General features: G+C 33.5%; 2 protein-coding genes, 1 long non-coding RNA gene and 1 other non-coding gene across 8 annotated transcripts; 1 reads left to right on the top strand and 3 right to left on the bottom strand.

The window, feature by feature from the left end:
* Positions 1 to 13292: 13292 nt before the first annotated feature.
* Positions 13293 to 15904, bottom strand: LOC111993959 (uncharacterized). 5 transcript variants are annotated; one of them, XR_010632586.1, is made up of 3 exons: positions 15432 to 15904; positions 14129 to 14435; positions 13293 to 13672 (listed from the first exon to the last, which is right to left on the bottom strand). It is a non-coding gene; the product is annotated as an uncharacterized LOC111993959 (long non-coding RNA). The 5 variants fall into 5 exon arrangements; XR_002881023.2 differs by having other exon boundaries at positions 14129 to 14415; XR_002881022.2 differs by having other exon boundaries at positions 14129 to 14411.
* A 19348-nt stretch (positions 15905 to 35252) lies between these two features.
* On the top strand, positions 35253 to 47026 carry LOC112022933 (UDP-glycosyltransferase 74B1). Its single transcript, XM_065782407.1, has 2 exons — positions 35253 to 35894; positions 46910 to 47026. Exons 1-2 carry the CDS (start codon positions 35253 to 35255, stop codon positions 47024 to 47026), a joined length of 759 nt encoding a protein of 252 aa, XP_065638479.1.
* Positions 47027 to 53441: 6415 nt separating this feature from the next.
* Positions 53442 to 53514, bottom strand: TRNAR-ACG (transfer RNA arginine (anticodon ACG)). The gene has a single exon. It is a non-coding gene; the product is annotated as a tRNA-Arg (tRNA).
* A 2663-nt stretch (positions 53515 to 56177) lies between these two features.
* LOC111993960 (snakin-2) lies at positions 56178 to 57704 on the bottom strand. The gene is made up of 4 exons (XM_024025802.2): positions 57552 to 57704; positions 57410 to 57448; positions 57234 to 57273; positions 56178 to 56513 (listed from the first exon to the last, which is right to left on the bottom strand). The coding sequence occupies exons 1-4, from the start codon at positions 57603 to 57605 to the stop codon at positions 56329 to 56331; spliced, it is 318 nt and encodes a 105-aa protein (XP_023881570.1). The 5' UTR covers positions 57606 to 57704; the 3' UTR covers positions 56178 to 56328.
* Positions 57705 to 61533: the final 3829 nt, after the last annotated feature.

The raw sequence follows: 61533 nt of genomic DNA, 5'->3' as shown, positions 1-61533 counted from the left end.
TTTTGTTAAAATCAGTTTCATAAATATGGGTATTTTACTTCATAGTTTGTAAATTAGGGCAAATGTCATTTTCCCCTATCACCTGCTTGTTTTCAAATATATTAAAACCCTGGCTATATTAAATAAGGAAAATGATATCTTTATGCCATCACCAAATTTTTCCTATAGTATTTTTTATAAGGGCAAAACTTGATACAATATTTCTCATCCTTCCGCAAAGCCTCACTCCTCACTGCTCCGCACAACCATCACATCATCGAGTTGACTTCTTTCAAAAACCAATTCTGCATTTACTGGTTTGTGGAAAGGGAAATAATTTTTTTCTCCGATGCTGGAGCGTTCTGGCAGGGTTTGATGTGGAAGTAAATTTTTCTTGGATTTGTTTATGTTAGGTTATGGAAGTTAGTAGCTTTATTGAGTTACTTCTATAGTAAAATTCTTTGAATTACCTTTTATTTTCCTGCAATCTGGTTTTGCTGTGAATCAAAAGTTATTGATTTGGACAACTTAATAGGCAAAATAATGGAATTGCCTAATCTGGTTTTTACTTTGCAATACTTGTGGGCAATTTTTTTTGAACTGTGGGTATTAGAATTAGAATTGAAGGAATTTTTAATATTTAACGCCGTTATATGAATTCTTTTAAGTAGTTAATGTCAAAATTTTAAAAGGAGAACCTAAGGTACAGGACACAAGGTAATGTATCTAAGTTTTGCCATTTTTATAAAATGATTACAAATGAAGGAAAAGCTTTGTCCATACAAGAATTACATCCGCAAGTGTGATATTGGATTTTCATAGTTCAGTTTAATTTTTTTTTTTTTTTTAAATTTAAATGTAACTCATTAATAATGTTGAGTTACACTTAAAAATATATACAAAACTCGATTTTGAGGACATAAAATTTTACACAGAACTTGATTTTGTTAAAATTGAGTTTAAAAAACAAAAGCATTTTACTAAGTAGTTTCAAAACAAAAACATTTTACTGCATAGTTTTAAAATTAGAAGCAAATGCCCATTTTCCCTGCAGTCGATATACCAGCAAAAACAAAACAAAACACCTGTAAGTCTAAACAGGGGGCCTACAAAACCTAAGAGAGTATGTAGATAGTCCTCGTTTACATCATTTTTTTTGTGTTCTCTTCATTACAAGGGAATGACCCTGTGAAATTCACTCCTTTTCTTTCTGATATTGCTGTTCTCTTTGCAATATAGGACAAGTGAAACTGGGTTTGGGACCTCTAGAAGTTACCTCCAGCTTCAACATAGGATCCCTAGGATTCACAATGCAGAAGTACACTATTAAGGATGTTTTGAGTACATCAAGAATAACAAACTAGAAGAAATGAGTCCAATTAATATGATTATGCAATTCTTGCATGTTGTAAAATCGATCCCAGTCCACTGGTTGGCATTCACTCTGCTGAGTTACAGATCATCTACATATATGTAGTACAGATGAAGTTAATAAGAAATTAACGCCATTAATGCTGAGTCAGAAGAAAAGAAAAGAAATTTTTTTTTTCCATATCTTCACGAATTTCCTTTATATTTCCACTCAACCACCAAGTGTGATAAGTTGATCGAAGGCCTTGTCCCTTATGAATGGATAAGGCTTGAAGACTCTGACTCATCATCTTTTTTTTGATAAGGACTGTGACTCATCTAAGAACGTAAAAATTGTCTTTTCAATGGCAGCTTGCTATGTGATAATATTGTACCATAAATTAAGCAGAGAAAAAACAGGAACCATAAATATATAAGGTCCCCCATATGAGCTGTATTGGTGTTGGTGACCGATCAAGCTTTTAACTCCAGTGTTCTTTTTTAAAAATAATAAATAAATAAATTTAATTATTATAATTAATTTAATATTAAAAAATATATATTAAAAAAAATTAATTCAATTGAATTATCTATAATCTATCAAAATAGAATTTGACGTATTTAAAATTCTGAAAATAATTTTGATTAATTTTGCAATAATCTTCTATTTTTGGCGTATAAAATCAGAGAGTTAAAAAAAATTCATTTAAAAATTATAATCTTCAATTTAATTGTAAAGTTTAGTTTTGATAAAAATTTTATTACTAAAAATTTTCATTTAGAATTAGGTTCTCTAAAATTTTTAGCGTAACTCTATTATGGAATCTCTAAAATTATCACATCAATTTATTTTAAATTAGTGGATTGTATTTTGTAACGTTGTCAGTTTTGAACAACTGTTAAATATCAATATTTTAATATCTAATTAACTTATATATGTACACTATTAGAACAAAATTATAAAACTTTCAGGGGCCATGATCCCTTTGTCCTCGATGAGTAGTGTCATTATCAAAAGACATACTAATGTTGGTACATTTTTGGAAACTAACGAGATTAGATATAGAGGTTAGAGATGATCATCATATATAACTTTCCAACATTAATTTTGACCTAGCTAACTTTCAACTAATTAGAAGAAGAGGTTTTCAATTTTAGAGGATGAGGCATAATTTCTTTGAGACAAAACTTTCTCATCTAATAAATTTACATATATGCAATATTAGAAGAATTATAAAATTTCAGGGTCCTAATTCCTAAGCCTTATAGTCCGTTTGTGTTCAGTTTAGGTCGTTTCGTCCTTGCTGACAAATATTGTAATTAAGTTTTCTTACAGTCAGGTGAGAAATTTAAATAAATTTCTCACCAAATATTTAAATTTCTCACCAAATTTCTGTCCAGATCCAGTCCTAATGTCCTGTGTGTCGTACACTGCTTGCAAAATTTAATTTGCTCTTCTGTACGGACAGGATTATCGTCGTTGAGCTAGCGGTTAAGTCATTATCAATAGAAGAATAAATTATATATTACTCGGCTACTGAGCTGTAACTTTGATTATCTGATGATGCATGTAATGATAAGCCATGCACAGCGTTATAGCTAGGGATGGCAGTCACAACTAACAGTTCCAAACATTAGTTCCTCACCAAATAGTCAAAGCCAAAACAATGTGAAATTACAAGTTTGCTAGTTCATCATTGTTACTATAATATTCGACACCATCAGCCATCACCCAATTGTGGTACTCTCTTTTGTTTTTTCCTTTGTTCAAGTTTATGTACAAACCAAAGAAATTATAGGATTCTTGTACGTTTCATTAAAGAAATAAATGAGATTCGAATGGTTTTTCTATTCCGTATTGTGATTATTAAAAAGAAAATTTGGCCTTTAGAGACATCCAAGATTTGCAGAACTATCAAATATCAAATACAATGACCCCACTAAAATATTATTCTCATAATTTATGCTCTCTTTTACACGAAAACGTATTTTGAATCCCCCCTCCTCCCTCATATTGTCATGTTTAGTAAAACCTAAAGAAAATGTTTTCTAGAACATCATATATGTACATGTGATCTACCAAATTTTGCAAATTTGATTACATTGAAAATTGTTTGAGAGTATGTTGTGCTAGCTGGCATGTGTTAAGTTTTACGTCACATCTTGATTAGGTGAATTTTGAGTTATGAGTGACTATAATGAACTACAATTATAACTGGATGAGTTCTTTTAAAGTACAAACACAAACATGTCTAACATTTTTGTCGAGTTGTTACTTCATATGCTTAACAAACCACCCAAAAAAAAAAAAAAAACTTCCACTTCCTACAATAACTTCTCTCTTTATGCACTCATCTTTCGATAGTTATAGAATAACCATTTTCTTTTTTTAGAAACCAACAGAACGACCATTGGCTGCCCTTGATACTAATTGTTGACTTCCTTTTTTTTTTTTTTTTTTTTTTTTTTTTTTTTTTTTTTTCTAATAAAGTTTTTTGTTAAAACCAATTGCTTTCTTAGTTATTTATTTAATTTTGCACCACCAAAAGTAATGGTCACTCCATGAGAAAAAGTGTTTGTGAGGTATGAGAGGGCAAGAATCGGAGTTCAAGTCTCCATAAAAGAATTTTATACACATATATACTTAGATTAAGGTAGAGTAAAATTTATATCTTATATAAAAAAAATTATTTATTTTTACCTAAATTCTAAATGTGAATTTATTATCCCATTTAATTCTGCCAAATGGCCCAAAAGAGAAATTTTTTTTCTTATTTGGGACATATTTCATGAGTGAAAGTCTTTGTTCTATGCTATAACCTATAGGTAGCTTTTCTTCCAATCCAAAATGTAAAATATGTTTGTTTTATTGTGTTTGGTTGGGAGGAAAGTAGAAAGAGAGAAAGTTAGACAAAGGAAATAATTAAATAAAAATATATATCAACTCAACTTTTGCATGGACAGATTCATGAGTTGTAACTATCAGTATCTTTTTATTAAATTAAAATCTCTGATCATCATGAGTTGCAACTCTTTGCGATGTAACACAATTCCATTAAATTTTTTATAATTAATTTTGTAGGAGAGTGAAAGTTCGGCCCATATTGAGCCTAAGTCAAGATCTGTTAGCTCTAGCCTAGACATAATGGGCACCGAGCTAAAATACATAGGGGCCAATGCATCCTCCGCAATGACATCCAAACAAATCCTACTTTACCCGATGAAGGAAAGTAGTGCCTTGGGAGAGACTGCCAGTCAAGCTCAAGATTTGGCGTCAGGAATAAGTTACTAGAAAATCATTTCAATAGCAGAGTTGTGAGTCCCATTCCCTGATACAAGATCAAACACGTTGGAATAGTAGGCTAGACCCAAAAAGCCACCCAAACCCCACTGGGTGGAGGGACCCACATACATGAAGAATATGTTCCCATCATGACAAGTCCACCAATAGAAGAGTATAAAAATGAAGGAGTGGGTCAAGGTTAGGGGTTGAAACATTTTCTGGGGAGAGAAACACACACAAGAGAAAGGAGAGAAACAAGAAACCAGTATTTAGGGAAAGGTGATCTAGCTCGGAATGCCAAAGGGGCACCTCGGTTGTTTGGGATCCTCCTTGGACAGTCAAATTTCTAGCAAATAACTACTGCACAACTGTTGTAAACCACCATTCACTAGCCAAACTTTTTTTGAGACCTCTCATTGTTGGCTAAACGTGGAACAAAATACAAGTTAATTAGGGGTCTAGGCTCAAAGATCCCAAAATTGTTGAGATTTATTACCACAAAAAATATTTTAAGGATTTCACTATTAGATTACATATTTTCTATGTTTTAATAAATACAAGAGAATTTTAGTGTTAATTGGGTGTTATTTATTTTTGATCTGTAAATTTATATTTTGCGTATAAACACAAATGTGACTAGCACTTTCATAAGAACATTATATCATATATCATATGTTTAACAAACTAGCATAGAAAACTTTTTCAATAATTACTTTTCTGATAANTTTTCATGAGCCTCTTCTGATCTTAATTTTAATTATACAGCACGTAGTAGTGGGTGCAGGTCATGATTGTGGCTTCGTGAAGGTACGTCCGGCACATGCAAAGCATCAAAAACTGGAATGGTTGAATATGGGACACACTTCGATTAACAATTTTAACAGGAATTGGTGTTTGCAAATTAAGAATTTTTTGTAGGGGAAAGAAATTAAACCCAAGAAGGGTGCCATAGTGCAATTGAATTATATTAGATGGAATGCGGAAATTGAGAGGTTCGTAGTCTAAACTCTAGATTCATTGAAAAGATAATGTAAAGTTATGGAGATAGATTTCAAATTGAAATAGTTAAATTAAAAGCCTACTTGCACTAGAGGGTATAACTCGGTATTTACAAAGCATTTGAGGAAGAACAACTTGGATTTGCATCCGGTGCAATAGCTACCATGTAATTCCATCTCTATTTGAGATGTAAACACTAATAACGTAAAAAGTAAAACCTTAAAAACTTTAAAAAATTGCCTTATCAAATTTTCTCTCATATAAAATGGTAATTGCATAGTGCAATAGTTGGTGCTGGCTATTGCACATTCAATGATGATGATGATAATAATAATAATAATAATAATAATAATAATAATAATAATAATATGATGATGATCATGATAATAATTTATCATTACTATTGTTGTTGTTATTTGTAGAATAGCATCGTAAGATTTTTTTGAGTAACATGGTAAGATTTAGAAACAATTTTTATGTTAAACAATTTTAAAATGCAAAATAATTTTATAATTCTATTTTGTCATTTTTCATTTCTAAAACATTTTTTTCGTTGGACTACCAAACAAGTGGAACTGCAACTATAGTTTACTATATATTCCCCCAGAAACTCAAACAAATTCTTAAACCCAAGCTCGTCTTTTAGTACAATTGAATTAAATCAGATAGCTAGAGATTTAGGTGGTCCAAACCCATCATTGTTGAAAGGATAATGTAAAGTTATTACCATAGGGACATAAATTTTCACAAGAAGTAGTTAAATAGGAAAGAGCTTAAACTCAAGCCCTAGTAGGAGGAAGTGTGTCTTTGATTAGTGCAATTGAATTAATTATATTACATGGAATAGAACAATAGAGATGTGGTGATTGTGGTCCAAACCCCAAAATTGAATGGAGTTGTGGTGTGTTTTTGTGTTAGAATCCCTTTGCCTTTCCCTTGTGTGTGTTTGTTTCTCAAAAAAAAAAAAAAAGTAATTATCTCACATTGCTTAAGAGAGTGTGTTGTATGTAATATAACTTGCCCCACCCTTCCTTAAAAGTTACCATGACTTTTTAGTGGAGTTGTGATGTATCTTTGTGTTAAAACCCATTTTCCTTTCCATCTCCTTTGTGCGTGTGTGTGTGTGTGTGTTTGTTTGTTTATAAAAAAAAAAAAGGGTAATTGTTTCACATTACTTAAGAGAGTATGTTATGTGTAGTATAACTTGTCTCACACTCCCTTAAAAATTACGTACAATGGCTTTTAAGTAGAGTTGTGGTGTACATTTGTGTTAGAACCCCCTTTCCCTCTTTCTTGTGTGTGTGTTTGTTTCTCGAAAAAAAAAAAAAAGTTACATTGGGATATATTTTAACAACAAATAATTAAATTAATTGAATTAATGTACTAGCTTTTTTTTGAGAAACAAATTAATGTATTAGCTAGATGTGGAAAATCAGTGTTTCTAATATATTTCTAGTTGGGACCTTAAACCTAACTTCTTATAAAAAGAATGCATGTCTGTTGGTGCAATATTGAATTATATCAGACCTATTAAATAAGACAATAACGAAAGTTCAACTACAGAATTATTGAAAGCATAATGGAAAATTTCAAGGGAGATACATCTGAGCAAGAAATTAGGTAAATTAAGTAAACTAGTCTACTAATTGCTTCATAGGCACAAATCAGAGTTTGCAAGTGCTAGCAAGACAAGTTCTAATCATAAGTGTGTCTTTTAGTGCAAATGAACTATATCATATGACTAAGGGTAGAGAGGTAGTTTAAAGTTTAAACCCCAAAATTATTAAAAGGATATTATAAAGCTTAATGGGAGGTACATATCCTACAAGATCTAATTAAATTAAACAAAAAGTCTACTTTCTATTTTTATAAATATAAAAGAGTGGATTCGATTGTTCCTAAATCCTAATCCTTAAGTTAAGATAATGGATTACTTTGAAAATTAGAAAACTCTAGCATAATTTTTTTAATATAAATTTTTTACAAAAATGATCTTATAACTCGAACTCATGACCTTAGTTCTATTTATTGGATCGTGAATTACGTCACCCCACCACAAAACCAGTTGGTACTTATCAAGAAGACACTCGAATTATTTTGTGGCTTTCCACAAATTTAGTATATAATTTGGTTACCTTATATATATACACTATCAAGTAGACGGGGGAAAGGAACTTGGGAATTAAGGAGCCAAGCGTGGGTCGTGAGATGAGGACATAAAAAAATTGGTGAAACTACACTATTGGTCCCTGAAGTTTACCCTATGTGCGCAATTGGTCCCTTAAGTTTAAAGCGAGCACAACTAGTCCCTTAACTTTTAAAACTGAGTTGTATTGGTCCTTTTACTAATTTTTGTTAACGGTGTTACTTATGTGGCTAACTTCATAATGATTTGGCATTTTCTTTAATGACGTGGCATATTTTTAATTAAAAAATTACAAAATAAGTGAGGACAAATATTAACCGGTACCAAATTTAAAAAAAGAAAAAGAAAAATTCTGCCCACTGTAAAACCACAGCGAGAGAGAAAGGGAGAGGAAAGAAATCAAACCCAGCCGCCGCCTGAAACTCCATGCCCTAGCCACCGCCGGCAATAGCCCAAGCAGTAGCTGCCGCCGGCGACAGCACAAGCCCAAGCAGCCGCCGACGACAGCCACTGACCCACTGACTCGCCGCTGCTCCTCCTCTTATTGAAACCCCTCTCAGGTATTGCTGATTGTTGTCTTCGCCGGGGTGTTGTCATGTTGGGTGGGTGTTCAATGGATATTTATAAATAATTTTGAATGGATATTTGTAACTAAATTCAAAAGATTATGTTTGGTTTCTGGTAAAGTTGTGAAGTTTTTGTTTTCTTTAGCATTGTTGATTTGAAACATGTTATAGCCATCTACTTTTGGTCCTTCCTGAAGTTTCCTTTATAGTACGGGTACATACACCAATGTCAAATTGTTTTTATTGTCTTTGGTTCAACGAAGTTGACTGATTTACATCAACTAAGCTTTGCATATACTTACTTGAAGCTGAGGAGAATGAATTTAGAAAGACCATTTTACCTTTTTTTTTAGAAAGACCATTTCAACGACTAAGCTTTGTTGTTTTTTCTGTATTGTGCTGAAATGTTAAAACTTTATGTTTGACAGAATCAGTTTTATTGTGTAAATGTGTTATTTGTGTATAATTATCCAAATGTTACCAATTGTGAGTGTTAAGCAAAGGTTTTGTTTGAGTATAAATGTATTGTGCACGTGAGGCAAATTTTTACTTGTTAAATTTAATAGAAGAATTTTACATGTTGGTTTTGAATGAGTAATACCTGTATAACTTGGCAAATCTAATTTGGTTTTGTCTAAGTATTACAAGTTGTGAATATTAGGACCTAGGAGGCAAATTTAGTTTGGTTCAATTTTTATCCCTTAAAGTATCCAACAAAATGGCCTGCATACATAAAAAATAAATGTATAGCTCAAATGATGATTCTTTATTTTATTATTTAATTTATATTGAAATTGTACAATAACTTTTTAAAAATAATCCAACCCTTTGCTATGTTTATTGTTAATGGTAAATTCCTTGCTCTTGTTGCAGGGATGGATGACTTTGACTTCACAATTACCCTTTACTATTGGGGGAAGATTAGGAATAATCCATACAGATACGAAGGAGGGGAGACAAAGATATATGAAGATAATAATTCTGATGAAATGTCACTTGTTGAGATATGGAATAAGGCCAAAATTTTTGGGTATGGTGAAAATGATGTATTTATGTATAGAGTGCCTACTATGCCATTTGCAGGTGGTTTAAAACCTTTGGAGAATGATGTTGATGTAATGAACATGGTGAAGTGTATTAAAGGTTATAATAAAGTGGAAGTGTACGTTATGTTTTTAGATGATTATGAGAATGCTATTGGCAATGAGGGAGATGGGGGAAGATGGTGATAATGAGGGGGGTAATCTTGATGAGGGAGATAAAGTAGATGAAGTTGTTAGTGAAGAGGATAGTGCTCATAAGGTTCATTTTGGATGCAGTGAAAGTGACGACGATGATATGTTTGCACAGTATATTAGCAATGGTGAAATAGCCTCCAAAGTAAATGGCTTACCTGATGAGACCTTGTGTCTTATAGAAAAGATAAGCAGGTGAAACTCAAAGAGGGGAGAAAGGGAAAGACTATTGCATGTGGGGTTAGTCCTAGTAGGGTTGGTGGCAGTGGGGTTGATCCTAGTGGTGTTGGTCAGAGTGAGGTTGGTGCAAGTGGTGTTGGTCCTAGTGGGATTGATGCAAGAGGTGTTGATCCTACATGGGTTGATGCAAGTGGGGTTAATCCTAGTGCAAGTGCACTTGTTGCATTTGGAGCTGATAGGGATGAAGATAAGTGGGAGTCAGAGACCTCTGCAAGTCTAGTTAGTTCATCTGATGATGAAACTAGGCCTATGTATCCTCAATACCATCCACCGGAATCCTTTTCTGAGGTGCACTTTGAACTTGAGATGCAGTTTGCCACCAAAAAGGACGTCATGGATGCTATCAAACTCTACTCTATTTTCAAAGGGGTTCCAGTAAAGTTTAAAAAAAATGACAAAGTAAGGGTAAGAGTAAAATGCACAGATAAATGTCCTTTTGAGTTGTATTGTGGAAAGATGAAAGATGAAGATACTTGGATAGTGAAGAAATTGAATCCTGAACATAATTGTGGGAGGCGATTTAAGAATAGATTTGCATCTTCAAATTGGCTTGGGAAGCATCTGGTGGATGATGTGAGGAGTGACCTAAATGTGAAGATGTCTGTTATCAAAGACCGAGTTGTAAATAAGTTTAAGGTTCATATTAGTAGGTATCAAGCATCTAGAGCAAAAGGTAGAGCTAAAGAATTAGTGCACGGAACTTTTACAGAACAATATGCCCAGCTGGGAGATTACTGTGAAGAATTGTTGAGAAGCAACCCTGAGTCTACCATACTAATCTCTACCAATAGACCTCAACCACACTTGCAGCCAAAATTTGAGAGATTATATGTATGTTTGGATGCTTGTAAGAGAGGCTTTTTAGCTGCTTGTAGGCCTTTCATTGGTGTTGATGGATGTCATTTGAAGGGTGAGTATCCAGGACAGATCTTGACAGCAGTTGGCAAGGATGGCAATAATGGTGTTTACCCAATTGCATTTGCCGTTGTTGAGGCAGAAACAAAGGACTCATGGACATGGTTCATGAAAAGGTTGCTTGATGATATTGGAAGTTTAAGGGATGAAGGGTGGACCTTCATGTCTGACCAGCAAAAGGTGAATTGAACTTTCATTTTATTTTATTCTTTAAATTTGGATGATGTACCTTGCTATAAATTCACACCAAATTAATTGTATTCTAATACATCCAATAATTTTGTATTTTATGTCTTCATTGTAGGGATTAACACAAATGTTTGATGAGCTCATGCCAGGTGTGGACCATCGATTTTGTGTTCGACATCTATATAATAACTTTAGTAAGGATTATAAAGATAAGCTACTAAAGGACCGCATGTGGGCAGCTGCTAGGGCCACTAACATATTTGAGTTTCAGTTTGAAATGGGGAAGATCAAGAAATTAAATATAAAGGCATGGGAATGGTTGGTAGGAAAGGAACCTAGGTTTTGGACAAGAGCAGCTTTTAGAAGGTATCCCAGGTGTGATGCACTAACCAACAATGGATGTGAAAATTTTAATTCTCAAATATTGGAGTATAGGGATAAACCAATAATTACTATGTTGGAGGAGATTAGATTGCATCTGATGGCTTATTATGTTAAGAAGAAGGAGAAAATTACAAGGTATCATGGCCCTATATGTCCTAGAATCCAGAACAAGTTAGAGACTGAAAAAATTAATAGTACAAATTGGGTTCCAGTTTGGTGTGGGGATAGCAATGAATCAAAGTTTGAAGTATCAAAATTGCCTGATAAGTATGTAGTTGACATAAAGCAGCATACATGCTCATGTGGATCATGGGACCTGACTGGGATTCCTTGTGCACATTCTATAGCTGCATTGGGATATATGGGTCACACAATTGAAGATTATGTGCATCATTGCTATAGTATGGAGTCCTTAACCCAAACTTATGGGTCATGTATATATCCTATTAGTGGTCCTAAGTTGTGGCCACGGAGTGACAGAGAAACCATACTCCCTCCTAAAAAAATAAGACAAGGGGGAAGGCCTAAAAAGAAGAGAAAGAAGGAACCTGGTGAGCTAAACAATCCATATAAAATGAAGAGGAGAATTGGTCATGTTAAATGTAGCCAATGTGGGATAGTAGGCCATAACAAGAGGAGGTGCAATCCCGCTACTCAGGCTAGCAAACAACTACGAGTAAGGCTTGTAATAGTTAGATTTTTTTTTTCTTTATTTTTCCCTTGTTGATAATGTGCTACTAAGTTGTGACCTAACATTTATAGGTGAGAGAGCCAAATGTAACAGCACGTAGTTTGGAAAATCAAGAACATGGGACATCTTCAAGCCATGTAGAACCTTCTAATAGGATAGCACCTCCACCACAAACAAGCAAGGAAGCATATGTAAGTCAACATAGTCAAAAAATACCTATAAGTAATTGCAAGTACATATTTATGTTTGTTAGTCTCATATGAAAAAATCACAAATTTATTGTTAATGTACTAAAATGAAACTATAATGCATTTTCAGGTTGGGAAAAGAAATGTCACAACACAAAGTTAGCCAACACCCCAATGTGAAGGAGTACAACGAAGTCAACCAGCACCTCAGGTTATTATTATTACATTTATATGTTTCAACAAAATTACCTATATGTTGTTTCTAGTAGATTGATATACTTGTGCACCTGTTCAGGTTGGACCCAACGAAGTTGCAAGAAATTATAGTTTTGGAGTGTCAGTAGAGACAATGGCTGCTGCAAGTGAGACATCAAGAAGAATTACAAAATTTTATAAGAATGCACAAGGGCAAAAGTGAACGACATTTCTTGTGGTTAAATGTGCAAAAGTGAAGGTGCTTGCGGAGATAAATGTGTATTTTGAAGTGGATAGAACATTTGGATATTTTTTTGTTATTGTTTAAAATAGTTCGAGGATTACTACTATTTGAAACAATTTGAAGTATAGGTTATTTGATGTTACTATTTTGAACATGTTAATCGGTGCAATTAATATGATGTTTATTGGTAACCTTGTCAGATTATGCAATTGGCTAGATCAATTGTTTAGATATATTGTTATTCCCTGGAATGGTTTAATTTGCTTTATTGGAGGAAACCAAATAGAAAGCAGTCAACAATTGGCTTATGTGCTTTATTGACTTGGCTTATTTGCAGGAAACCAAATAGAATGCACTAGTAGAGCAAATATATTAGAATGCTAGAAAGAATTGGCTTATTTGCTTTATTGACTATACAAGCTAGTGCTTAAAGCTGGCATTAATAAATAGTCTCGGTGGTTGAGCAAGATGAAAATCACACTAGTAAAGAAATAGATGCAAATTGCATGACTGTCATCGTAACAAGCACGGAAAAAACTCATTATACAAATCAAAGACTGGGAGTTCAAATCTTCATAAAAAGCATGACTTGCAAATGTACAAGTAGTTATGCTATCTCTCATGAACACACACACAATCAAGAAACACCAAATTAATAAATAAAAACAAAAGAGAAGGTCGTTCAGTATTGGGGTAATTTTTTTAATATATATTCACAAAAAGTAATACAAAGTAGAATGGGAAAGTAATTTTCAGCCTTCCTTTATCCTTTTAGGCCCCATGATTATGATAATGCAGAGCAAATTAAAACCTAATATAGTCTGCCCTGCCCTTTTGAAGAATCTCATGGGAACCAAACACAATTGAATTTATCTTCCCAAAATTGAATCCCATCTCATTCTTATACAATAGGATAGTCTTGAAAGTTGATACATTCATTGGCAGCAAGGAAAGAAGCTAGACAACATGGCTTGGTTATGGTCCACCTTGCACCAAGGTTGATTCTGGGAAGTGGGAAGAGGAAAAAGCCACTCACAGTACAGTCCTATATACCTTCAGTATACATCTCTGCATAGACAATATAAGCACTGTCATGAACTTATATAAAACCTGTAAATAGAAACTATTTGGATCTATGTTAAAAAAAAAAAAAAAAAAAAAAATGCAATAGTATCCATCAGCCATGACATCTCAAACGGATACACGAATTTCTGTTGCTTCTAAAGATTGCAAATAAAATAATGGTACATACCCCTACCAGTTTAGTTCACTATATGATCTTTTCTTTCATATTCTATTTCTTTTGTTAGTTCTAATAGCCAATAGTCAGTTTTTGCTGATATGCAAAGTTTTGATTTCCATGTGATCCAAAAGTACCAATAAATGAATGATTAGAGTAGCTTTAGGAACTGTTTTAGCCACAACACCAGAAAAAAGTAAATTACTTAATCTATGACATAAAAATTATAATAATACATAGACAAGTAGACAACTACAATGAATCACTAAAAGAAAATGTGTTACCTTAAACATATTTAAGTAAAATGGTCTTTAGGTTTTGAAGATGCTCAACAACAATGGCAGACCTCTCTGATTATGGCCTTAACAATTGAAGAAATCTGGAAATCAAGGAACAATGCTCTCCATCAAAATGCATCATGGGACGTGACCACCTCCATTCAACACATACACCACAGGTTCTTTGATTTCTCCCGTGTCTCTCCTCACACCAACCCCCCTCTGCCTATGCCAACTCCACAGCATTAATCCCCCCCCCCTGTGAACTGGATTAAGCTCAATATGGATGCTGCCTTATCAGAACATCATTCAACTAAATTCATTACCAAAAGCCAGCTCAAATTGAACCCAATTCAAGCAAATAGAAAATTAGAAATTGTAAAAGAACCATATTTTATTTTTCCCACATTTTCTAAGTTAAAAGATAAGATTTTTAATCATTTGAAATCTAAGAAAATGTGTGATTTCCTACATATCTGGAAACTCAAAACATAAACCAAAGTCCCATCCATTTACTTTCATCTAGTACTTTCTAGGAAACCCAACACTAAAAAGAGCTAACTTCATTTAGCTACCTCAAAATCCCACTTTTTTTTTTTTTTCTAAAGAACCAAAGGGAATTCCTGTAGAGCATTTCATCAAACACTTTACGTGCATTCACACACACTTCATGTGCATTCACACAATACATGTGAATGCACATAAAGACAGAAGCATATTTGAATTCAACATAAACCCAGTTGGCTCCTTCACGACTCTTCCAAAAATAAAAAACAGCACAATCACATATTCACGCAAACTATAAATGTGTAGTGTGAAGAAAGAGCATCAGAGAAATATATATCATATCAGTATTAGATTTTGAAAAAGAGAGAATAAATACTTGAAATTGGTGCTCTACTCTGGGCTGTTCAATTGGCCAAAGCTGAAAATTGGTGCAACGTGATCTTCTAAAAAAAAAAGTAAAATGGTCTTTCTAAATTCATTCTCCTTAGCTTCAAGTAAGTATATGCAAAGCTTAGTTGATGTAAATCGGTCAACTTCGTTGAACCAAAGACAAGAAAAACAATTTGACATTGGTGTATGTACCCGTACTATAAAGGAAACTTCAGGAAGGACCAAAAGTAGATGGCTATAACATGTTTCAAATCAACAATGCTAAAGAAAACAAAAACTTCACAACTTTACCAAAAACCAAACATAATCTTTTGAATTTAGTTACAAATATCTATTCAAAATTATTTATAAATATCCATTGAACACCCACCCAACATGACAACACCCCGACGAAGACAACAATCAGCAATACCTGAGAGGGGTTTCAATAAGAGGAGGAGCAGCGGCGAGTCAGTGGGTCAGTGGCTGTCGTCGGCGGCTGCTTGGGCTTGTGCTGTCGCCGGCGGCAGCTACTGCTTGGGCTATTGCCGGCGGTGGCTAGGGCATGGAGTTTCAGGCGGCGGCTGGGTTTGATTTCTTTCCTCTCCCTTTCTCTCTCGCTGTGGTTTTACAGTGGGCAGAATTTTTTTTTTTTTTTTTTTTAAATTTGGTACCGGTTAATATATTTCCTCACTTATTTTGTAATTTTTTAATTAAAAATATGCCACGTCATTAAAGGAAATGTCAAATCATTGTGAAGTTAGCCACATAAGTAACACCGTTAACAAAATTAGTAAAAGGACCAATACAACTCAGTTTTAAAAGTTAAGGGACTAGTTGTACTCGCTTTAAACTTAAGGGACCAATTGCGCACATAGGGTAAACTTCAGGGACCAATAGTGTAGTTTCGCCTTTATTTTACTCTCCTTTTATGGGTTTACCAATGATAATGTAGAATTTCAAGGGAAGAATCTAGCGTTTGGTAAATTAGGGTTAGGGTTTGTAGATATTTAGGAATTTTGTTGAAGTTGAATGGGAATTAAGAACTCACAAATTTGATTGTACTTGCTAGAAATTTATAAACTTTGCAATGATTATTGTTTTTGATGTATAATCAAAACTTGATAGCTGGATTTGAGTTTCTTAAACCCTAGAAGTTGTGGTGCTTTCATTCACTACGAGTGATTCCTAGGAACCTACAAGTATGATCTAGTAGTTATTTTATGCTTTTCTTCGTTATGCTTTTGATTTCCATAGCAATATTCTGGAACTATACAAACCCTAACCCTAATTTGCTAAACTCCAGAATCTTCCCTTTGACATTCAACATCAACTAGTTAATATGTTTTACTGTATTATGAATTATTAATACACAATTAATGGGCTAATGGTACTTATCTGTTTTTGTAAATAATAACTAATACTCATCCCATTGAAAAAAAAAAAAAAACACGTAATACTCTTGTTTAAAACCAAACTCCTTTCAGATTATTAAGGTTTTATTGCAATATACTATTTGACTTATGAAGTTCCCTGACTTCCCTCATTTCTATATGTTAATATTAATATGCATATCCAGCTGGATATTTCATGCAATTTGTACATTTTTTTATTCATATAGCAGTTACTGTACATATTGCAAGTATTTCTCTTGTCCATGTGTTTGTATGTTCATCGGTGTGTGTGTTTAGCCTGTTGTTCAAAATATCAAGGTTGACCATCATCCAGGTGGAGGGCATTGGTTTGCTACTGGTCTCTCTCCTAAAGTTAGCCTCCCATTTCTTCAATTATTCCATCGTTTTGATTGTTGGAGGTTGTTCGTTTCTAATTGATATGTCTCATATAGCATTACCACATTATATCAATATTTATATTAACTTTAGTATGTACAGTAGGGAATTAACCTGAAATTTCCAAACATGTGAGAAACAAAATAGAGAAAACACACGTCAAAAAAAAATAATCACATGCACAAGACAGTATTTACATAGTTAAGCAATTTGCCTACGTCCACAGAGTTGTAGGAATTTCATTATTATCAGGAAAAAATACAAATTGCGGTAGTATAGTTTTTTTTCTCTCTCTAAAACTCCAACTCGAAAAACCCTAATCACCAAAATAATGGTTTCTATATCCTACGCACAGATTCACAATGGGCTGTAAAACGAGCCATGGACTAAACCTCAAAAAATCTCCCATTAAAAACCACGCAACATTATTCAGGTCGGGTTAGGTCGTTAATTGGATCAAACACAACTAGGCTCCACTGCCAACATGTACTATGTAGGACTATTCTCATTAAGAGTAAGTGTGTGGTGATCTAATGACTAAACTACAATTGCTAAATGCCAGTTTGGTCACTTACTTTAGCCCACTATAAGAATGTTTACAACCATGCAAAAGAATTATATTATGGTGCCATAGCACATGAAATGATGAAATCACACATGGGTTGAGATGTTTGCTTCGTGCATTATGTTCATATATGTATGCATATACGTCTACATCTAAATGTCCATGGTGATCCTTTTGATCCTCCTTGTTGATGCCTAAATGCTATCAGTGGACACGAGTTCAGATTATAAATTTTGGACCATTTCAGGGCAGTAAATGACAATTTAATGCCTTGCTTGGTAAATTGAAGTATTCTGAGATGAACATTATTAATTCTTCTGGGTTATAAGGAAATGTTGGATAATAGAATTGAAAGGGATAGTCAGGGTATATATATGAAATTTGTGATACCAATCGAAGATGCACTGTGTGGGTTAAAATTATGATTTCCTCCACTTTAAGAGATCCTTAGCCAACTCCTTGGCAAATGCTTTAACAATAACTTGATTGCATTTCCAAGCGTTCGTGTAGAATTTCAGGTGAGGCATTGCATGCTTGTTGGGTGAAGCCCTATAAGTATGCAGCCATTATCACGTGATTAGCTCATGGAAATTAGTGGGATTAAGAATGTGATGGGTCAGGAGGAGGGAATTAAACCTCAGATAACACTTAAGGTGGAAAAAAAACATGCGACTCCAGTGATTTACAGTGAGATATTTCTTCTTGTTTTCCAGTTCTAGCCAAACAGTGCGGCCTTGTAATCAAGTAAAGACTTAGATAGGGAACTCACTGTTTTCTTTTTGCCACACTAATCCTGAAACATTTAGCCTTGAGTTGAAAATTACTGAATAATTCTGTTATAGTTGATGACAGGATATGATTGTTTGCATTATGATGTGAACTCATGCACATGTATATACACAATTGGTTAAAGATGTAATGCTATACAAATAACAATCTTTGATTTAATATGTATTCTTGCCCTGAAGAGGCTCTCCGTCATAAATAATTATAAATAAAGAAAAGTATTCCTACTATTCTGCAATTTATCTGCAAAATAACCTTTTGATGTTATGATGCATGTGGTAATGCATGAGAGTTGGTGATTATTGATTCAATTCCATTTCATATTGAAGCAGAGGTGGATTGAAGTTACAACTGAGACTCAGGTGGATGAACTCATAAGTGCTGAAGATCAAGGTTTTATATCTAAAACTCTTGAATTCCAAACCGTGGTGTTTGCAAACACTGTTGAGGCTGTGGAAGCAGTGGCAAATATATTGTTGAAAGCTGGGATTCACTGTACTGTTACCATAAGGATGTCTCCATGGAGCGGTGAGTAAACAATTAGTCACTGAACTCCATGCCATTAGAGTAAATCTATAGGAAAACAAAATTATATAATATGATGGACACACTTATCCAAAATTAAATAATATGATGGACACACAGATTTCTAAAACTAATAAAAGAAAATAAAATTAGAAGTTTCTCAATGTCAGAAAATTTTTGAACCCCCTCCCAACCCTCCCCCCAAAAATGTATATATCACCACGAGCACTTTGTAGGCAGAGGAAACCATGAAAAACATCCTTAGTATCAGTGAGATTAGGCTTAGTATGGGATCCTACAGTTGGGAACTCCAGATGATCTTTCGTTTTCCTCTTGCATGCTCTTCCGTCATGCGACCTCTTGTACTATTAAAAGTAGCATGCTTCCTTCGAATTGTTTTTACAATTTTATTTTCTATTTGTTCAACATTTTCTGTGGGGGTTTATGAATAGATAGAGGACTTAGAACTATTGAAATTTATCTGTTAATGTATATAGTATTATGGGTTTTAGGCCCAAATTAGGTTACTTGTATAGCACACATATTTACTTATACTGCACACATATGCCTCCTATATAAAGGCACCTATGTACATTCTTTTATGATGAAATATAATACAATCATTCAGTATTTCTAACATGGTATCAGAGCCACTGCTCTGACATTTTCTTAGTAGTCTTGACTTTATTGGGGTGACTTCATTCTTAACATCGCTTCTGCCGTCACAGCAGCCGCCGCAGCCTTTCGCCGTTGAACCTTCGATGACTTCCAGCCGTCGTCTTTGGATTCCGGACCTGTAGCCGCTGTTGTTGAGGAGTCTTGCGCTACAAAGACCACTGCCTGTTGCATCACCGCCGCAATATTGCTCCAATAAATTTTGGGAAGGTACCACAGAGATCGTCTTGCACCGATCTACACACTCATGGAAGCCTCGAAGCCATCGAAGACTGCACACGCCCCCACACGCCACTCAAAGGTTTTGCGTCGCAACGCATGCGCTCCACACGCCTGCCACGCGCCACTGCATAGCTGGGTTCCTCCTCACGCGCTCCCACGTGCCGACCCTACAGTGCCACGTGTCGTCACGCGCTCTCACGCGCCGTGCCTGCTCATTCACGCGCGAATCTGCTCTTCCACATTAGCCCTAGCTGACGTCAGCGCCTTGTCATCTGCTGACGTCATCTGTTGACTTTGACACCGTTGACCATTGACTTTCAGAGTTGACTTTGACCAGGGTTGACCGTTGACTTTTTTGCCATAGTTGACTTTTGCAGTTCAGGTGCTCCTTACCTAGTTTTTCTCGTAGATTTCATTTTTGTAGTCCATTTTGCATATTTTGCTTCTAAATGAAGAATAAGAACATGTCTTCTTCTTATTGCAACAATCGTCGCTGCCATTCCATCAAACGTTTTTGCAAACGTTTTGGCCACAATATTAAGAGTTGATATCATCGCAACAAATCAGCTGTTTCAATTTCTGCTGCTACTGTTGCTAACACTGAGAATGTCCAACCAATGGCTCCCATCTCTGCATAGTCTCAGACTTCTGGATCCACTTTCACCATTTCCAGAGATGACCTTATAAATATCATCGCCAATGTCATTCGTATGGTTGGTAATGCATCTTATTCCTCTTCTCTCTCAGCTTTATCTAGTATGTCTCCTACCTCTTGGCTTATAGATTCTGCTTGTTGCAATCACATGACACCTCACTCATCCTTATTTTCTGAACTTAAACCTGCACCACACCCTCTTAATATTCATACAGCAAATAGTTCCACAATGTCTAGTCATAATATAGGTTCCGTTTCGACCTCCAACATCTTGGTTCCTGGGGTCTTTAATATTCCTGACCTTTCTTACAATTTATTCTGTGGGACAATTAGCTGATTTAGGTTATCGCATTACCTTTGATTATTCTGGGTGCATTGTGCAGGATCCTAGGACGGGACAGGAGCTTGGGACCGATCCCAGAGTTGGGCGTATGTTTCTCGTGAACAACCTTCATCTTCCACTTGTTGCTCCTATTTCTATTGCTGCAGCTGCTGCAGTTTCTTCCACTCCTTCCCTTGCACTTTGGCATGCTCGACTTGGTCACGCATCTTCCTCTCGAGTACAACAATTGGCTTTTAGAGGTTTGTTAGGTTCAGTGTCTACAGAAAATTTTAATTGTGTTTCATGTCAGTTAGGAAAACAACCAGCTTTTCCTTTCAATACTAGTGAATCCATATCCACTGATATCTTTGACCTTATTCATTCTGATGTTTGGGGGCCTTCGTCTGTCTCTAGTATTGGTGGGTCTAGATATTTTGTTGTCTTTGTTGATGATTACTCTCGCTATAGCTGGATTTTTAATATGAAACATCGTTCTGAATTATTGGAAGTATATTCTAATTTTGCAAAAATGGTTGAAACTCAGTTTTCCAGACGTATCAAAATTTTTCGATCTGATAATGCTCTTGAATATACTCAATATGCTTTCCAAGCTATTTTGCATTCCTATGGCACTATTCATCAACTAACTTATCCAGGTACCTCTCAGTAAAATGGTAGAGCCGAATGAAAACTTCGTCATATTCTTAACATTGTTCATGCTCTCATTCTCTCTGCTAAAGTTCCTACTCCTTTTTGGGGTGAAGCTGCTCTTCATGCTGTTTATACTATTAATCGCATTCCGAGTCCTGTTATCCAAAATCAAACTCCATATGAGCGCCTTTTTGGGTCACCTCTAGACTATCACCACCTTCGCTCCTTCGGTTCTACTTGTTTCGTTCTTCTTCAGCCACATGAGCATAACAAACTTGAGCCTCGGTCAAGGCTTTGGTGTTTTCTTGACTATGGCGAAACTCAAAAGGGGTATAGGTGTTATGATCCTGTCTCTCATCGTCTTCGTATCTCCCATAATGTTGTTTTTTGGGAACATCGCCTCTTTGTCAAGCTCTCTCATTTCAGTGCTTCCTTGTCTTCCTCCTCTGTCTTAGATCTTTTTCCAGATGAGGCACATATTCCTTCTGTAGCTGCTCCTGATCCTCCTATAGTTGCTTTTGATTCTGTTGCTGTAGACTTCTCGGTCCAACCACCAAATATCACCGATCCCTTTCCTAGTTCACCCTTTAATGAACAGGTGGAAGATGAACAGGTTGAAGACGAGCTACCCAACCCCAATCCTGAGCTTGGGTCTCTTGCTCCTGCTCCACCTAAAGATCTTGCATAAGATATTCCACCTCGTCACTCAACTAGGGTAAGATCTATTCCTGCACATTTACTTGACTATCATTGTTACACTGCTCTTGCTACATTACACGAGCCTCACACCTATCGTGAGGCTTCCACTGACCCTTTATGGCAGATTGCAATGAAAGATGAACTTGATGCATTATCTAAAAACCATACTTGGGATTTGGTAACACTTCCTCCTGGAAAATCTGTGGTTGGTTGTAAGTGGATCTACAAGATTAAGACTCGCTTTAATGGGTCCATTGAGTGCTACAAAGCTCGTCTTGTTGCAAAAGGTTTTACACAAGAGTATAGGATTGATTATGAAGAGACCTTTACTCTGGTTGCTCGTATCTCATCTATTCGTGCCCTCTTAGCTGTTGCTGCTGCTAATAAATGAGACATTTTTCAGATGGATGTCAAAAATGCATTCCTTAATGGGGATTTAAGTGAAGAAGTGTATATGCAACCTCCTCCTGGTCTCTCTGTTGGCTCAAACAAGGTTTGTCACCTTTGACATGCACTTTATGGCCTTAAACAAGGTCCACAAGCTTGGTTTGCCAAATTCAGCTCTACCATCTCTCACTTGGGTTACATGGCCAGTCACTATGATTCTGCCTTATTTCTTCGTCACACTGACAAAGGCACTATTTTACTTCTCTTATATGTGGATGATATGATCATAACTGGTGATGACCTCAGTGGCATTCAAGAACTCAAGGCTTTTCTCAGTCAGCAGTTTGAGATGAAAGATCTTGGACATCTCAGCTACTTCTTGGGTCTTGAAATCACTCATTCTACAGATGGACTTTATATTACTTAAGCCAAGTATGCCTCTGAACTCTTGTCTCGCGCTGGACTCACTGATAGCAAGACTGTTGACACTCCAGTTAAGCTTAATGCGCATCTGACTCTCTCAGGGGGGAAACCATTGTCTAATCCCTCTCTTTACAGACACTTGGTTAGCAGTTTGGTTTATCTCACTGTCACTCGTCAAGACATTTCCTATGCTGTTCACCAGGTGAGCTAGTATTTGTCTGCTCCACGATCGACTCACTATGCTGCGCATTCTTCGATACCTAAAAGGCACTCTCTTCCATGGTCTTTTCTACTTTGCTCAGTCTCCTCTTACTCTCCGTGCATTTTCTGATGCTGATTGGGCAGGAAACCCCACTGATCGCAGGTCCACCACTGGTTATTGCTTTCTTCTTGGTTCTTCTCTGATTTCTTGGCGAAGTAAGAAACAAACTCATGTGACCCGCTCCAGTACTGAAGCAGAATATCGTGCCCTTGCTGATACCACATCTGAGCTCCTTTGGCTACGATAGCTTCTCAAAGACTTAGGTGTATCTACATCCTCTGCTACTCCTCTTTATTGTGATAACCAGAGTGTTATTCATATTGCCCATAATGATGTCTTCCATGAACGGACTAAACACATCGAGATCGATTGTCATTTTATCCGTTTTCATCTTGTTCATAGTGCTCTCAAGCTGATCTCAATCTCCTCTAAAGATCAACTTGCAGATATCTTCACCAAATCACATCCTAAGGGACGCCTTCGTACTTTGGTTGACAACCTCAAGTTGGTCTCACATCCACCTTGAGTTTGAGGGGGGCTGTTAACGTATATAGTGTTATGGGCTTTAAGCCCAAATTAGGTTACTTGTATAGCACACATATTTACTTGTACTGTACACATATGCCTCCTATATAAAGGCACCTATGTACATTCTTTTATGATGAAATATAATATAATCATTCAGTATTTCTAACATTATCTACCTATTCCAGACAGACTTTGCTACTTCTGCTGTAGAATTTTTTCATAGGGTTGGTCGCACTGCTAGAGTACGTGGTCAGTTTGGACTTGTCACTATCCTGTACACTGAATCCAAATGGGATCTTGTTGCTGCAGTTCGTCAAGCAGAGGAACTTGGTCAGCCAGTAGTAATTCTTGAAATTTGTAATTTGATACTTGAAGATGTGTTTCAGATGAATAGGCAGATTTTATGCTACTTAGGCCCAGATTTTAAACAACTAACAATGATCCAGCAATTCTATTTATTCCCCCTAAAGTAGTGTTAGTCAAAATTACAATTCTCATTGATCTTTTCATCATACATGAATGCTAGTCTTAGTTTTCTATATCATACATGAATGCAAGTCTTAGTTTGCTACTGATGGATTGCAAATTCCATATGTGGTTCCCTATCTTTTTTGTTGCCAATATTTGCACCTTCTTGAATGGTGACCGGTTATTTTCTTTGGTCTGCAGGAGGCAGCATTTAGCAGGAAAAGAAGCTTCCAAAACAAGCTTAAGAAGAGAGGTAACACTGTAACTTTGATTGGGGAAAATTATCGTATCTGCATAAACATGAAGTGCATATACTGCAAATATATGAAAGGATGCACTAACACATCAAATTTGGTAGTAGAATAAAATTTGCATTTTTTTTTTTTATTTGGGTACAAATACTCTGAAATTTCCAATAACTAGAGAAGTACAGTTTTGTTATGATACTAAATTTGAGCTTATACTTATGATTTAGCGGGTCTGACCAAAGTCAGGGACGTGTCAATTGTTGAAGAGAATGTGTTAAAGGATAAAATGACTAGATTATGAGGAACTTGGTATGTAAAGAAACATAACTTGTCTTTATATATACAAAGGAATTCTAGCAATGTAAATGGAATAATATTTATCTCTTTGAATTATATATATCTAATTAATACACAGGTCACATAGTGATATCTCTCTCTCTCTCTCTCTCTAAATTTGATATCTCTGTCTCTAAATTTAATACACAAAGTGATATCTCTCTCTCTCTCTAAACATAACTTTCTTGGTCCAAAAATGTTCACTTTATACAGTCCTTGGGTCAATTATTAGAGTTGCATTCTACATCTTTAGGCAGACTCCCATTTAAAAATGTTCCTTTCACTCTTGTTACTAAATGTTCCCATTTTACTTCCCCAGTCATCTTAGGTTGCATTTTAATATCTTCAAGTAACCACCCATTAATTCTTATGTCAGTTATTAATGATGGAGGACCGCTCGTCTTTCCATATTTACATGAGTTGATATGTAGATATGTAGCTCCAGTTCGTGGGTCTAGTAGAATCTAGAGGTTAAGATCTAACTCAAACGCATTCCACAGGCCTGTTAACTGTTAAGTGATGATTTCTTTTTCACAGGCTGATAATTTAGTAGAAACTAATTTACTGTGTGGTACACTTTGTGGTTATGCAAATTGATTTTGTTGGACCTGATCGATGCTGATTGATTGAGCAATCAGACTATCTGAGAGATTTATTTCCATATTTAATGTAATTTTATTATGAGTTATTTCCTTTCCATGTATGGTGTAATTTGGAACCTTACTTAAAGGGTCCTAGAATTTCACTTTTATAGAGGCTTGACCATGGATTAATAAAATTTTATTTATAAATTTTCTTCCAATGCTTGGTGTCTACTCCAACCAAACAAAGATACTAAAGCCTAGATTTCTTTTTTTTTCTTTTTTTCTTTTTTTTCCTTTCACCAGTTGATGCCAACTGTAAGTAACTCTAATTGAGTACTCCTAGGTTATTCCCTTTTGAGAGTTCATTGTGTTGCATCACTTTGATCTTGAAAGCTCCCCACCTCTCCTTCTTTTATGTTTTAAGGTAAGTTTGGAAGATCAGTTTACTAAAGCAATGCTATAAAATTTTATTTCTGTTAATCCTACAAACATTGAAGTTGGGTAGCTTGAATGAAAATGAAGTTGGGATAATTGTTGGGAAAAGTGCAGTTGTGAAACATGTTGAGAATTATAGAACGCAGCTTTGAGGCCATTTGGGGTGTGAGAAAAAGAGATTTTTTCCCCATTGTTGTTGCACATTACGGCCTTTCTTATTTAGTTATTTGCATTCATTCATAGCTTAGCAATACAAATTCTTCCACAAAGTTGTTATATTGTATGAGATTGAGGGTCCTGTTGGCTGTCACTCCCTATATTGTATTTACATATGCAATATGGTATCAGTATAAAACATGGGACATGTTTTGTTCATGGACGTATCTGCCTTCTTCACGCTCCAAACCCAATACACTTCAATTCATGTAAAACTACGACAAATTTAGCTGTCATGTTATGAAACGACATACACTTTGATAACCATCAAATAACACACATGAGAGTTTAATAACACCCACACACGTGTGTTATGAAACAACACACAATATCTCGGTAATGAAAAAAAGACACCAAAAAAAAAAGATTACGATTTATTGGTGTCAAAGTGATTGATATTTAGCATCATATTGACATGAGCCACACCATACTGCATTATAGTTTGTTTGGATTGAGGGGGAGAGAATGACAGTAGAGTAGAGTTGGCCGGAAATTAGCCTAATTTTTGGCCAATTCTTATCAATTCAAACAAACCATTAATTTATGCTAATTAGAACTTTTAATATCCACCATTTGTGAATTTTTTTAGGCTAGTCTTATTGAATGTTTTTTTTAGGGGTGTGCAAAAAACTGACGAATCGAACAAACCGACCAAAACCGACCGAACTGTTGCCAAATTTTCGGTTTGGTTTCGGTTCGGTTCGATTTTGGTTTCGGTTTCATTTTTTAAAAACCGAAATTTTCGGTTTTGGTTTCGGTGCTGGATTTTTTCACCCAAAACCGAATCGAACTGACCGAATATATATATATATATATATTTATGTAATATTAATACACAACTGATCGATGGCCTTAATGGTATTCTCCTTATGATTTAGCTAGTTGATCCCTGGTTCGAGCCTTCGCGGGGGACATGGGTTTTTTTTGCTATTTAATTTTTTAAAACCCTAGTAGTAGCATAAATACAGAAATACCCCTTGTTTATTTTTCCCTTTTCTTTTCTTTAGCTTCCCTTTTCTTTCTTCAACCGGGTTTGATTTTTCTGTCTTCGTGGTTTGGGTTTTGTTCTTCCTGTTTGGGTTTCAAGGTTTCTGGGTGTTTGGGTTTTGTTCTTTGTGATTTCTGGGTTTCAAGGTAGAAGGTTGTGAGTTTGGCTTCGCCGATACGCTTCTTCGCCTTTTTTTTTTTTTTGGTTTTGTGTTTGCTACTTTGATTGGTGCTTGGTGTTTGTTGATGTTTGGGTGGTGAGAAAACGTGGGAAAGCAAAGAGATTTTATGGGTTTGGTAATATTTTATGGGTTTCTAGGTTTGTTAATATTTTCTAGGTTTGTTAATTTTTTTTTTTTTCTTTGTTTGCTTTCTTAGAAAAAAAAAATGATAAGAAAACCGAAAAAACTAACCGAAACCGACCAAAACCAAAATTCAACCGAAACCGATGAATTTTCAATTATTTTGGTCGATTTCGGTTGAGAATTTTACAAACCGAAAATTTTGGTTTCGGTTGGCTTACACTTAGAAAACCGACCGAAACTGAACCGACACACCGCTAGACTTTTTTAAAAGTGGAACAGGGACAAAATATGTGATGCCAGATTTGGGCTCTGTGGCTTTGGGCACTCGATGTGTCAACCACTCAACCTCCAGTTTTCCAATGGTAGAATACGATTCCAAAGGACAACACGTGGTGGACTTTTGCTGTTTCAGAAATTAGAGCCACTGGCCGTCAGTAGATCCTTTTTTAGGTTGAGTGGTTAAGGCTTTTTAGCTAGGTATGTCTTTGATGTTTGTGGACATGATTGATTTATTTACTAGGGCAAGGATGCTCATCTAGAAGAAATATTAGGCCTTGATAGGTGTCTGACTGCATACAATGGAGAATAGATTCAATCAACAGATATCCCTTGGCCCCCCTCTTTTGATTGAATTGTATTCATATCTAAGAGAGGGATTCCAGCAGCAGGACAATGCTGAAAACTATGTTTAAATTAATGTTACCTCAAAAAAATTTCACTTGATTCGTCAATAAGTACTGGTGGGGTTTTAAGGAGAATAAAGAAGATGTATTTAAGACGGAAAGTGGAATTTAAACGCACATGTTGATAATGTGTGAAATGAAATGGCTAAATGTATTAATTAAAAGAGTGGCTAAAGATGTACCTTGGAGAATTTGAAGATGAAGAGGGAGAAAAGAATATTTATAAACTTGCTAAACAATGGAAATGAAAACAAGAAACTTAAATGGTGTTTGGTGCATTAAAAATGAAGATCGAAGAGTGAAGAGACGGAAAAAATTTTCTTACAAACATGTTTATCAGTTTATGAAAGCGAAGTGAAAAATTGGAGAGATTTGGGTAGAGGATAGAAACTGTAGATTTGCTTGAAGAATTAGGATGAATAATGTAAGGGATGCAAAAAGCTGGGGGACCAAATGAAATCCCCATTGAAGTTTGGAAGTGCCTAGGGGATGCAAGATGTATATTGGTTCACAAGCTTTTTCAATAAGATCTTAACTATTAACAAAAATGTCTAGTAAGTGGTTGAGAAGTACTTTAATATCTATTTACAAGAACAAAAGAGATATTCAAAATTGTATAAATTACCATGAAATTAAACTTATGAGCCACACTATGAAACTTTGAGAGAGAATGAGTGAACATAGATTAAGACATGAAACCACAATATCAAAAAATCAATTTGCTTTTATGCAAGGATAATCTACTATGCTAGTTGTTTTCTTACTTAAATTTATTGGAAAAATATAAAGAGGTCTGTAAAGATCTTGACATGATTTTTATTGACCTAAAGAAAGCATATGATAGCACCTTAAAGAGGTTATGTTATGGGCTTTGGCAAAGAAAGAAGTTCATCTAAATTATACTAAATTGATTAAAGAAATGTGTGATGGAGCTGTAACTAATATGAGAACTAGTTGAGACATTACAAGTGAGTTTCCTATAATTATATGTTCCCATCAAGTATCATCATTATGTCTATATTTTTTTGCAACAGTAATGATGAGCTCACTAAATCAATTTAAGAGAAAGTACCTTGGTGCATAGTTGTCAAAATGTGAATTGTATTGTGAATCAATTTTTTATTTTTCTGTATTGTGTATCGTATCGTATCGTGTATCGTAAGATACACTAATACTTAATAAAATTTATAAAAAATATAGATATACATACATAAAGGGAATCTTTATTATAAATTTTGAATATATTCAATTGATGACTAATTTATTCATCACTTATGTAATAATATTTAACAAACTAACTAAATAAATCAAACTAGCACATATTTATAACATATACGTTCAAATTACTTAATTTCAAAAGTGATAATATATTACAAATGACCCAAAAATAATAATTTATTTTCATCATATTGGTTAATGAACCCCATCTAAAGTCAATGCTATTATCATGTTTAAAATTTTGCAAACTTATTTCTTCATTAAAAAAATTTTCATCGTCATTAACATTTACTATCTCTTCTTATTATTTTTATTTTAATAATTTTAAAAAATTTCTTCTTGGCATTCGGGTTTCTTCGACTTATAACAATATTGACAAAAACAAAAAATAATTATATTTTCAATTAATATCTTATTCATAATATAGAAAATAAATTTGTAAATATTAAAGTGAAGTATATGTGTGTATTGTGTAGTCCAAATTTTGTAGAAGAAAGAGAGCGGAAAAAAAACTTATGAATATGTTATTTTATTAGGTTAAATTAAGTAACCTAATAATTTTGTGTTCAAAACAAGTCTAACAACTTGTAAGATTCAAATAAAAGTACAAATTTTAACAAAAAATCTCATTTTAAAGTATTTGTTTATGTATCGTACAATACGTACGATTTTACAATACGATACGATTCATATGATACATACACTGTATCATACGATTCATGAGCACTTACGATACGTCAATACGATACGGAACTTTCTACACACAATATGATATGTATCGTACGATACTGACAACTATGCCTTGGATAGTTTTAGTAGATGAATTTAAAAGTAGAGTTAATGCTAAGTTAGAAATTTGGAGAGATACTCTAGAATCTAAAGGCTTTTTGACTATGTAGGACTAGAACAAAGTACATGAAATGAAAGTTTGGTAAATGTTGTAGTAGGCCTTTTTGTTATATTGGGTTGGACTGTTTCCTGCGGTACTAGGCCCAAGTATTCTGAGTAAGAGAGTTGAGACTGGTCCAACTGCAACTCAATTTGGTCCGACTTGTGCGCAAACTATGCCTCATTTGCCAAGAGCATACTTACAGCAAGCAGGGCTATTTCAGATGAGTTGTGGCAGACAGACATAATAATAATAAAACAAAAAAAGAAAAGGAGTATCTCGGCTACTTAATTAAAGTGAGTAAATAACCCCTAAATAAGAAGGATAATCATAATAACAACAATAAATTTTATAAAGAGAGCAAGAGAATGAGTTGATTGCATATGGGTTAATCAAACAAAAAAAAAAAGAAATTAGATCAAGTTTGATCCGCAGGATCGAAACCAAAGAGAAGAACGTTTCTTCTCAAAGCGAATAATCTCCCGAGGAAATCCTACCGTGGAAATTAATCACTTTGAGGGAAACGGACCTGAATGGTTGGTGCCCAAGTGAACTTCTTGCTTTTGGTAGAGAGTAGGATTTTGAGAGGGAGAGAGAGAAACAACCTATTGGTGTATGCCTACTGGTCTAACTCTCTGTTTATTTATTTCTTTCTTTTTTTAATTTTCCTCTTATCTTTCCTTTCTTTCCTCCACACTTGTTTTTTATTTCCTAGTTTTCCCTAGAGGTTTTTTGTTACTGTGACTCCATGTCATCCCTCCCCTTTTTGGGCACGGCAAAGGTCTCCCTTTATAATGCCTGTCGTGATCGAATTTTACTATTTTAGCCTTTAACCACCTTTGTCTAGTCTGGGTGTACTTGCCGACCACCACTGATCAATCTATGTGCCACTCTCTATCACCAGACAAGGAAAACTATTTTGTTTGTTAGTCTACCATAGCACCCTTTCCTACCACGGTGTGGGTTCTCTCTCTCCCTATCCCCAATGGTACGCACCTAGTGGTTCCAACTCAGGCTTACTTCTTTTGGGTGGTATGTCATCCCAACAAGACGTCCAAAAAATCTTGAGCAGAAACTCCAGAATAGGTTTTTCCCTCTCCCCACCGCCAAACCATACCCTCTTACCTCTGACCCATGACCTCACCATGTCCAATATTGGCTGGGTACAGGCTGGTGATGTCTAGGCCTTGCGCATGCCTCCTTTCCATATGTGTTCAAAATCTACCTACTGCTCATGCATCCGCTGTGGTCTGGAGGCTTGCCTGCCCAGTCTGCCGTACGTCCTTGACCTTTTATGTGAGCTGCTTTCTGATTTCCCGCTCCTCTTAGGGGCTGGGCTTTATTTGATATTGGGCTTTGCCTTTCTTTCAACCTACTCCTTAACTGCCATCATTTCCTACTATATCACTCTATCATTTCTATTGTGACATTTATTTGATTCAACCTTGCTGAACCTTTTTGTGCCTGCCGTTTATTCCTTTCCCAGTGGCTTAGCATGGCCATTGGTTCTTTATTGCGTCACTTACGGGCTCCTGTGTCCCATTTGTTTTCTCTTGGGCATCCTTGGCTCATTTGCTTTTCTTGGGTTTCCATGGCCATTTTCCTAACTCTGTGTTCTCATGGGTTTTTACTAACTTCATTGGGCTTTCTCGGCCCAATTACCTTGTCATCATCCTTGGGGTTCATGGACTTACCATCAATCCCTTACTTTCTTTACTTGCATTACTTCGGGCTTGCCGTGGCTCATTCTCACTTTTCTACATCATATACTGCCCATGAGTTTGCTACTTCTCTCTTTCCGGGCTCTTTTGAGCCCGTTTGCTTCCTCAAGGCCCATTTGTTTATTTTATGGACCTATGACGCATTATTCATGCCGCTTGAGCTCAATGGTTTTTTCTATCTGTTTACCAACTCCTTTCTGCCCGTGTTATTGGGCTCATCTCTCTTTTGACTTCCAAAATGACCATCAACAAATGTCGAAACAAAGATGAAAAGGCCATGAGACAGAATAATCAAGAGATACATAGGAATGACAGCTTTCGAAATCCTAGATTAATAATTCATAAAGATGGAGAGATCAAAGAGAATGTGAATCATAGAAGAAAAGTAAGGGGGATGAAATAGAGAAGCGTATCAAGAGTATTGTGAAATCATAAAATACCAATTGAGTAAAATGTAAAATTTTATAAAATTGCTATAAGACCAACTATGCTCTATGGTTTGTTAGATTGTTAAGAAGTAACATATTAATAAAATGAGTATAGCTGAAATGAGAATGTTAAGATAAATAAATTGAAATGCATGAAAATATAGAACTCAAAATGAGTAAAACACCTTTAAGATATGGGTTACCATTATTGATGAAAATATGAGAAAAAATTGGTTGAGATGATTTGGTCATATTCAGATGAGAATGTTAATACATCAATAAGAAAAATATCCGTAAAAAAAAAAAAAAAAAAAAAAAGTACGATTGTATATTTAAACAGCTAATCTTTTAATTTTTTTTTTTTTTGGAAAGGATTAGATAGATTTGTTGAGATCTTACCTAATCAATTGTTACATTTCGGTGTATTTTTTTACCAAACATTAGAATCCGTCCGATTTGTTTTTTCAAAACAATACAGGTCATGCTCATGTCCAATGAGATTACGTCATGATTTGTTTTTTTAAAACAATACAAGCCATGCTCATTTCCATTGAGATTATGACGTGACATGACAGGGAGCTTGGCAACATCGATAGGGCAAAAGATACTGATTCAAGTACTGAATTCCCCAGGTAAAGAAAGACCCGTGCATTGGGTTCTTTACGTACTTGATTTTGAAAACTCGGAGATTGTTCGGTAGGAAAAAAAATATTTAAAAATATATGTAATATTATTTAAAAATTAAAAATATATACTTAAATATATGCACTAGACGGGTCTTAAACTAATAAAAAAAAATCTTTTTAAAAGTTTTGATTTCAGTTTTTATGGTCGAGCTTTTAATTTTTACAATTTTTATCAGGAAAAACTAGGGTTTGGTTTCAATTTAATAGGCCTGTCCGATCAAAATTTTAAAATCATACCTAAAATCTTCTAAAATACCCTTTTGCTTAAGTGTTTCTCTATTAATACCTAATTTATTTATTTATTTTTTTTGTGTTTAGGTAATTGAAATAAAGAAAAGTTAATGTTTTGAAAAGTGAGAAAAATAATACAAATAAATGATAAATAATATTTTAATAAAATAGAGTATAGGATAGAGAATTACATTAAGATATTATGAAAAGTGGTTAGCTAATTTTTTTTAAAAATAGATTTTTTTTTTTTTTATATTTTTACTTGTGTGGAAGGGCATTAATTATTTTTCCTTACTATGTATTTACTTGCTCATTCAACATTCACATTAATTATCATTTCTTTTCCGTCTTTATATACCTTTATTTGGAAGGGCATGGGCAGTATATGTTTTTTGGAATAAAAAAATGGGTTTTTTAATGTGGACTCATTAACCTCATGTCACGACTCACGTGATGATAATAAGTAATACCATATGTATCATACCACCAAAACTTTGATGAGATCACTTGCTCAACAAGTGAAGCAATATGAGGACCCTTACACAGATTATCCTTATTTATTAGAAGCTCATTCAATATTCACATTAATTATCATATCTTTATGTTCTCTTTTATTACTCTACATTTATTGTTTCTTGAATCTCTTAATCTCTCATTCAAGAAATAATATAGAACATATAAAGTTTTAGGAAAATACTAATGGACGCCCTTAGGACAATGATTAACAATCCATTTAAAGAAAGTTTTTATAAGGAAAAAAATTAATATTTTGATAGCTTTTTCTATTTCTATAAAAGTGGTGTTAATTTTTTTTTAAATGGACTGTTAACCATTGCCCTAAAGACACTCGTTGGTATGACTCAAAATTTTAATACCACTTAGAGCATTTATTAATAGACAATTTTAAAAAAGTTTTAATATCACTTTTATGGAAAAATATAAAAATTTGTGAAAAAATCAATTATTTTTTCTTTTCCCATAAAAAAAGTTTCTAAAAATAATTGCTAAACTAGTACTATTAGGGCATTTATTAATTTTTCCTATTTCGAAAAAATAGAGAATCGTAGCTCTTAAGGAGGAAAAAAGGAAAAACAATTTTTTTTTGAGAATAAGGAAAAGTAAAATTAATGTGAATGCTGAATGAACATATAAATAGTAAAAAATAATAATTAAGGGTCATGTTAACAAATGTTCTTAGGGTAATTGTTAATAAATTACAATAGGAAATTTTTGACACCATTTTCATAGCATGGAAAATATAGAAAATTGTCAAAAGTATTTGTTGTTTTATCATTCTTCAAATAAAATGTTTCTAAAAATAGTTGCTAAACCAAATAATTAATACTAAGAGCATTGGTTAACATTTCTCAATAATTAATGCCCTTCCACAATAATTTCCAAATAATAAGGCAAGAGGAAAAAAGTAAAATTAATTAATGTGAATGCAAAATGAGCAAGTAAATAGTAAGGAAAAACAATTAATGCCCTTCCACAATAATTTCCATGTCTTATGTGGCACAGTGGCAGCATTCATATGAAGTTATGAATAAATTTCAATAAAAGTCCAAAACATCGGTTTTGATAAATGGTAAGAAGCATAGATAAGATATTAAGATTCAAATCCTCCTCTCCTAGATATTGAATTATTCATATAAAAGAAAATTAAATTATTTATAAAAGAAGAAAATATTAATGGATATCTTAAGAGTATTGGTTTTTAGAAACTGTTTTAAAAAGCTTTTTATAGAAAAAGAACAAAAGCAATTAATTGTTTTGACAATTTTTCATATTTTGCATAAAAGTGGTGTTAAATTTTTCCTAAAATTATTTATTAACAATTGTTCCAAAAATACCTGTTAATGGGACCCTCTATAAAAAAGATTATGCTAATGGGTGCCCTTAGGGCAATGGCTAACAAATCTATTTTAAGTTTGACACCAATTTTATGAGAAATAAAAAAATTTGTCAAAATATTAATTACTTTTTTTTTCCATAAAAAAATTATTTAAATTGATTATTAACCACTGTTTTAAGGTCATTCATTAGCATTTTCCTTATAAAAAATTGAAAGTATAAATAAGATGCTAGCTAATTAATTATTGGATAAAATGAGTTATTCTATGATCTCAACATTTACCACAATTATATGGTAAATTAATTGTGATTACACTTTATATGAATTCATCCTCTTTTTTTTTTTTTTTGGGCACCCTCAGTTTGCCAAAAGCCTGTGGTCCAAGTTTTTTAAGGATAAAATTTACTGTAAAACAAGTTTCTCTCTAGCCTATAAATAAGGATAGTTGAGGAGAAACAACAATAACATTAAGAAATGGAGGAAACAGAGTATAGAGGTCACGTGGTGGTGCTCCCATATCCAAGCCAGGGTCACATTAACCCTCTCCTCCAATTTGCAAAACGTTTAGCCTCAAAAGGGATCAAGGCCACAATAGCTACAACTCGTTATACTCTCAAGTCCATTTGTACAGCAAACGTTGGTGTTGAGCCCATCTCCGATGGGTTTGATGAGAGTGGCTTTGCACAAGCAAAAAACGTGGACTCGTTCCTGAAGTCATTCAAGGCCAATGGCTCAAGAACTCTATCTGAACTCATCCAAAAGTTTCAAGACTCTGGTTCTCCTGTGAGTTGTGTTGTGTATGATTCATTTTTGCCATGGGCTCTTGATGTTGCTAAGCAACATGGCATTTATGGAGCACCGTTCTTTACCAATTCAGCCACTGTAACCCACATATTCTGTCTCATACACCATGGCAAACTTTCGTTGCCATTGAAGCTTGAAACTACACCACTGCTCATTCCTGGCCTACCTCCATTGAACTCCCCTGACCTACCAAGTTTTCTTAAGTTGCCAGAAAGTTATCCAGCGTACCTGGCAATGAAATTAAGTCAGTTTTCCAACTTGGACATGGCTGATTGGATATTTAGTAACACTTTCGAAGAATTAGAAGCCGAGGTATGTGACCAACATCACCAACATCACCACTATCAATTATCATGTTAACTTACTGATATTTTACCATCAAGTTAATGTAGTCATTCTTCTCACTAGCATAGAAGCAGCATGAAAAAAAAAAGAATTTTACAGTATATACTTCTTCTTTTTTATTTGTACGCAAGTTTTTTTTTCATAGAAACAATCACACACAAACAAAAAAAGAAAAAGGGGTTCAGTTAATATTGGATATTGTCTTATTTAATATATATTTTAAAATATTAGCGGTATNAAAAAAAAAAAAAAAAAAAAAAAACAAATCTATCTAATTATTTACCCAAAAAAAAAAAAAAAAATCTATCCAATTTCATTGTGTTGTCGTATCTAGGTTTTTTTTTTTTTTTAATACACTTCTTAATCCTATAAACTTTCTTATTTTAATTGTCACTTTCATTTTAGTATTGTAATTCTTTTAATTTTATAAATAAATTTTAAAAAAGAAAACTCTATAAATGTTACTATTGTGTCCCCCAGGTATTGTAAATACCTTTTGTTATTTATATAAAAAAAATGTAAATACCTTTTTTTAAGGTATATGTAACGACGAAAAAGCAGTTAATCAACTTATGAAAATAAATGACAATTTTACTGTTTGCTATCACAATAAATTTGTTTAAAGATGGGAAGTCAAAATTGTTTATGATATTCAATGCATGAACTAAGAAGGTTTACGTCATAGAATTGAATAAGAAATCATGCTTCTTCTATTAATTCACAATTTAAGAACTGGTTAAGAAAAAATACAAGTGTTGGTTCTTGGGTCTAGTTCGAGGTTTGAGTTACAAATGGATAGATTCTATTCTTTCTTTTTTGGCTCCTCCTTCATCTTGATCTTATCCTTACTTTTATATCCTGCTTTAACTTATCTGAATCTTACACTTTGAGGATTGAGATTGCACTCCTAGAACTCATGTCCCATCCAGAACATACTAGCAACTTTTACACTATAATCTTAACTGTTCCACCACTATTCATAGTCATTTCTTCATTAATGTGGCTAGAGGAGTGGTTATCTTGTATTTAATGTGGAGGGGATGGCTTTTATACCCTTCTTTTCCCATCCTTCTCGTATTCTGTGTCAAGTTTGATTTCTTTCCCTTTTGATGTTTTAGCTTTATGTGTCTCACATAAGTAGTACTCGTCCCCGAGGTCCAAGGTGTGTCCTCAGAAATAACCTTAACTGCCCTTTTAAATTAGATTTGGGATCCTCGTCCCAACAGTATATATGTGTCAAGTATATATTAAGTGACGATTTTTAAATATATATAAAACATACGAAGACATTATATATTATTAAGAAATCTAAATATGCATTCTACAATCACTTTTTTTTTCTAATTTCAGCAAAAAACTTTAAATAAAAAAAATTATATAACAATGCTTAAAGTTATATCAGTTGTAACTTAAGGTGTTTGATTAGGGATAGAAAAGCGAAAGCATAGAAAATGGAAAAAATGTTAAAAAGTGAGAGAATAGAAAATATTTTAATTTCTCTTATTTGTGTTTGGTTGAGTGATGAAATAGTAGAGGAATGGAAAAGTTTTTATTATTTAGTTGAGAAAAAAAAATGGAAAGCTAAAAAATGTGGTTTGTATAAATTTATTACCAAGCCCGTATTAAATAAAAAAAAGTAAATCAGATGGATAAAAAAAAAAATCCTGACTGATAAGTATTAGGAAAAGACAAAAACCAAATTAAAGAAGAAATAAGAATAAAACCAAAGAAAAAGAAAAGGAAATAAAAAAGGAAAACGACCAAACCCATGTGTACATTTCACCGGGTATTTTGGTTTTCACTGGCACGGAAAAATAATTTCATGTTTTCTTTTTAATTTTCTTTCCAATTTGGATAAAAAACATTTTGGTAGACTCAAGTTCTACAAGTTTTTCCTCCTTTCATATCTTCAACTAAACATCTTCAAAAATCATATTCTTTTTATTTTTCTCTTCTCATTTTTCCATCCTTCTAAAATCTACCAAATCAAACGGACCCTTAAACTAAACTCAACTCAAACCCACTCCCGCCTTTCCTCTCAAGCTATTCTAGGACTTACTGTTAGGCTTCTAGGATGAACACGACAAGCTATTTGAGGGTGACATTGAAATACAGTAACAAGATCTTGACCATTCAAGAAAACAAAAAATTATGTCCCACATATATGTGGGATCCATTTGCTACGACAGAGATGATGTATACACCGTAAATAGAATATACAATCTCTTAAAAAACATGAATAATGACTAACGAACATTCGAGAAATGACTACTAAACACAAGTTATCGCATCCAAAATTGTGACTTGTGTGTATCAGGTAGTGTGTAAGATCATATGTCAATCGGTAGATATGCAAGGTGTACATACATAACTAGAGTTTTTGTGTGAGGGACTGTTTTATAGTCATAAGCCAAATTAAATTTCTTTTTCTCTTTCATTACGTAGAACAGAAAAATTCATCCAAAAAGCAAAAGTAGACCAGAAATCTGTCATTAAAAAGTCATTTAATTAGTGCGAGTTGGCGGGATCCTATGGGTCAATGATTGACATTTGCCGACTGCAACATTAGGACATGGTTTGTACATTGTAGCGACCATTTTTAAGGTTGATTATCCCAGAGTTCTAATTCAACTTTAATTGCAGGTTCTAAATTCTAAGGTTTTTTTTTTTTTTTTTTGAGAAGATAAATACTAAGGTTGATTATCCCAGAGTTCTAAGTCAACTTTAATTGCAGTTTCTATTTTTTTTATTTTATATAAGATAGAATTTCTATTATCGCATAATCTAAGTGTATATGTGTATGAAACTCTATCCTAGAGATTTAAACCTCAGCCCTTACCTCTCACACTCCACAACTCTCACACTCCACAAGCATTTATACTTGTGGAGTAACTACCGCACCAAAGATACGCAGTAGTTGTAGGTTCCAAATTCTAATCCTGGGTGTTGTTGACTTGTATTAAATTCTTGAAGCTTTTTTATTATAAAATTATGGATAATGGTAAAGGGTACTCTTAGAGTTTATACTTATAGAGTGACTACCGCACCAAAGATACGCAGTAGTTGTAGGTTCCAAATTCTAATCCTAGGTGTTGTTGACTTGTATTAAATTCTTGAATCTTTTTTATTATAAAATTCTAGATAATGGTAACGGGTACTCTTAGAGAATTTGTTAATAAACAATTTTAAAAAATATATTTAATTCATTTTTACTAAAAAAATATAAAAATTATCAAAATATTTATTTACTTTTTTTTTATTTTTCTATGCATAAAATGCTTTTAAATATAAATTTTAAACGGATGTTTTTAACTTTTTTATTTTAATTTTTTAGGAGAGCATTTATTTATTCTAATAATATTTTTTATCCTTAAATAATCTAGATCCTTGAAGTAAAAATTTATTTTGTATCAAATGATACCGAATTAGTGGTATTAAAATTTAATAAATGAGGAACGTGTTTGCAAAAAATAACTACTCTACTAACAATTGGAAGATATATATTAGTGAATAATTATTTTTGTATACATATTTATCGTTATTAAATTTTAATATTGCATCATTTGATTTTGAATAATTTTTCAAATGATAAATTCATTCGATCTTTTTTTTTTTTTTCCTTCATTTTTAAGATAAGGTATGGCCCTCTAGCCTGCCGTTTTATGATTTTATCACCAAAAAATACAATATAAAAAACAAAAACAAAAGCAAATGATAAAACAAAAAAAGAGTAGTAAGAGATAAGGTTTAGCCTTGATCACGTATTTCGATGTCGACGTCAGGGTTGGGTGAAGGAAGTGGAACACTATAATTTTGATTTTGCTCGGCTGTAAAGAATTTTCTTTCTTTCTATGATCTTCTTCTCTTCTATTATTTTTTTATTTTATTAAATAAAGGAGGAAAATTTAAATTCGAATTCTCTTATGAAGAAAAATAAGACAATATCACTAAACTTTTAAGACTTTTGGCATAACCATAAAAAACACTGCTTTGGATTTTAACGGTATATATTAGTATATTGTTTTTAACATTATTATTTTACTAAAAATTATTATTCTTTCCGATATTAATAATTTTTAAAAAACTATCTCATTTTCTTATTTTTAGTAGCAATCTTAAAAAGAGTTAAAAAATTATCTCTTAACTTTTTTTATTTAGTTTTGTGTTTTACTTATTTAGCTTTGCATGAGATAGACAATTGTTTTCTAAAAAATTTTAGCATAAAATAATTTTATTTCATGTCAATCTAAATAAGGAAAGTTAAAACTTAAGAGATAGTTTTCTTTTAATCCATTTTTATACGATACTACTAAACATTGGAAGATGTGAAAAATGGTTTCTGTTGAAACAAATGAAGTAATATTTGTATAAACTCTCCCATCCAAAAAATAAGTCAATAATTTTTTTTTTCATTTTTTTATTAAAATAAAAAATATATTGAAAAATATATCACAATTATTAAAACTAACAACAAAAAATTTCAACAAAAAGTTGATAAAGGTTGGATTTCATAGTTTGACAAATCGAGAGGCTACAAGGTCGTCATGGCGGCGCGTGTGGCCAAAGTCTGATCTGGGAGTCGAGAACTTTTGGTAGCGCATAGGATTGTGTTGGAATCTCTAATGGAGCGTAAGGATGACAATTTTGCCCCGCCTCACTTAACCTGCCCCTCCCCGCATTGCCCCACACGAGTTTTCTCTGCCCCGCAAAGATAGTGGGACAGGGATGGGGCAAGATTTTAGCCCCGCACCACGGGACAGGGCAATGATGGGTTTAGACTTTTTCGACCAACCTCGCCCTGCCCCATGTTATTAAGAGTTATAATTGTAAATTTTTCATACCCTAAAACCCTACTATTTAAGCAAACATATCAATATTAACTTATTTTATTCTACCTAATGTGGTTCTCTGCATTTATTTTGTTATGTGTTATACTATGAGATTTTTTTTTTTTTTGGTAATTGTCTTGTTAAACACTTGGATATTGTAGGGACTCAATTTGGATTGACCCTAAGTATGAATGGGTTTTCAGCCCAACAAGCCCAAACAATAAATTTTTAGAGTATGGGTCCAAGAACTAGTACTGTTTTACAGGAAAGGTTCTACTCATCAAGTAATAAGGGATACTTTAGGTTTCATTCCCTCTTTTTCTCAAAAACCTCTCCTCGGCTCTCTTTCAATTAGTCTCTCTCCTTTTTCCCTTTTTTTCTCCCAAAAAGTCCCCTTTTATTTCCTTCGTTCCTATGTTATATACTCCGTTTTCCCCCCCGTTTCCATCATACACGTGTAGTTCTTATCTTGGGAGCTCCTTTCTGTCCCATCCGGCACCTACCGGAACCTTCAGCTTAGTGGCCATAAAGCTGCTTAGTTACTGTTCAGGTATCACCTCCACATTAATGCGGCCAGAGTGTTAGCTGGAAAGCATTTAATGTGGAGGTGATGGCCTTAGAAGATATTTGCTACCTTCTCCGACGCCTCCTTAAGTTATATCCAATTTCCAGTTTAGATACAACTTGGCAGAGTCTCCCCACTAACGTGAAAGTTACATTCACCTCGGACTTTGGTGTCCTCGGACGTGTGTTATGCCGCTGTATATAATATCTACTCGTTTCTCCTATATTACCCATTTGGTAAGAATAAAACTTTTTTAGGCTGTCCTCGAATAACTAAGTGTCCTCGGATTGGGCCATTGGGCCCCGAGCCCACTTCTGAGGATTACTATACCTTTTTAACTAACAGGCCCCATAGATATATTATTCAATTTTTTCTAAAAAATGATTTGATTTGAAGGGATAAATTTAGTTGTAATTTCAAGTATATTTTTATTAATGAAATAGGCTTCATTAAAAATATTGTACTAGCTGTAAGGTAAATTAACAAAAAGTAGAATTTTACGAGGTGGGACGGGGTTTCGCAAGGCCCAAAGGGACAACAATGGGGTAAGACAAAACCATGCGAGGCGGGGACGAAAACCTCATCCTTTGGCCCCACCCCACACCATTGCCATCCCTAATGGAGCATAGTGGCACGTGAAGCTTCTGGTGGTGACCAGCTTTCTGGGTTTTGGTCGCGGGATGCAATGGAGTACGTTTGTGGCATTAGTTACATCAAGCAAAGGCTTGATGTGCACAAATCTGGGAAGGTAAGTCACGATTTGCTTGGTTGTTGGATTTTGACTTAGCACTGAGCCATGGTAGCTGCGAGATGCCGTGGAGTCTAGATCCAACAGACAAGCATGTGTGACTTTAGATGGTGGCATGCACGTGAGAATCTTCTTTGCTTGCTAGAGATGTTTGTTTGATGCCAAGAAGGAAGTTTGGCTCTGATACTATGTTAAACAAATATTAGCAACGTGATGTGTTATACCATGTTGTATATGCTAGAATGGATGCAGAAGGGGAAGTATAGAATAAGAACACCGAGAACATGAGGGCTACGTGATTCAGCCTTATCAGCCTATATCTACAGAAGAATCCCTTAAGGACTACATCTTTATTACATAAGAGTGTAGTACAATAACATGTGTTATAATGAACCCTAACAAGATTATATATAAGGGACTAAACCCTAGACTACTAAATATAAGAGTGGACTTAAACCTATTACATTGAATTAATATGTCTAATATATCTCAAACAATTGATACATTTTAAACTTCATAAAGGTGATAAGTCATAATTGGTAGATAATAAGATTTAATATGGACGTATTGTTAGTTTGTTACTGCCACTTTTATTCTCCATAAATTATAATTACCCTTGAAAAAATTCTGCACAACTAACATAATTTTTCCATGTGAGTTTGAGTAAGCAAAGTCCAAAGTGAAAAGAGAGATTATGAGACCGTTTGGCCTCAGCGTTTAAGACCCGCGTTGCACGTTTTCAGCCTCTTTTTTTTTTTTTTTCCATGCGTCTCAGCTTTTCAGAGACAGTGTTACTGTAGCAACACTGTTTCGGCTACTGTTTATTGAACAGTATCCGCAACATGTGACTTTTTCACCAACTTTTAGTGTTTACGGACCCACAATTTTTACTTTTTAACAACTTTTTCATTAAAAATGGGTCTCACGGTACTATTCACACATTTAAAAATTATTTTGTTACAGTATTTTTCAGTTTTCAATTTTCAGCTGTATCCAAACGGGCCTTATAATTATTTTAGAAAGTTGTGTACAGCTGAAGGCAGTACGGCCAATTGCCGACAATCCAGGACAAGAGAGAATTAGCGTGTTTGGTTCCACTTTTTAGGAGCCAAAAAAAACTGCACTTTTTTTCAGCTGAAAATCCAAACTGTGTTTGGTGCCGCACTGTAAATGCGCAATGTAAAAAGAGTTTAGCTAGTTTCACTTTTTACAAGGTTGTGTACAGCTGAGGCAGTACGGCCAATTGCCGGCACTCCAGGACAAGAGAGAATTAGCGGGTTTGGTTCCACTTTTTAGGAGCCAAAATGCACTCTTTTTCCAAACTGTGTTTGGTGCCGCACTGTAAATGCGCAATGTAAAAAGAGTTTAGCTAGTTTCACTTTTTACAAGGTTGTGTACAGCTGAGGCAGTACGGCCAATTGCCGGCACTCCAGGACAAGAGAGAATTAGCGGGTTTGGTTCCACTTTTTAGGAGCCAAAATGCACTCTTTGTTTTTCGGCTGAAAATCCAAACTGTGTTTGGTGCCACTGTAAATGCCCGCTGCGAAAAGAGTTTAGCTTTTAGTTTCGGTATTTTTTTTTTTTTTTATTGAAATTTTATTTTGTTTTAATAAGAAACTATCATATTATATTATCATATATTTTCGTGCGATAGTCATTTTATAAGTAAAAGTGTTTGTGGGATGTAGAAGGTAAGGGTTGGAGTTCAAATTTTTATGAAAAAATTTCACATACATATATACTTCGATTAGACTATAATAGAATTTCTATCTTGTAAAAAAAAAATACCATATTATATGTTAATTAAATAAAATATAAAGATTAAAACTTACTACTAATTATTATTATATATTTAAAATATTTAAAAGAACAAGAGATATTCAATTAAAAAAATGCTTAAAGGTAAACTAAACTCTTATAAAAAAGTCAAATTTTCAAATACAAACATGGGACAGTTGGGGAGTTATAATTACAAAACATCACAAGCGCGTTGTTAATGCTTTCGAAGATTGATTTGAGGACAGCCCATGGAAAATGGCCAATTGCCGCTGATTGTGGTCACAATCTTGCTAAGTGAATTATTCATACTTTTAATGTGAAAAAGGGGAAAATTCTTTTTATCTTAATAGCACGGCTTCGTAAGATTCTGCAACAAAAATTATATAGACATTATACATGTGCACTTGAACATATACACGTCTATACACACACTAAAACTTAAATTCATGTTTATATTAATTGATATCTGAATGTAAGAATACCAACAATATAATGGTATATATATATATCCACTTGGCATACTTGATCTTACTAGCTCCGACCCAATTATTTTGTTTACCAAACTGCAAAGTAAGAGCAATTACATTAGCTTGTGCATAAGATTCTGTCTATTTTACACTTAAAACCTATTTTTTCTATTTTACACCATCACTTTTACAAAACACCCACGTCAGTCCATCTATTATACACAATTATTTAATAAAATATTCATTATTTTATAATTTTTATTACTCTCTCTCTCTCTCTCTCTCTCTCTCTCTCTCTCTCTCTCTCTCTCTCTCTCTCTCTCTCTCTCAGACCCATTCTCTACAACATCAAAGCAAGAAACCAAAGGCTATGGCAAGCACTGAACTCGAGCACGAGCACAGAGAACAAGTGGAAGCCCTAACCACTGACGATCGTTAAGCTCCGATCGGCAAGAAACCGCCTCTCTCTGACCCATTCTCTACAACATCAAAGCAAGAAACCAAAGGCTATGGCAAGCACTGAACTCGAGCACGAGCACAGAGAAGAAGTGGAAGCCCTAACCACTGACGATCGTTAAGCTCCGATCGGCAAGAAACTGCCTCTCTCTCTTAGACCCATGCTCCGATCGTTAAGCTCGAGGAGATCGCCGTCACCACTGGCGATCGTTAAGCTCCGATCGGCAAGAAACCGCCTCTCTCTCTCAAACCCATGTTCCAATCATTAAGCTCGAGGAGATCGCCGTCACCACTAGCGAGGAGGATGAAACTTCCATCTCGATCTATATGTTTCTCTTTCCTCTCTCTCTCACTCTCTCTATTCCTATGGTTTTCCTTTCTTTTTCATCGCGATCTGATTGAATCTAGGGATTTTTTATTTTGCAGCAAAGCTAAACTTTACACATTTTTCATCACTAGTTCTGTCAAGTTTCTCAAGCACAAAGAGCACCAGAGACAAGAAAGAGAGAGAAAAAACAAATAAAATAACAAATAGAAGTGCTAAAGTAACTGTGCATATATGCACAGTTACTGTAGTAATTGTGCATAAATGGACAATTATGCACAAGCTGGTGTGGGTGTTTTTTTGCTCATATTGTGTAAAATTGCTCACTTTTTTCATTTTGCACAATTATGGCCAAGCTGATGTAATTGCTCTAAGGTAAAGCAACTTGTCTAAAAGAAGAGGCTGCCAGCCTACCACGTGGATCTTATCCAATATACGCCACTGTATAACAAAATCATGTTTGTGTTATTGTTTACCCGCTTTTGTTGAACATTATAATAATGCTATCATAATTTCACAGCAACTTCATAACAAATTTGAAGTGATAAATTTTTATTAGAGCATTAGTATTAGATGTACTAAATATCGAATATTTTATTTCACATAGTGTCTCTCTAATCTCTCTCTCTCTCTCTCTCTCTCTCTCTCCTTTCTACTTGCTTTGTTTATTTGAGCTCTCTTTATATTTTTCCTTACCTCTTTGCCTCCCGCACTGATCAAGCCTATATTTGAAGTTGCCACCACCGTTGGTTTGAAGCCTATCTTAGCCACGATCTGAAGTTGGTCTGGGCTACTCCTGTTGATCTAAAAGCACCACTATCAAATAGGAAAAGCCACCATCAGCCGAATTTCTCTAGCTCTCATACCAGCTTGTTCTTATTTTTAATATGGTGGTGGCTATTTTTTTGTTTTTGTTTTTTTTTTTTTTTTTCATGATTGCTTGGTTATTGGATTTTGACACAGCATAGAGCCATGGTAGCTGCGAAATGCTGTGGAGTCTGGATCCAGTAGACAAACATGTGTGACTTTAGACGGTGGTATGCACATGAGAATCTTCTTTGCTGTGTAGAGATGTTTGTTTGATGCCAAGAACGAAGTTTGGCTCTAATATCATGTTAAATAACATTATTATCAGCAACATGATGTGTTATACTATGTTGTACTATGTTGTATATGCTAGAGTGGATGAGGAAGGGAAAGCATAGAATAGAAACATTGAGAACACGAGAGTTACGTGGTTCAGCCTTGACTGCCTACATTCACGGAAGAATCCGTAAGGGTTACATCTTTATTGTATAAGAGTGTAGTACAAAATCTGTGTTACAATGAACCCTAACATGAGTATATATAGGCAACTAAACCCTAGATTACTAGTATAAGTAGGAATGAGCTTGGGCCTATTACATTGGGCTAATATGACTAATATATATCTCTAACATTAATTATTAAACCTTTAATTAATTGGGAGTTGAAACCACTCATTCAAATTAACCAAATGTGCATGATAATATACTTAAAATTGGCTTTATAATGTACTTATCTTAACCAATTAATCAAGCCAAGCGCAAGCTATGTTGCTTGAGCTCGAATACTGTATGTAAGCTTGATTCAATTAATTAATGAGGTACTTAGCTTCGCAATATTTTTGTTGAGGGGATGGAGATGAACTTGTTGGGAAAAAAAAGAAGATATTTTTTGAGTTCATTATGCTCACATGCAGAACTTTGAATCATGGGTCGAGTACTGCAGATCATAGAGACAAAGAAAAAGGAAATTAATTAATAGTAGGCTAAGAAACATGAGTCATATACAGGAATCTCCTGACACACCATCTGCGAGTCCACGAGAAACTCAATTGATTAAAGCAAGAAAAGGAAGCACTAAGCTGCAGGACCATGGAGAATTATACGGCACCACTGATTCCCAGTGAATTATATATCCTGTCATGCAGAAAAAGTGAAAAACAAAAGGTGACAATGAAACATCAAACATGCATGGGAGATGGTTCGATTCTCCTATACTCAGAAAGTGAGATTGATGTTGAGATTCATTCATCAACAACTCTCACTTTAATTAAACAGACCACGTGATACACACGATGCCAAAAAATAGTCATATGTATACCTAATACATAGATTAATTTCCACACCTAAATGCTTGAAAAGATAAGGAGGGAGAGAGGGACATGGACATTATTATCTATTATTATTTTGAGCAGTACTTTATCCCCTTCCATTAATTTCAACACCTAATGCTTGATGTTGTTGCACCCTTTCTCTAGTTTTTCTTCATTGAAAAGTATTCAAGGGATAAAAAATAAAACTAATGCTTGAAATCATTGTGCAAGCTCATATAGTGACTTAAGCTTGTAACAATCATGCATGCATATGCATGCTGTTGCATTCTTTCTCTAGTTATTGGTCATTGAAAAGTATTCAAGGGGGAAAAAAAAACAAAACTAATGCTTGAAATCATTGTGAAAGCTCTTACAGTGACAAATCATGTATGTATATGCATGCTGTTGCACCCTTTCTCTAGTTTTTCGTCATTGAAAAGTATTCAAGAGAAAAAGAAAAAAACTAATATTAATGCTTGAGATCATTGTGAATGCTCTTATAGCGACATAAGCTTAAAACAAATCATGTGTGTGTATGTGTGTGTGTATATATATGGAAGAAAATTGGAATAACCTAGTGATGGTCCTTGGTGGGNTCTCTCTCTCTCTCTCTCTCTCTCTCTCTCCTTTCTACTTGCTTTGTTTATTTGAGCTCTCTTTATATTTTTCCTTACCTCTTTGCCTCCCGCACTGATCAAGCCTATATTTGAAGTTGCCACCACCGTTGGTTTGAAGCCTATCTTAGCCACGATCTGAAGTTGGTCTGGGCTACTCCTGTTGATCTAAAAGCACCACTATCAAATAGGAAAAGCCACCATCAGCCGAATTTCTCTAGCTCTCATACCAGCTTGTTCTTATTTTTAATATGGTGGTGGCTATTTTTTTGTTTTTGTTTTTTTTTTTTTTTTTGGTAGTTTAGGTTTGTTAGGGGGACTACAATTTGACACCCTACAACCACTCTAAAAATAGGCCTGCGGGGCATGATGTCAAATATTATAAAAGATTTGAGTGTATCTTCCTCATCACCAATTGGTTTTGAGGTGAAATGATACAACTCATGGTCCGACAAATAGTTCTAGAGTCAAGGTAATGAGTTTGAGTCACGAGAGTGTCATTGTGAGGGAGGGATTATTAGGGGAACCACAATTTGGCTTCCTGCAACCACTCTAAAAATAGACCCGCGGGGCGTAAAGTTGAATGTCATAAAAGATTTGAGTGTGTCTTCTTCATCACCAATTTTTTTTGAGGTAGAATGACACTGTTCATAGTCCAATAAGGTTAATTTGATTTTGGTGTGTTAAAATATGATTTATTTATTTATTTTACTTCTAATACTAATGTTCTTAGTTCTAATTTGTATCTATTACTAATATCTTTTTTTTTATCCACTAATAATAATTTATTACTTAAAATTTATTATGAAATTATTATAAAAATGTTGTGAATATAATATTACTAAAATTGAAATTGCTATAATTTTTGAATTTTTTTTGATCGGGCTAAAGGGCAATAGCCATGGATGATGGAACCCAAAAAAAAAAAAAAAAGGATAGGGTGGATAGGGGGGGGGGGGGGGTGGGGCGGGGCGGGGGGGAGCAATCATAGTTTTTAAACTAAACTACCCTTATTCACGAAAAATTCTTAAGTAATCTCAAAGTACAGAGATATGGTACTCTCTCCTCTTAGATTCATCGTGGACTCCACCATGAATATGAGAGAAGAAAACATCATTCTTCGTGCTCCTTGAGAATTACGTCCCCATTAAATAAATAAATAAATAAAAAGTAACACATTTTTTTATTCAAAAAATTGTGTATGGACAATTCAATTTTTTATTTATTTTTTAAATAGCACAAGCCAAAGGAAGATGAGCACATTAAAAAAACACTACTAAGAAGTACAAGAAAAACCAAAAAACAAAGAAGTAGAAAAAAAGAACAAAGAAAAAAAAAAAAAAAAAAAACAACAACAACAATAAGTGGCAAGAACGACGCCCAAAAGAAAAAGAAATAAATAAATAAAGTACCAAGAACAACGCCCAAAAAAGAAAATGGAAAAAACACAAACACACACACACACACACACACACACAAATGGCAAGAACAACGCCCATGTGCACTGTGCACTGTGCACATAGGCATTTTGAACAACTCAAATTGAGCTTTTCTCTCTCCCTTCCCCCCTCCCCCTCCCCGGTTTTCGATAACACCTGGGCCCCACCACTTTTTTTCCCTCCTCCCCTCCCAACCAAACAACCACTTAAAATGCCATCTCTCCATTTTTCTCTCCTAAATTTTCCATCATCCTTAAAATCCCTCTAGACAAACATTCCCTAAATTTCCAAGTTTTAAAAGAGTTTTATAATTAGAAACATAATTACATAAATTTCGGATCTGTTTTCAAGCCAGTGGAGACTTGTGGTACTAGTAAACTCAAAAAAGTGCTTTAAGACCTTCAAGAATCCAATCTACTTAAAAAGTGGTGACTTGTGGTACTAGTAAACTCAAAACCGTGCTTTAAGACCTTCAACAATCCAATCTACTTATAAAGTCATTGAGTTAAGCTTTACATTGTTCTAGCCTAAACCTTTACCCTTCCTTATATTTTAATAGATATAATAAGATTTGAATTTAAACACCATTTTATGATAATTACTCTTAACATCAGATTAAGACAATTAGTTGATTCTTTTTAGTATAGGCAGAATTTGATTCCAAATTTCCAGACAATAAGTAAATTCTTTTTAGTATAGGCAAAATTTAATTCCAAATTTCTTATTTGATGGCAAATGACTTTACAATCACAAGTTGATTTAATTAATTGAAATCTTGAAACCACACTTATCTCCTCTCTATATGATCTAAAATCAACTCATGCTCCACCCTTTAAATTAGTGTCATGTATGATGATCCATTTGAAAGGAAGTTCTTTGTTGAACTTGAACCATATTCCCGAATCATACGTGCCCAACTCTGCTTCCTTTTAATGACTCATTACAGGTTGATATTGTTGAATGGGACACCCTTTCTTTCTTTTATTTTATTTTTATTTTTTTGAGTTTTTATTTCCCTTTGAGTGAGATAGTGATTCAGTTCAAGATACCATTGGCTAATGGAACTAGAGGTTACAAAGTTTTCTTGCATTTTTTTTTTTTTTTTTTTTTTTTGTTGTGGCCCTTGGTCACAGATTAACTGATTAAGATAGCGAAACAACTGAAAAGCACGATATAGCACTTATTCTCTTTTTTTTTCTTGTCTCACTTTTTTTTTTTTCATGGTTTGCTAACTCAAATTGGAAACCATCGAATTCGATGACACTCATAATTTCTTTCACGGGTCCATTATCGACAGAATTAAATCCATAAAGCATTAGTTTTCTTGCATTTTTTTTGGTTGCGGCCCTTGGTCACAGATTAAGATAGCGAAACAACTGAAAAGCACGATGTAGTACTTATTCTCTTTTCTTTTTCTTGTATCACTTTTTTTTCATGGTTTGCTAACTCAAATTGGAAACCATCGAATTCGAAGACACTCATAATTTCTTTTACGGGTCCATTATCGACACAATTAAATCCATAAAGCATTATGACACTGATGCTGCACAGCACCTATGTTCACACATACATAATCACAATGGCATTGGCAGTGAAATTGGACCCAACCAGAATTTTCCTCTATCATTTGAGCCTATAGTAAAAACCACATACTCAACCTGTGTGTTCATTATGTTTCCTATAACAGTGTGTCTATTATTCTTCTAATATATGTCGTTAAGAAAAAAAAAAGAAAAAAAAAAAGAAAGATAGATCCAAACTTTTGTCTTTAGATCCCAAACAACAAACTATTGAAATATCAAATGCATAATCATTTGAATTGAAAAATAAAACCAAAATAAAATCATTTGAATTTTTATTAATTTTTTAAAATTAAAATGATATTAATAACACTTATGGTATGTTTAGATGGCAAGATTTGGGCACATGGATTTGGATTTGGGTGATTAAAATCCAAATGCCTTGTTTGATAGTTTACAAATGGTCAAATATTTGAATTTGACAAAACATACCAAAGATTTTAAACCTTAAAATCTTTAAATTTGAAATAACTTCTAAACTCATAAAATTTTAGAAATATATAAGACATACTTTAATTTTTATAAATTTAGAATTAAAGTGTTTTAAATCCACCACTTTAGAATTCAAATTCAAATATAAATTCAAGTATTCAAACACAATGTTAAAGATTTGTCATGTAAAATGATGTTTTGTTTTGGGAATGACCACTAGCCACGTAAATGAATCAAGGATAAAGTTTAGCTACAAAATTAGTTGTAGCCTTAGGCTATAACCTTACTCAACATCTTTTTATTGGAGGTGAATTTTAACATATCCATTATTGGATTACATCTCTTCTTATATTTTCCATACTTTCAAAATTTCTAGAAAATTAAAGATCAATAGCTATGTTATCAATAAATTTTTTAAATTGCAAATTTTTGTAGTTTAAAATTATGCATAAAATATAAGCTTATAGATCATATAATAAATAATATCCGATTGACACAAAATTTGACATATGTATTAAGAGCGTAAAGAACATGCAATTTAACAATTAGATTTTTAAAATATGTAGTAATGTTTATTTTATTGAGTAAAGTTGTAACCTTAAATTACAACAAATTTTGTAGCTAAATTTTATCCATGACTCAAATGACCTGTTTAATTGTCAGATTCTTTGAGCAAACTCTTTATTAAGGGCCAATTATTTAATTTTTTACTTAAACTTTTATTTAAGGAGCCATGGCCCCTTTGGCGTTTCCATAAGTCTCTATCCATGCCGACGAAGTATAGTGGTTAGCCTTCGCAATCAACTCAAACAACTCTTTTTAGCAAAATTCAAAGCTATAATATGTCAATAATTAGGGTTATAAATAAACTAAGTCATTCATAAACAACGTGAGTTTAACTCAACAAAAAACTCATTTATGTTTATTTGTTTGTAAATAAGTTAAACTTTTATTTAAGGAGCCATGGCCCCTTTGGCATCTCCATTAGTCTCTATCCATGCCGATGAAGTATAGTGGTTAGCCTTTGCAATCAACTCGAACAACTTTTTTTAGCAAAATTCTCAAAGCTATAATATGTCAATAATTAGGATTATAAATAAACTAAGTCGTTCATAAACAACATGAGTTTAACTCAATAAAAAAATCGTTTATGTTTGTTTGGTTGTAAATAAGTCAAGTTTGAACTTTATTTTTAAGCTTGTTTAATAAACAAGTCAAGTCCAAGTAATAAAAATAAAATAAAAATTGTTCACGAATATGTTCATGAACAATAGGGCTTGATAAAAAAAAAAAAAAAAAAAAAAAAAACATCAAACATGCATGGGAGATGGTTCGATTCTCCTATACTCAGAAAGTGAGATTGATGTTGAGATTCATTCATCAACAACTCTCACTTTAATTAAACAGACCACGTGATACACACGATGCCAAAAAATAGTCATATGTATACCTAATACATAGATTAATTTCCACACCTAAATGCTTGAAAAGATAAGGAGGGAGAGAGGGACATGGACATTATTATCTATTATTATTTTGAGCAGTACTTTATCCCCTTCCATTAATTTCAACACCTAATGCTTGATGTTGTTGCACCCTTTCTCTAGTTTTTCTTCATTGAAAAGTATTCAAGGGATAAAAAATAAAACTAATGCTTGAAATCATTGTGCAAGCTCATATAGTGACTTAAGCTTGTAACAATCATGCATGCATATGCATGCTGTTGCATTCTTTCTCTAGTTATTGGTCATTGAAAAGTATTCAAGGGGGAAAAAAAAACAAAACTAATGCTTGAAATCATTGTGAAAGCTCTTACAGTGACAAATCATGTATGTATATGCATGCTGTTGCACCCTTTCTCTAGTTTTTCGTCATTGAAAAGTATTCAAGAGAAAAAGAAAAAAACTAATATTAATGCTTGAGATCATTGTGAATGCTCTTATAGCGACATAAGCTTAAAACAAATCATGTGTGTGTATGTGTGTGTGTATATATATGGAAGAAAATTGGAATAACCTAGTGATGGTCCTTGGTGGGGTACTCTCCACTCAAGTCTCAACTTAAGCTTAGGTACTTGGGCTTTTAGTCAATCCATGGCCCAGTGTATGAACTATGAAGTGGACAGGGAAAACAAACCTAAAAAAACAAAAAACAAAAACAAAAACGACTCCACTGGGGATCGAACCCAGAATCTCTGGTTCCGTAGACCAGCGCCTTATCCATTGGGCCATGGAGTCCTGTTGGTCCTACATCTTCCATATTTATTTAATATTCATATAACGTCTACTGAATAACTACAAAACAAAAGGGAAAGGACAAAAGAACAGCAACCAAAACTGTGACCTGTTTTCGGCTTTCCCAAAAATAGAGTTATAGATCTCCTAAATGCTTTTGATATTGGACCCCCATGGCCCATTCTTTACTGAAGTCATTGGGAATTGTTGAGAAAGATGAGGCTGCCGAAGTTAGGCCAGCCCAAGTTTCTAATTCTGACTAAATGTGGCCCAATAAATTTGGTCTTGCAGTTTAGTTATACATCATGGAATAACCTTGATATCATATATATTAAGAGAATTCAAAAAATTAGTTATTATTTTTTTTATTGTCAAAAATACCCCTAATCTAATTAGATAACCCTTATTCTTAAAAAATAAAAAATGAGGTTAAAATTGTAATTCAACAAAATTCAAAAAAACAAAACTACCAGAAAAACTTTTTTCTTAAAAATTAGCAAATTCTATTTAAATATATTTCACGCACGTTTGATACATTTTTTTCCTAAAAAGTAGGAAATACTAAACTAGCAATTTTTAACCTCATTTCTTAAAAATTCTTTCCCATGTAAACTCACTAACAATAGAATTTTTTTTTTTTTTTTTTTTTTTTTGAGAATCAGCAGTAGATAAATTCAAATTCAAATTAAAAGACTAAAAAAACTACCAGATAAGTCTCTGTATAACTTCCCACTAGAGTCCTAAATAGATTCAAACTTCTCTCCTATTTCTAAAAAACAAAAAATCTTTTCATCCCACAACACAAATAAAACCACCACCACCTACTCCTTCCCAAATACAGTTATTTCCAATGAGATTCTTCCTTATTTATAAGTCCTCATTTTTTTTTCATGAGTGAAGTTCACCATTAGATCTATAAAATCCAATTAATTCTCATGTAAGTTTTGTGGATTTGATTTTTATCTTCTCAATTGGAATTCACAATGGACTTCTTTGGTGGTCAAATAAACCCATTTCTTCCATTAATAACAATTTCTTACAACCAAGTCCTTTCCCTATGTTTCTCAAAAAAAAAAAAAAAAAAAAAAGAAGAAGGTATTTTCCCTACAATAATCCTTTTTATTTGTTTGAAAAAAAAATTCTAAATTATAATAGAGACAAATTATTAACCTTTATCTAAAAAAAATAGAGGAGCCTCTGAACACGCGCGTGACCGCGTGTACAGAGGCTAGTCTATTTTAATTTTTTTTTATTGCTGAGGGGAAATATGTTAAGGAACAAACAAAGTGTATGATTCCGAACATAATAGAATAGTGAAAAATAAATATTTGGTCAACTCTCGTTACTTTGTTTAAGTATAGTAGGGCTTGATTGAAATGAGGGTTTTTGTTTTTGTTTTCAAAATAGTATAAAAACAATTTTGAAAAATTGAACTTGAAACTAATTTTTAGATAATAATTTTTATATTATACATGTTTGACTCCAGCTTTTAAGAACAATTTTCAAAATACTAAAAACAAAAAATAATTTTTTGGGAGACCATTTCTATTTTTGAGATTTTAAAAAATATATATATTTACAAAAAGTAACCTGTAGAATCTGTTGATGACCTTTTTTTTGTGTGGATAATGATAAATGAATAGAGCTCACCATGTATTTTTTATTTTTTTTTTAATGATAAGTTTCAAATTTGAATTGTGGGAAATATTTTTGTGATAAAAAAAAGCTTCTTAATTTAAGAGATAAAAGAGTTTGGACAAATATGTGAGGTCCACTGTTTTCAATTTATTTACAACTATGTTATTAAAAACATTTTTTGTATCCTGAACGCACCCCTTAACTGTTTTCAAAATCATGTTCTAAACCAAGAACATAAGATACAATTTTTTTTAAACTGTATTTAGAAAATATTAGTCAAATAATAAATTCAAGTGTGAGACTCACCATTTTATGGATTGCAAAACAAGAAACCATATTTAAATACTCTTACCAAACAGGCCCTTAAACTCCAAGATTTAGGATTAAAATTTGGTTATTATTGTTGTTAGTTGTTATTACTACTGATTAGAACGATGAATTTATCCTAATGACCTTGTAAAACCTGAGACTAGATGTACAACCTCAATGCTATTTCTTATTTCCTTTATGGAAAATGAAATCTCCAAATCAATTAACATTTTGGCCTAATAATAAAGAATAATAATCATAAAATGGACACCATATATTCAAATCTTCTTGTATAATAATAATAAAATGTGAGTTTAGTTTTTTTTTTTTTTTTGAGAAGGAAAATGTGAGTTTAGTTTAATAGGAAATTTTGGTAATTGCCAAATCTAAAGATAGATATAACGTCATTTAACTATAACTCACTCCACTTGGGTATTACAAATTGGGTAATGTTTGTTATACACACTATCCATTATTACTGAACATGTGAGTATAAAGTCACTTTTTTAGTTAAAAAATGATTGGTGCGTGTTTACATACAGCATGTGCAACAGGTTTTTTCCTAAATTTGATATTTTTCTCCACCTGTTTAGTTGGTTGTAGACTTGTAGCCACAAGGAATGCACAGTAAAATTTATAGCATCTCTAGAATTTTTTTTTCTTTTTTTAATGTGCTATACTAGGTTAGCTAAATATAATGAGAGAGAGAGAGAGAGAGAGAGGCATCGAAATTTCATTACATTGACAAAGTGCTCATAAGCTACTTGTCTAAAATATATTTTTAACAAGTGGAACATAAAAAAAGAAAGCCTGGCAATATATATGCATTTCACAGAAAGAGACTCGGCTCTGTTTAGTAGTAATGGGGGCCTAAGGGCACTTGGGCTTGTTGTTATGAGTAGTCATATCGGTATAGCACCTCCCACACATTTCTCTGTTCCCTGAAGTCCCCGGTGGAACACACTTGCACCTTGCACAGCAAGTGCCACAAGCTCTGGTGCACACGTTTGGCCTCGAGTGTAACCTGCACCTCCCCTTGCACAAACCTCCACAGTCTGCATTATTTATTTAAACACCAACATATAAATACATATAGATTAGAGAGGATTTTTATTCTACAAAGCAATGCTAAGTAGTACTAGAAAAGATGGGAGGTATATAACTCCTATATCATAAATATAGTATTTTTGAGAAAATATGAATAAGAAAATTAACAAAGAAAAGACTATTGAAAGAGAGACACAGAGAAGAGATAGAATTAATATGGTTTGATTCTAAAGGTTTACACGGAAAATTACGTCTTTAATGATAAGATTTGAACTACAAATAGGATTAGGATTATTTTGCTTGACCTCTAAGTAAAAGTGTAGAACTGGCCAAAGGATTTTTTTTTTTTTTTGCATGTACTTCAAATAATATTTAGATAAGATCAACTTGAACAACATATTTGGGCCTTGTATAAGATTGAAACTTGATATTTATAAGCCTAAAAACACAATAACTTTTACAACTTATAAAGTAGCTAGCAGATTGTCATGATCACTAGTGTAATGTCACTAATATTACTTTGCACAATATTAACAACATTATTATGGTGCCAATCACAAATGTGACATCCCAACATTTGCAACAACAACAACAACAACCAAAAAAAAAATTGTTTTACTGAGCTGATTGATATATAAAACACCCAAAACTAGACCTATAGTGCAGCTCTTGCCCAAGCCCAAGCCCCATCCCCAAGAAATTTATAGAAAAGATGAAAAAGACCATACCCACGAAAGGCAAAAGCCTTCTGTTAGCTCCTTTCACCACCTGAAAAAAAAAAAAAAAAAAAAAAAAAAAAAGGCAAATAATTATATATATAAATATATATATTAAAAAAAAAAAGCACTAATAAAAGAGAAGGAGGTGGTGATATTTGTGGTGGTATTGATGAATATATATATACCTGGGTTTGCCGCTCTTCAATCTTGGAATCAGATGAAACCTGCAAGAAGATGAAGTAAAATTATCAGAAAAAATGAAACATACGTATTCTATCAGTTTTTGTTAGGTGTTTCTAAAAGGATCATCACAGAATCACCCTCTACCTGGGCTACGCAGAAGAGAAAAACTACCAAAACAAGAAGCAAGCGTAACGCCATTTGTAGGAGAGAAGCACTAGCTAGAGCTATAGCATGCAATTAATCAAAGAGAACAGAGGAGCTGAGACTACTGCTGGGCTTACAAGTTTGGAACAGTGACTTGCTTTATATAGTCGGTTCTTTGTGAACTCCTTTCTCTCATATAAAATAATAGGTCTTATTATGAACCTATTTAGTATGATTATTATTACACAAAAGAACTAAGTATTGTTTTTGGAGTACTGAATAATTACTTTACTCTAAAATTACTGTTTTGTGCTTACATTTGCCACTAATCGTGGGCAAAAAATCCTATTGAGAAGAAGATTAAGGTGTAATTAATATGAGGAAAATGTCTTAAAGAAACAAAGAATAACTAAATGCAAACAAGCTTTGATTAAACAGCATTTCATCATTTTTGAGAATGGAATAAAAAATGTGAAATACTGATCATATGAATTAATTATGGGAAATGTTAATGAGTGCCGTTGGGGCATTGGTTAAGAATCTATTTTAAGAAAGTTTTGATATTACTTTTATAGAAAATGAAAAAATTTGTCAAAACATTAATTGCTTTTTTTTCTTCTCCCATAAAAACTTTTTTTAATTGAATTGTTAACCAATGTCCTACAACACTCGTTAACATGACCCATTAACTATTTATTGGAGGCATGTTTTAGTTATCAATAAACCCAACTTATTATATATATATATATAGTGTTTATTAACATAGTCAAAAAATTGAGTGGCTTTAAGTTTGGCCAGTGCATCAGCACACTTGTTTGCTTCCTTCAAGATGTGTTAGACTATTAAATTGTGGAATTTCTTCGGTGGAAAATGTTAACGAATACTTTAGAGGCATTGGTCTAGAAATTATTTTTAAAAATATTTTTATAAGAAAGTGATAAAGCAATTAATGTTGTTGACAATTTTTTTTTTTTTTCACAAAAATTACTTTAAAATTTTTTTAATATAATTTATTAACAATTTCCATAAACGCATTTGTCAACATACCCATTATTAATGGCCATCTACGTCTCCGAACAGAAATCCCAAAACACAAAAGAGTGTACAGTTTTGATATCAGAACTAATAATGGCCAACACAGTTTAGTTATATGCATACTGCATGCCTACCTATAAGGCCAGAGGATCATGATGCCTAGACTATAAGGCTTGTAAGGCCAGAGGATCATGATGCAATTAATTTTGGAATATTGGTTAAGATATAGCAAACCTGCATTGCTAACTTGCATCCAACTGTGGTGGTCAGTGGAGTTATTGTTTCTTGGCTCTCACGAATTTTGCACCCCAAGGCAATTGGCATTAACTTTCACATTGTTTGTTTGCTTTTGTTTTTGCTTTTCTTAGTATTGTTTGCTTATATGAATGGCAAGAGTTTTGCTATTTAATTAACATTTTCTACTTAAGCAAAAACGTTTCAGATTTCTTCTTTTTATTGTAATTATTAAATTATCAAAAGTTAATAAGTAATATAATTTTACAGCTCAATTAACCCTTAAGCTTCGTTTGGGAGTTCATAAGGAAATAGAATGAAATGAAATGAAAAATTCATAAGGGAATGAAAATAAATGGAATGGAATGGAATGTATTTAAGTAAGGGAAAGGAATGGAATTAAGTAACCTTAATTGGATGTTTTAAAATTAAGGAATAGAAATGAATGAAAATTAATAGAATGTAAGTAATCTTATTTGGGAGCAACATGGAATGAATGAAATTAAATCATTTTATAACAATATTACTATTAGACTCTTATTTTAAAATAAAATGTTAAATATATAGGGGTATTTTGAAAGTTTTAGTAAAAAAAATCATTAAATTTAATTTCATTTCCTCCCATTCCTCTCAATTTTAGGGGGAATGAAAATTTGAGATTTTAAGAGAATATAAAGGAATGGGTGTTTCCTCCTATCCATTCCATTCATTTCCACTTAAACTCTCAAACAAAGGAATGAGCTTTCTATTCCCTTCATTAAAACTCCTAAACAAGGGAATGAAATAATATTCTAAAATTATTCTTTTCATTCATTTCCATTCCATTCCATTCCCATCTCCCAAACAAGACCTTAATTTCTAATTACACAGAAACATTTCAAATTTTCTTCTTCCATGATAATTATTAAATTATTAAAAATTAATAAGTTGTTATAAATTTAGTTTCACTTCCATCTATCACATTATTAATACCAAGCAACTTTCACAATTATTGAAGTAATAAGTTGTAAAGTTATCATTTTTGTTTTTGTTTTTTTTTTTTTATGTTTTTCTTTTATGAAATAGTTAAAATATATATATATATATATTAATATGATGTTAATCCTCCTCCAACTTAAACCTTTCAAACATTTCGTGTATAGAGAGGTGTGTAACATTTCATATGGTGGAGGAAAAAAACCAAGGGATTCATCCGAAAAGCAAAGAACCAAGGGTGTCTGTGTTTCCTCTTTTAATCAAAATCTCAAAAGGAATTAGTAGCTGTGCATTTTTTTTGCAAATATGTAAAACACTCATTCTCTTACCTATAAAAAGAGGCATCTTGTCTCTCCTATGAGCTGCCATCAAACCCAAAATTTTTCCGCTAACATCCAACAATAATATATTTTAGTCATCTTTCGCACTCTTATCATGCATGAACGACAATGAGAACGTTTATGAACACTTGCATAGTTACACCCAACCTTATCTTGCTCATGTCCGAGTCGGTTTGGAAGTATTAAAATGAAGCCTGAATGAAATTCATTATGAGTCTGTCTTAGTGCAGTTGGGAAAATGACACGTGGCATCATTACATGTTTACCATGATTACAGAAAATGAAAAACCGCATATTTATTGGAATATTTATTTGTGAGTGCACAGCTAGCTAAATGGTGAAGTTCTAGGTTAATCGAACCTAAATTTATTAAATTAAATTTTTTTTTTATATGTTATATTAATTATCCAATTCAAATCTCAATAAGGTGATTAAACGGCAATTTCTTACCTGTTTTATTGCATGGGAATGCAATCATTCATTACTTTCCCACCAATTCACAAGCTAAGTGACAAGTCCTAAGTGCTCAATAATGAATAGTTGACAATACTTTCACATATATTTATAACTTTTTTTAACACCACTCATGATTAAGATTAACATCTTTAAAGCTGTGGCATAAAAATTATGTCCTTAAACTTTCAAATGTATGAAGTGCAGGTTAATATATTTGAGTTGACCCAATATCTGATGAATTTCTTTATTTTCTAAGAATTTTTTTTTTTAAATCCCGTAAATTAAAAATTTATCAAAATTAAAAGGAATAAATTGGTAAATTTCAATATATGATTGAAGTTTGAATTGACTTTTTACGAGCATCAAATTTCCAAGGCTTAATCACTTCAAATTTACATGCATCAATTTTCAAATAATGTTTTCGCAGTACGTCCATTGATGAATTTTAATATATCAAAATAAATCTCATGCTAACAATTCAAGTTTAAGGTCGAGATTGAGATAAGAGCCGAGTGAGGAGCCCAAAACCGAGCTTGTATACGACACGCAGCCCAGAGCTAGAAGCAGTGTCAAACTATGTTAAAATTTTGATCTTTCTTTTTACAATGCCAAGATAAACCGGCAGTGAAGCATCAAACATCAAATATTTATGGTGGCACAGGAATTACTGATCCATAGCTGTTCCTAAATAGGAACAGAGAGAGGGTCCAGAAGGCAGTGCCAAAAAGTCCACCTTTCATTCACTACATATGACTGCTGTTTCCAAAGACACCCATGAGTTCCTCTTCCCAACACAAAAATTAGGTTTGCTCTCAGAAACAGCAGGGCTTTGCATGGAGCCGCCACTTGTGCATTCTTTGCTTCAAACAAAATGATACTAATTGATTCCGATGCCTGGGTTTAAGAGGCTCTGATTTTAGTGCGTGTCAAGTTCTCTACTT

The sequence above is a fragment of the Quercus suber genome, unplaced genomic scaffold (assembly GCF_002906115.3).
Source record: "Quercus suber isolate HL8 unplaced genomic scaffold, Cork oak 2.0 scaffold_301, whole genome shotgun sequence".
In the NCBI taxonomy this organism is placed as follows: domain Eukaryota; kingdom Viridiplantae; phylum Streptophyta; class Magnoliopsida; order Fagales; family Fagaceae; genus Quercus; species Quercus suber.
The sequence above is the reverse complement of the archived record's forward strand: the minus strand, read 5'-3'. Positions and strand labels throughout refer to the sequence as shown.

Excerpts from the sequence above, each read along its gene's own strand:
- LOC111993960 (XM_024025802.2), bottom strand. The coding sequence starts at position 57,605 with ATGGCGTTACGCTTGCTTCTTGTTTTGGTAGTTTTTCTCTTCTGCGTA. Across the intron at positions 57,449-57,551 it reads TTCTCTTCTGCGTAGCCCAG|GTTTCATCTGATTCCAAGAT; the intron begins GTAGAGGGTGAT and ends ATCTTCTTGCAG. Across the intron at positions 56,514-57,233 it reads AAGGCTTTTGCCTTTCGTGG|ACTGTGGAGGTTTGTGCAAG; the intron begins GTATGGTCTTTT and ends TAAATAATGCAG.
- LOC112022933 (XM_065782407.1), top strand. The coding sequence starts at position 35,253 with ATGGAGGAAACAGAGTATAGAGGTCACGTGGTGGTGCTCCCATATCCA. Across the intron at positions 35,895-46,909 it reads TCGAAGAATTAGAAGCCGAG|GAATCTCCTGACACACCATC; the intron begins GTATGTGACCAA and ends AGTCATATACAG.